A 72,089-nucleotide genomic window follows, 5' to 3' on the forward strand; every position below is an offset into this window, starting at 1 on the left:
AAAAACATATTTAGTAATAACCATAGGTTAGATTTACTCACACTTAACTAAACGATTCGGAACAATATACGCAAATCTCGTTAGAGATTATCTCTTAACTGCAACAACTCATCAATGCCAAATACTTTTCCCTTTCGCAGTGTTTATATGTTAACTGTCTGATAAAAACTAAAGCTCACACCGCACTATGAAATTAATCTAATCAAAAAACTTTTTTTTAACATTTTATGATCACAGGAAATTTAAAAAAAAAGTATAACAGGGCTAATTTGTACAGCCTCAACAACATTGAATGACTGTAATGTAAAAAAAAATTATTCTAAAACTTTATGATCAATATTTATCAGAAATTGTATGATATTTTTATGCTTTAAAATCATTTGATACAATAAGCAGGAAATACAATCCTCAAACGTAAAATTATCATTGAAATCAAAAGTGTAGTAGATTAGTTGTCGTTTGTTTATGTAATTTATACGTGTTTCTCGTTTTTCGTTTTTTATATAGATAAGACCGTTGGTTTTTCCGTTTGAATGGTTTTACCCTAGTAATTTTGGGGCCCTTTATAGCTTGTTGTTCGGTGTGAACCAAGGCTCCGTGTTGAAGGCCGTACATTGACCTATAATGGTTTACTTTTATAAATTGTCATTTGGATGGATAGTTGTCTCCTTTGCACTCACACCACATCTTCATATAGCTATAAAATATAGATTAAATGTTAATATTAAATATTTTAACTGACTGATTATTTCTATTATACGAATGCTGTAGGCTGTATGTTCAGAAATGCATTTCAAATCGAAATCAAAACTATGTTTGTGTAACGTGAATGTAATAAGATAGTGTATTACATTAAATTACAAAAACAATAACACTATCACATGAAACAAACGCAATACCACAGAATAAATCATTTTTTTTTTAATTGTATGTACAGATAATTTTAAGTTAACAGTGACAATTATGATAGAATATGAAAATGGAAAATATGTTTGATAACATAATTAAAAGTCGCGGTGGGAATATTCTTGTCAAAATGCAATTAGATAACCACTATAAAAAAAACACACAAGAGAAATACAAGATAATCACATGTTATTGTATATATATATATACACACATAGATTGAAAGGGGGGTCTAGATAAAATGTAAGTGTACTTGTATTGTTTAAATCTGTATTCTCATTGTTTGACCTCATGATGTAATTAATGAATCCAACGAATAAACTATAAATCAAAATCACTAAAGAAATTATGTTTTATTTGGCTGTAAATTTGTCATGGCATTTATTGCAAGAAAGAAACACAATCAACTTGTCAATCAAAACTTGATGACGATTGAATTACTGAAGGGCGATCCAGCAGTAACAAAGTTATATCAGGAGCCACTGGGTAGTCCATAGCAGCTTAAAGTAAATTCCGCCTGTCCATTCACAATACAAAAAAGCTCCAAACTCAGTCTGTTATATATGCCATGACGCTGGTTCTATAATCATTCTTCCAAAACTGAAACGATAAATGAAAAGCAGCAGAAAATATTCATAATGGGGAAAAGGGAGGGCGGGTAAATTCTATAGCTTTGGTCAAGCTCCGTGTAAGGTTTGAATTCAAATGACCAAACCACACGAGGTAAATTGCACGGACTAACATTTCGCGGGCTAAACTAATTAGCATATTAAAGTGACCAGTATAAAATGAATCGAACACACCGTCAATTTAAATCAATAATAGGCATACCAAGTTATATAATTACAATAACTGAATTTAATTATTATTGAATTAAATTCTATTATTGTATATATATATATACACACATAGATTGAAAGGGGGGTCTAGATAAAATGTAAGTGTACTTGTATTGTTTAAATCTGTATTCTCATTGTTTGACCTCATGATGTAATTAATGAATCCAACGAATAAACTATAAATCAAAATCACTAAAGAAATTATGTTTTATTTGGCTGTAAATTTGTCATGGCATTTATTGCAAGAAAGAAACACAATCAACTTGTCAATCAAAACTTGATGACGATTGAATTACTGAAGGGCGATCCAGCAGTAACAAAGTTATATCAGGAACCACTGGGTAGTCCATAGCAGCTTAAAGTAAATTCCGCCAAAATTACAAGTTAAGTAACTAGTTGCACAACTTGTAATCCGCCATAAAATTTACCGCATGACAAATTTAACAGCAAGAATCAACATCAATCAACTTCAACATCATTATCAACTTCGATGTCATTATCAACTTCAACATCATAATCAATTTCAACATCAACAATATTAACATCATTATCAACTTCAACATTATTATCAACTTCAATATTATCAACTTCAATATTGTCAACTTCAATATTGTCAACTTCAATATTATTATCAACTTCAATATTATTATCAACTTCAATATTATCAACTACAACATTATTATCAACTTCAATATTATCAACTTCAACATTATTATCAACTTCAACATTATTATCAACTTCAACACAAACATCAAAAAATTCAACATCAACTTAAATTCAATACTTTGAACTTCATTAAATTGATATTCATGTGGCAACATCAACATAAACTTCAGCTAAAAGCAATACTGTCAACATCTAAGCTATGTTATTCATTGTAAGGGAAAACCAAACAATGAGGAAATTTAAAGAAAATATATACATAACATTTTCAGAGCTCCTTGAATCTGATTTAGGAATACACCCAACTATCTCTAATCCGAACGATGCACCTATAAGCTTAATATGACAGCTCCTATGACAATAAAAGAGCCAATACCCAAATATCTTTCAGGTACCCTGAATTTAAGTGTTTCAAATATACAAGGTTTGTTCTTACATAACCTTTTATAAAATGTATGAAAATGTCCATCGTCTTTGTGTCTCAGCAATGTAGTCCGACATCAACCGGACAGGACAAATTGAAGTAGTTTATTCTTTTCCAGAATTGTCGTTACTGAATTACCCAGCTGATCTGTTTTCTAAGAAGGAACTTTTATAATAAGTGACCCTGAATAAGCATCAAATTATATCTTGGATCGTTTTACAATAAGATTTTCATTAAAACTTGAATTTGCAATTTCTCCAAAACTAAGAAACCCAAAACTCTAGCTGAAAATGAAGCTTTAAATAAACAGGTTTCATATACTGAATAACAAACTAAATTAAGCGCATCTAAAAGTCTAGTTAATATACCAATAGTAATAGGCTTACGACAGACTTGTCGCTTATGTCACTGAGCATCTTTTGAACAATAAAAGAATGAGTGTTGTCCAATAAACCATTGATCTTATGATTAAACCTAATGCCTGAAAGGTACGCATTCCCAGTGGAATAAGAATATTCATCCTTAAACATGTCAGCTACTATTAACTAAATGTGAAACGGGGCATGGCCATACGTGATACAGGTTTAGTTTATGTTTAAAGTTTTGAAATTAATTTAGTCCATTTGATACGTTAGCCAAGTATTTGAATAACTCTTGCACTACCGATAAAGAGATTTAAAACAGAACTCGACAACCACTTGTCACCCAAAATATAAGAAATGCCATTATAATTTCTAAAATTATTTTCCAAACACGTAGATTAGAAATAGGTCAATAATAAAAAGGCCCCGCAATTCTACCATTTCAATTAACTCATGATTTTTCCAAGCTAAATTTGGATCTTGTAAAACAGACTTTAATGTTTTGCTTGTATGATGTGCTCGAAAACCATATTTAAAACCATTATATAATAAATTTGCCAATATTTTAACGGGGTAGTCGGTCAACATATTCCCTTAAACCGTAGTATTAACAGGGGAACAACCAAAAATACCAAATATCATACGGTGATTGCAAGCTGTAAACAAAATTATAAAATTTGAAATGATTAAATTGCATCCGTGGAACATTTGCCTGCTGACAGGGAAATCTTTAATTATTTATCGAAAAACGAGTATTTGGGTTAAAATTTTCATGTGTATTCAAAAACCTGTTTGACTGCTCTAGCACTGGACTGATACCTTGGTGCAAAATTGTTTGCATCAGGTGCCTTAGGATAGTTTTGATACCTAGGAGCGGAATAGTCCGAAGTTACAGAACTTCGAGGATTATTCTTGTTATATGAATAATTTGTACAGTACATCGAAGGATGGAACTGGCTACATCGTATACATTAATTCATGGCTGTATACACAATTCATACGAGTACAAACGGCCTTAAAATTATAATCGTAGCAAGGACTAATAACTGTGTGAGAAGTATAAGAATATGTCTGTGGAACATGATTTATGCCTACTGCAATAAACTGAAGCCATAGCTGCCCATCAATGACGTCCCATGCACGCATATGAACACGAGCTTTTCTAAGTCGAAATTGCATGTCAAATTTATAAACGTTCTCAAAAGGTACACCCCTTATAAACGTCATGTAGCTAATCAATTCATTTGCCAATTCCGGGAATCTTTGCAATAAAATTTTCATATAATTTAAAAACCCTTTAGTCCACTCACCTAAGTTAGATAATGATTTACTTTTGAATATTTGTTTCTGTCAATTAAAATGTCTCCATATTCATTAAAACCGAGCACTTTTTTCGGTTGATCAATATTTGAAACAAATTGTTTTTGTAAAGTGATTGTGCCAAATCAACATATTCTAAATTCCATATTTGGTTTATAATTTTTTGTGGTACAAACACATCAACATCATTACTAGTAGGTATAACTAAAATCTCACCGTTTTGTACAGAATTACGAGCTGTGGGCTGCCCTGGGTGTACACATCCCTGATCAGGAACTTGTTGTTCAGCAGGCTGCAGAGGAAGTTTGAAGTTCAAATGAGTTGTGATTGTAGAATTGGCTGTAGTGGTACAAACAGCTGTTGTGGTTATAACTGATGTGGTGGCAATAACTGATGTGGTGGCATTAATGGCTGTTGTGGTGGTATTAATGGCTGTTGTGGTGGCATTAATGGCTGTTGTGGTGGTATTAACGGCTGTTGTGGTGGTATTAACGGCTGTTTTGGAATGGCTATATTTTGTCTTACAATTTCAGCTCTCTTTGGGCGAAGCCTTCTGTTTACCGGTAGCTGTATTTGATTTTGCCTACGTACAGCACGGTTTGGCAGCACCCTCTCCCCTTTTCCTCTCGGCATACTGGCTTAAACAAATAATTACAATGTTAGTCAATGCATTAGTAAAATAGTATATCATTTGTCAATGTTACATCCCTTAATCAAACAATTGAATCAATATTTAAATACAAATATTTCAATTTTTACCATTGACTAATTAGTATTAAGATACAATGGCAATAACCAAAGTAGAAAAAACCGCAAATGCTTGATTGTGGTGTCAATGTCCAGTGGCAGATATTTCAAGTATATTCATAATGATAATATCATATTGATAACGAAAGTCATAAAAGAAAATAATTATTGTATCTACCGAATATCAATTGAAGTGGCCTTCGTTAATGAGAAATATTCCTATCCTATAATCGACTAAACATGAAAACTATGAAACAATTAAATCGAAAAGTTATATATTTAAATAGTCAACTAACATCCTTGATGGCTCGCAAAAGTTTACAAAAAGAAATGATTCATTAGGTACGGAAAGTGATTTTTATTTTTTTTGTTTTTTTTAATCAACTGATCTAAGAAAACTTGACCTCATTTTAAAGGCATTGTGAAGACATTTTCAAAACAGTTTCACTTTTATCAATACACATAATAACAACGAAGAAATAGCAAATTTTCAAAATGGTAATTTTTTACTACACTGGAAAAACTGTTGCCCCTCTTTAAAAATTAATAAAATATATATATATATATATATTTTTTTTTTTTTTTTTTTTTTTTTTTAATCATTTGGGTTATAGCTTTTGTTTATTTTGCTTCTTTTACATCTTGTTAGTCAATTTCAATCCTCCATATTAAGTTTTTTGGTCAAAAAAGAAGCTTAAAGCATGAGAGTGTCAACCACTCACATGAAATTCTATCGTCCAAAGTCACCTAACATGACGATTTTTGTTTATTCCTTTTTTCAGAGCATCAGTTGGTATATTGAAAATGTAAAGTAAAACTTTATTAACATTTGAATGTAAAGAAACAAAATATGAAATATTACTCTTTATATACAAATGTATGTGTTTGTGTGTGTGTATAAAAAGATGTGGTATGATTGCCAATGAGACAACTCTCCACAAGAGACCAAATGATACAGAAATTAACAACTATAGGTCACCGTATAGCCTTCAACAATGGGCAAAGCCCATACCGCATAGTCAGCTATAAAAGGCCCCGAAATGACAAATGTAAAACAATTCAAACGAGAAAACTAACGGCCTAATTTATGTACAAAAAATGAACGAAAAACAAATATTTAACACATCTACAAACGAAAACCACTGAATTACAGGCTCCTGACTTCGGACAGGCACATACATACAGAATGTGGTGGAGTTAAACATGTTAGCAGGCGCCCAATCATCCCCCCCTGACCTGTGACAGTACAACATAAGAACAAACTATAAAAATCAGTTGTACCATGAGAGACAAGAAAAGATTTGAAATCTGTCATCTGTCTTTGTATTGTCATGATAGTTTTAGAATGTTCCCTTTTCATTAACATTTAATGAAATATTCTTATTCTTATATAGCATGTATAGTGAATGCTAATAAATAAAGATAAACAACAACCTTTTAACAATTATTCTACTGGATTAAAATACCTGTTGCACTGAAAAACAATGAAAATAATATAACATTATTCTTATTCCAGAAATTTCAAACAAATAATTATGTCAGATAACTGTATTAAAATACTTGTATGTATAAAAGTAAAGTAAACTCATATCTGTATATCTGTTACAATATTTATACGGTGAAATCTGTAACCCAATCTCATTCAGGACTGAAGTTCAAAATGCATTGAATGTGAATAGCATTCGTTGCCATACCTAGATTCATAGATTGTTTTCTTTATGTCCAGTGGCACCTATTTCATGCATATTTAGGACTAAAAAGAATTTATATATACATTTATGTTGAAATTGATATGTGGCTTACTCAGCGGTTACTTCGCGCTGCAAGATTTGGATTTGGATTAAGAATAAATAACATGGTAAATGTTCATTAGCGTATTAAGACAGTTAAACAATTAGATATAACAACTCGCACAATAAGGACAATAAGTATAACCATCTTCTCAATTTACAAATATAAATATAAAATAATATCCAAGAAAAGATTGACAATTTACGCAATGATAGAATTTAAATTCAGTTATAACACCAAAGAAAAAGTTCACTACTATTTAAAGCATTTAACAAAGTTAAAAGTATTTAAGAAAGAAAAACCAGATTAACAGTTTAAATTGTTGAGCTATTATTTTTATATAAAATGTTGCTTAATTCTAAAACTAAAAAGAATACTCATCTTTTCTTCTGTGTTTTAAATTCTATAGCTTTGGTCAAGCTCCGTGTAAGGTTTGAATTCAAATGACCAAACCACACGAGGTAAATTGCACGGACTAACATTTCGCGGGCTAAACTAATTAGCATATTAAAGTGACCAGTATAAAATGAATCGAACACACCGTCAATTTAAATCAATAATAGGCATACCAAGTTATATAATTACAATAACTGAATTTAATTATTATTGAATTAAATTCTAGTATTCTGCAATTAACGTAATCATTGGTAATTGATAGATTCTAATCAGACTACCTGTTAAGCAAAAATCGTAATTCATCAGGTGTACTTGATAAAATTTCGGCTCATTTTTGCTACACAATTTTTGCAGTAGAATTACATTTCTTCAAATGTGTCTTCTATACTTGTAATAATATTATATAGTTACTATAAAAATTATTGCACTGCATTACAGACGGATTCTCTTCTTTGTAACACATTAGTTATTGTCCTGTCCTTTTAGTTAAAGTTTATAACAATTGTATGATATCGATGAGGCTGCTTTAAAATGAATTCCTATTTTTTAGTTTTTCATGTAATCTTGTTTATAACAATCTGAGATAACAGCGCGAAGAAATTATATGTGTTTTTAAACTAACAGAGCGACAATGAAACACATTTCCCGTTAAAGAAAGACAATTAAAAACATTCTCAGAGAAAATTTCCTTTTTACCAAATTAAACGGTTGCCTAGACTTTATCTTATTGCCTTTGTTTTAAGCTTAATGTCTAATTTCACTTATTCCCGCTAACATATATATCTTATATGGTGTGTTTAATAACCTCTAATTCCCCTGACTGTTGATGTGTTTGATACGTAAGAAACTATATTTATTATTCAGATTGCAGAGAGGGTATGAGTTGTGACATTCCTGGCTTAGATTGTATATATCCTGTTTCTAAGAACTGAATTAAACATATAAATACGGATTACCATTTCCTAATATATTGTACAATTGTATGATACTAAACTTTTAACGTTCTACATTGGTTTTAGTAATGAATATAAGGTTGAGATTTCAGAAAACCTGTTTAACACCGCTGCATGGTTGCGGTGGTCCCAAGTCAGGAGATTCTAGCCTTTTTTGTCTCGTATGTTTTAAGTTATATACATTGTATATAGTTCGAAGTTCAGTATGACATCCATCATCATTGAACTAGTACACAGTTTTGTTAAGGGTCCCGCTGAAGCACGCCTCTGGCTGCGGAATCGGTTTTCTGGCTGTATTGAAGACACATTTGTACTCTCCGGCTGTTGTCTGCGCTTTTGTAGGATTGCTATCTCTTTAACACATTACCCAGCTCCATTTTCAATTTTATTTCATATTCTTCAGTGTTAAAATATTCAATCTCCATCTAATGTTATCGTAGACACATTCCGAATTTTATTTAATAATCTTGAGATCTTGGGTTTTATGTCATTGTGAAGATATGAATCTATTCAACGTTAAATGAATCCTGGCATCACTGTCAAAATGAAAGCAGGATGCGATTGGGATATATCCATATTGGCAATGATTAAAACGAAACACTTTTGTGACTGATTGTTTGCATCGTATCTAAAACAATGAGAACAATATTAAGAGCAATACATACTTACCAACGTAAAATGTATACTGGCATTATTGCGATCGAATGAAAAGCAAACGAACTAACCCTACAAAACGCTGAACAGAAAAGCGTTATGTTATGCTTCATACATTTATTGGCTTATTAATTGAACCTAAGTATCTTACTTGGGAGTTATGCACTGTAAGGCACTATCTGGAAATTACGGATAAAACTTGTATTCTAATATCCCGAAGACGGCAAATTCAGGTAACATAAATCCAATAAAACACTTACTCTAAACTCTGGTGTTCCGGTACAGAAGGGGATTCCTTTTCAACTACAAACAATCGTAGAACAATGTGGCTTGTGTCCATGTTGCTTTTTGTTTCCTTTACATCAAGTAGGGTGTTCGAAATAATGATTTATCATCAAAATAATACGAATATCATGAAGTACCACAATAATGCGTATGTACATTACGAGACACAATCTATAAATTTGTTGTCATCGAAAAAAAAACTTGACAGAAATATATGAGCTTCGAATGTGGACAACCATTTATAATCTATAATGTATGATAGTTGGCAGAAATCCTTGAAACAGTTAATATTGTTTTGATACAAATTTAGTATATATATTAAGTCCTGAGACGATAGACTTCTTTCGTGGGTCAAAGTACATATTCAGCTGTGGCCAGAGAACTTGGTCTAACTCTGAGGTAAGCAATTTAATATGTTGATATACAATTTAATTTTCTATTTTGGAACGTACCAACAAATGTTTTTTTCTATATTACTGGATTGCTCTTACAGTAAAATATTTATAAATTATGAAATTGTGAATTTGCATTATCACATCAACTTGGTCTGATTCGACGGTATACAATTTAATATATTGATATACACTTCATTTTTTGCAACCATAGCATGTTTTTATCTACATAACTGGATTACTCTTTAACTAAAATATTATTAATCTATGAATTTGTTAATTTGCATTATCCGTAAAATATTAAGACAAGAAATAAAAATCAAGGAAAAAAATTGAGCTCCGAACTGAGCAGAGATAAACGTAAGAAAATATTTAACAGGTAAACATTTTATATTCCGTAATCCGTTAATTTTTTATGATGAAGATGATTTAACTGAATAAATCGAAATTCCCAGGAATAAATAACCTTAGTTGTACATGGCAAGACTTTCTCAATTTCCGAAATTCATTTTAGCTTCGTATTTCATTTTTTACCAATTTGATTCATTAACGAGCCTTGTTTTGAACGGATGCTCGTCTTTTGTACACAATGATAAACATGGTATGTTTGATGAATTGTTAAACTGATTCCCATTGTTGTAGGCGAACAGCAATCCCATTGGTGGACATTTGGCTTCTATTGAAACTGCTGAAGAAAACACTTTTTTATTAGACGTTATTGTATTGATGCAGAACATACTGGGAATACATGGTAGGGAAATTGTATCGACACAGAAAAAAATGAAATCAACCGATTTTAATTATATAACGTTTTAAAAACTAAGACGATATTTGTATTGAATGTTATGAAATTGATCGATAAACTATCTTTTAATTGATATTTACATTATGCTGTCTGATTATATTATTATTCTATAAGTTTATATGAACGCTGATCGTGCGCACATTTGTAATCAGAAAAAATGTGCATTTGTGGTTAATTGCGCAAAATAGATCATGAGCGGGAAATTTGTGTTCATGCCTCACACAGTTTGATTGGTATTCTATGCCGAAAACTGTTCAATTTTTAATCGAAGTGTATATTTGGTATGACATGCTTCATTTTGCTAAGGTGTTCAAGTTTTAATTACGTGTGTCGGTTAAAGAAATGAACGGTTATTGATTTAACACTAAATAAAAATAACAAAGATGGAGCAGGACTACTTGGTAAAAAGACATTATGCTATTACTATAAAATCAAGAGATTACAAGGGTATTGAGCACGTGTATAGTATGTACAATCAGATAATAGTTTATTTTAGTGACAGATCCATACGTAATGCGATCTCCGTTCAAAAGTTATAATAGAGAACTGGTGTCAATCTAGAGGCCGACATCATTTTTGTCTATCATTTGTTAGAATTTGTAACGTTGTGTGTTTAAACATTTCTTTGTCCTTTTAAAGAAGCATAGTACAATAACGAATACAAAGTCAGGTTTCATTCCTTGATATTTTAACTTTTTTCACATAATAGATTTATTTTGCAAACCTTTTCACTCAGGAAAACAAATTGGTGTTGTCTTTTTTTTTTATATAAGTCGTTCTTAATCAAGTCTGGCATACAGGTCTTGTTTATAAACTCAGAAATATTAGTATAAGAGGAAAATTAATTAAGTGGTTCCTGAGCTCTTTATCAAATCGAAAACAATAAGTTGTTATATCTGGTAAATCCTCAAATACCTTTGGTGTAAATGCTGGCGTCTCACAATGATCAATATCAGGCAACTTACTTTTCTTAGCATATATAAATGACATTGTAGGCGACAAAGACTGTAATATAAAACTATATACTGACGCAATGTTCCTTCTTATAGCAATTGAAGATGAAAATGTAGCAGCGAACAAATTTAATTCTGATATAGAGACTATGAATATTGGTCAGTCCAATACCTACTAAATTTAAATGCAAATAAGGCTGAAGTTGTGACAATTCTCAAAAAAATGAGTGAAACTCCATTCAGAAGTAAAAAGCCATAAAAACATTGGTTGAATTTGTCATGAGGATATCATATTAAGTCCATCTAAGTTTACACTCAAACGTTAACTTGAAGGTCAAAATGTAAGTATACTAACAAACTGTCAATTTTATTGAGACAGAAAGGAGGCCATGCTTCATGCCAGACTTCGGATGGATTGCAGTAATCTAAACGTACACTTATTTAAAAGAAAACTTGTAGAAAGTAAAAACTGTACTTGTGATAGAATCAAGAGCAGTAAACATTTTCTTTCACAATGCAATAATTACCCCTTTTTCGAAATAATTCCGTTCCCATACAATATGAATATACAATATGAAAATACTTCTGTTTGGTAACAATAACCTCAGTCAAACGGAAAATCTACTCTTGTTTAAGCAAGTTCAACAATTATTAGAAGATTAAAACCACACACCGCCACCGGTACATTTATATCGGAAAGATCAGACGTAAAAAAATCTACTTTTTATTTGGAGTTACTTTTCTTTTTCTTTTTCACAGCAATACATATTAATATAAGGGAATACTTGATTCCGAATGCCTTATTGTTTATTTGTCTATTTATATGTTATCGACATGATTTTGTGAAACAAATATGTTTAATGTATAAAAAATAACAAATTTCTATGGTCTGTGTAAACGAATTATCAATATGTTGATATTTTGAAAAATTATATAATATTACTATGGTGAAGTTGTTTGACAAAGATCGTGGATTCTTGATTTTTTTTAGTTTGTGCTTAGCTTGCTTTCATACTCATTGTCAATCATACCGTTTCACACTGCATTTGAACTGTATTGAATAGTTGTCCAATGAGGTCCAAGGACACAGTTATCGTCCTTTGGTTTTCGTTGTCTACGAAAATAGTCCCTAGTGTGAATAGTGTATAACTTGCATTTCAATTTTGATACACTTTCCTAATCTATTTTATGATATTTAATGAATGAAATATTAAGTAGGGGGATAAAATGCATGTTAAAAAAATAGGGTTATGAATCTTTATGTTAAGTAGTTATTTGTTCCAGTTCCAAAAAGTCAACTTGTATTACGTCTGAAGCTGTCAAACTTAATTCTAGACCCTCAAAACACAGAATTGTCAATATTTTGAGTAAGAGCTGCTAGAAGTTTCTATGATTTTGATATCATTTGTCCCTTTAGTAGCGCATTACACTTATAACATCTTGTTTAGATAGAGCAGATGCGATTGTTTTCATTTGAATTTATTGTCTACAAGAAATGCACTACGAAACAACTGTGTTATCGGGCCATTATCAATCATACCACATTTCCTGATTTATATATTTATGGTGTAAATTAGACATCTATGTCCTTACATTGATAATAGATGCTATATGCTTGATGACATTATTTTGTTTTTAATAATTCTTCTAAAGAAATTCATGAAGGTTTAAACTCTAATTTTCAGTTATTTTTCTATTTTACATTTCAAGATAGCGTTCTTTCTTATTATGTTGATATTATTATTTTAAGCACACTTCTGGATTGGCCGTACAGACAATAATGATGAAATGTCATATAAATGGTTGTCTGGTGAACCACTTAACTTCAGTAACTGGTTTCAAGGACCACCAGAGCAACCAGATAATAAAGGCTATTTTGATCAGTCAGGCGCACACTGTGCTATGATAAATAAAGATTATTTTTTAAAAGTGGAATGACGAATTGTGTAGCGATATACCGTAACGGTCTGTTTGTGAAATTCGGTAAGAAAAATTGAACCCCCATTTCCCATGGTAAAAGAATAAATTAAAAAATGGAAAACATATTATACAACTACTTCCTTTAGACAATAAAAGGGGAAAAAAGGAAATAAGAGTTTTGTAAAATATCGAATGGGGAAAGATTTTAACATTTTGGTAGATCATATAGAGTAAATAAACAATTCATAGATACCAGGATTGGTATTTAGTATTTGCGCCATACGCTCAAAACACGCTCTGTATGTCTGTCGTGTTTCTTCGTTTTTGTAGTTGTCTGGATTGGGAGACAATGTTGGCTGCTGTACCCTTAGTATTGACAGATGTACCTTATGTGTTTTTGTTTTATTCGCACTTCGTTTTCAATATGGTGGAATCTCGTGCAACTATCATTCGAGTAAGAGGTTTGGCTTACTATAACCAGGTTTAATCCACTGTTTTTTTTCTACATAAGAAAATGTCTGTACCGAGTCAGGAATATTACAGTTGTTATCCATTCGTTTGTTGTGTTTGGGCTTTTGATTTTGCCATTTGATGAAGAAGTTTTTGATTTGAATTTTCCTCTGAAATCCGTTTTTTTGGTGATTTTATTTTTTTCTCTGACAGACATATTATCACTCTCTTTGCACCTAAGTTAAGTATGTTCACCACAATAAAAAAAATAAAATGTGGTATGATTGCCAATGAGACAACGCTCCATAAGAGACAAAATGATACAGAAATTAATAACTATATGTGACCGTATGGTCTTCACCACTGAGCAAAGCCGATACCGCATAGTAAGCTAAAAAAAGACACAGAAATGACAAATGTTAAACAATTCAAACGAGAAACCTGACTGCCTAATATATGTGCAAAATATAAACGAAAAACAAATAAGATTCATATAAACAAACGACACCCACTGAATTGACTCCTGACTTGGGACAGACACATACATACAGAAAGAGGCGGGGTTAAACATGATAGCGGGATCCAAATACTACCCTAACCTGAAACAGTAGTGTAACAGTACAACATAAGAACGAACTATAAAAATCAGATAAAAAAGGCTGAATGTTTAATTTCATTATGGATGTTAACATTTATAAACGTCTCTTGCCTTTTGTTTACCCTGTAAAGATCAAAGGACGTTTTCATAACACAACTGGTCAAATAAAACTATTAAGTTATCCATTGGGCTTATATGTTATCTTCCCTCCGGCTTATATAATCCGTTCAACCTATTTTGACTCTTTAAAATTCAAGAGTCGATCCTAAATTGAGGTAAGTTAAATGGCCTTTCAAACACTTTTTGATTCCTAACATCACTGAATAGACATTTTTTGTTGAAATCCGGACATGGTAGAAAAAATATTTAGCACCTTATCTTGTGATTAACAATCTTTGCTGCAATTCTATTGTTTTCTACTTGGTATTCAGGTAATATAGAGATCAGTTTTGTTACACCTTGTGATCAATTTATTGTGCAAACGCCATGGCAGTCAGCAGGGATTAAGAACATCAGTTGTTCGACCTGCTAGTCAAATGCGTTTTGTTAAAATATGTGTTTCACTCTTCTGGTGGTTTGAAAAAGAATAAATAGCACACGTATTTCATCATCAATAGCAAATAATTGATTAACAACCATGTCTCTGTATACGACTTTGACAATAATGACATTTTTTTTAAATGTTTTCTCATTATTATAATTATATGTTTCCTATTTGTGGTTGTTTATATAGTGGTAATGAATTGTCGTACGACATCTTTCATTAGATAGAAGCAGGATATAATGATACAGCATTACAATTTTCATACACAGTTTCATTTAAAAAAAAATCTACCTTAAAACAAATAATTACATCATATCTGATATTGAATTTTCTCCGTTTTGTAGATCGACATAATATCATGTGTTTGTTTGAGAGAGCCATACGCATTATCTGAGGACGACATGCTATTTGCCAATAGAGCACTGGGGTAAAGCTGATGACCGTAACTGCATTCACGGTCATCCCAAGATGTCGGATGAAAAATAAGGTCAGTATCTGTATTGTGTGTTACAGTTTTTCTATATCATTTTTTTTTCAAAGTGCACATTGATACGATGTAAATTTATAAAAGATTCACACAGAAATCACAAATTACTACCGAAAAATGTTCAGGAAACGCGAAATTCAATTTGAAAAAATCGCTAAGATGTCCGTAAATCATTATCAAAATATTTTCAAGATGACCGTAACATAAAACAAGGATGCCCGTGATTGGTAAACAGATGACCGTAACTTGTAAAAGATGACTGTAATTTGTAAAGAATGACTATAATTTATAAAGGATGATCGTAACTTTTAAATGGTGTCCCTCAATTCTAAGAATATCCGTATTTGTATTCATTGCTTTTTGTTGTGTTTGTCTCAATAGGGGCTTATTTAGCGGATATAAACATGTTTCATCAACTCATTTTAACTATTTTCCGTATTTTGAGTTCATGACAATGATAGTTAATTGCAAATTTCTCGTAACAATGAAATATTTATTGATAACGACTTTAAAATTTTAATACAAGTTGACAGAGAAACGACGAAAAGTTGAAGAAACAAGAATGTGTCCCTCTGAGGTGTCTCTAGTACATATGCCTTATCTACACTATAATTTTCTATGTTCAGTGGACCGTTAAAATGGGAAAAAACTGCAATTTGGCATTATGATTAGAAAGATCATATCGTAGAAAACATGTGTACTAAGTATCAAGTTGATTGGAATTCAACGTCATCAAAAACTTTCTCGACCAAAAACTTTAACCTGAGGTGGGACAGATGGACGAACGAGCAAACGGACAGACGAACAAACGAACGGACGCACAGACCAGAAAACATAATGCCCATGAATGGAACATAAAAACACTAATCAAACATATGAATATCCGGTAATCGAGCAGATTAAAATCTTAGTTTGTCTTTATATATGAATAACATTGCTGTATATACAAATTGACAAGGTTCCCCTCAGTGGTGGATCCAAGGGTTGGAACCACCTTTTTTATTTACCGATCAGTGCATTTAAATGGGGACACATAGTTTGAACCCCCTTCACCCTGGGTTGGGACCCCCTTTTTTGAAAATGGCTTAATCCGCCTCTGCCACTTGTGATACGCTATACGCACAAGACTATTTTAAGGATCTATTTTGCTGGAGCTCGCCTTAACTAGTTTGGTCGTAGTATTTTAAAAACAGGTTCTGTTATTTTACTTGCAAGACAAAATAGAAGACAAATCAAAGACGATATAATGTCAATGGGTGTACATCCATTGGCATTTTAAAAAAAAGTGCATTTATTATATGTCATTACGAGGAATTCCAGAAAAAAAATCTTTTGGCTTTTAGTTGGAGGCTGTGCAGCACACTTTTTTTTTTTTATTATACTTGTAAGGTGTCATTTAATCGCGCTTTTGTAGCATGTTTTCCCCACTTTTTCATGTACATGTCTTGTTGTATGAGCATTTTCAAAATTATACCCTCTATCGTAAAAACAGATATATATGGTGAACTTTGTATTTAAAACTCGTCTTATTTTCTCCTACCTATAGGATAATACTCTCATATAAATACGTTTTATATCAACACCATTAATCATTTGATACAAAAAAAGTAGTTATACAAATACGGATATTTCTAAGAATTGACGACCAACCTTTAAAAGTTACGGTCATTATTTAGAAATTACGGTCATCCTTTACAAATTACGGTCATCTTTTAACCAATTACTGTCACCCTTGTTATGAATTGCTGATTCTGTTACGGTCATCTCGATTGTGATTTACGGTTATCTTAGCGATTTTTTTAAATTGAATTTCCTGTTTCATGCACATTTCTCGGAAGTAATTTGTGATTTCCGTGTGATTCTTTTATAAATTTACATAGTATCAATGTCTCCTTTGTAAAGAAAATGATATAGAAACACTGTAACAGACAATACAGATACTGACCTATTTTTTCATCCGACATCTTGGGATGACCGTGAATGCAGTTACGGTCATCAGCTTTACCCCAGTGATAGAGAATCTTAATATCTTATCTCTGTTCTTACCCGGCAATTATACAGAAAGTCATTGTTCGTTTGTTAAATTAAACCAACTGCTTATTAAGTGTAATAACTAAGTTCTGAGTCTTTCAAATTAGTTGCTTTATGTCATATTTGGTTTTCTTTCGTTGTTTTGAAAATCAGTGAGGACCGTTACTTTTCTGGTTGGAATTGTTATTTAGAGCCTATAGTGAACTTCTATTCAATACATTCTTTTGTGTCATGTGTGTAGTCATTTGTCATTGGCAATTATTCCACATCTTCTTATTTTATATTTCTCATGCAAGTAACGAATATAGACTACTGATATTATGATAATTCGGGAACTCAAACTTCAGCAGCAGGGGTAACTCTGTAGTATTTGGAGTATTGTGTTTCTTCAATGCATGTTACACATGTTGCTCATTAAGTGAAGTTCATCTATGAAACATACTTCAATTTTCTCAATTGATTAAGAATAGTGGTCTTATATTTCGACTGGTTTTCAGAAAGACCTGGCATATAGTCTGATGTTTGTTTAAGTTTCTGTACAATATGGGCGTGAACATCATGGCATAAGATACACTTTACATGTCGAAAGTAAAAGCAAGAAAATCATACTTGAGTTAGAAAACGTTCGAACTCAAATTACCTTCGTTCAAATATCCTGTACTTTAAGTCTGTTCCAAAAATCTATCAAGCTAAAAGTATTCGACATTGGTCTAAAAGTTATTTTAAACCAACTATACATTGTTCTAATAATAATAAACTAGGGCTCTAAAGAGCCTGTGTGATCACATTGGTCTATTTGCATATTCAACAAAGGACACTCCCAAACCTTGCAAACACGAATAGAATTCTTAACAAAATCTGTTTTGTTGATCTTGTATTGCTGATCATGTGCTGTTTAGTTTCCTTCTATCTTCTTGTCCAAATCACAAAAGAGAATAAAACAAATCATCAATTAAGAGTTATAACTCCTTTATAGAGTTACAATATACTTTACTATGTCTGCAACACTTGACGTTTTAGTAACTGTAGATCTTGACTTGCTGGACAATTTTGTGCTTTAAAGCGTATCTTTATCTATTACAATTTTCTATAATATATGATTAAATGCCTAAAAAAAGGTGAAAATCGTCTTCAAGGTAGTATGGTTGTAAAGATTAAAAATGATAGAATTTGTTCAGACTTAGCCAAAACGTAGTATATATATATTGTGAAATTGTCCAAAATATATAATATGATAGGGCAACGAACATTTTAAAATTCATAAGCTACAGGTTGTTACAAAATTACGGATTATACGGGGGAAACAGCATTATGTGACCAGAAGCTAAACTAAATGATAGAATTGAAAACAAAAAACGAGAAGATAGCTTTTAGAAAATGATATAAGAAAATTAGTAGATAATAAAAGGTCACCGTTCGTTTTCCCCCTTCTAATGATTAAAATAGCAAAAGATCATGTAGACCTTCTTAGAAAATGCACTATTTCAAAGTTACAATGTATCTCCCTATTCAAAAACATGAGAAATCAAAAAAATAAAATCTACGCTTGTAAAAATATTAATATTAATTATAGGTTCATATCTTATAAATTTGTTCTTTTAAATGAAAATTCACTGCATTTTTGCATAAAATTTTGCTTAAGTGATTAAAATTGGACCTTACGTTCTCTGTTATTTACAATCCAATAATACGAAAGACACTACATTAAAGTGCAATAATTTCAATAGGAAGTCGCCTTCATATTGTCTTTGTTGTTGATTTAAGATATAAGGCAAAATACACACAATTTTCGTTCCAATCATCATCAAAGGACATTAACTGTAAAAAGGAGTCGATTAACGATATAACTTTATAAAAGAACATAACTTAAGGACGGCAAAAGTGACACTACCCAAACTTGTACTTGATCTGACTTCTATTAAAATGAGCATTGTGTATAAGTTCCATAAATAAAAGTTAGGCCACCAAAATGCATACTTTACCTGCATTTTGTGGTAATTAAGATTGCACATTAGTTTCAAACTTTGTTTGAGGCAAACTGAAGTAAAAGTACGGAAATAAAAAAATGCAGCAGTTTGTTTTATTTGAAAATGGGCTGTCTAGAAATCATATAAGTGACTATGTTCAAATCACAATCATTTCAGAAAATATACTTGGTCTACTATGATACATTTTTTTTTTCTTTTTGACGACCCTTCCATTTTACTTGTTAACTTTTCTCTTTTCGAGAATTTCAAATACATCCTACCCATAACAATACTTAAATAAATAGAAATATATGATATTATCACATAAACCAACGGTCCGGGATTTATAAATTCTTGTAAACGTTTGCAAAATTTGCAAAAACAATATTTTATAGTAAAAATTGTATATCATTCAAGTACAGGGTACCTATAAAATAATTAAAAATTTCATTGTATTATTGGAATTTTGTCACGTTGTATAACTGCAAATAATTACATGTAATTCTTAGATTTTTTAAATGTTCTGTAACATATTTGTGAATAATTATGATAATTATTAACTTTCTTTGTCTTCAAATATGAAAAAGTGCAATGTATAGTGTTTATATGAATTATGAATATGTTGTAGTATATAAATGAACATTTAACTTTTATAAATTTTAGTATTTGAAGGATTTTCTTTGAGTGTCCTGAAAATGACGACTTATTAACCTTGTCAAGTATAATTGTGAGTGTTGACTTCACTTCAGCTTAGAACCTAACACTGACTGGTCTGACGACTTATTAACCTTGTCAAGTATAATTGTGAGTGTTGACCTCACTCCATCTTAAGACCTAATACTGACTGGTCAATAGTGTATGTGTCTTTTTTTCTTAGACGCAAAGAACAATCTCTATATTTCCAAATAAAAACAATGCATGTATATAGCAGCTCAATGCTACCTTATGCATTTTTTTAATTTAAATAAAGGTAGAAAATAAAACTCACATAACATGTATAGATTGAAAAAAATAATAGGACTTTTGTTTTTAACACGATTATTGCATGAATACTGGATGGTCAAATCACGTTAAAACCTATGATACGAATAGAATCATATAAGTGACTATGTTCAAATCACAATCATTTCAGAAAATATACTTGGTCTACTATGATACTATGTTTTTTTTTCTTTGAGACGACCCTTCCATTTTACCTGTTAACTTTTCTCCTTTTCGAGAATTTCAAATACATCCTACCCATAACAATACTTAAATAAATAGGAATATATGATATTATCATATAAACCAACGGTCCGGGATTTATAAATTCTTGTAAACGTTTGCAAAATTTGCAAAAACAATATTTAATAGTAAAAATTGTATATCATACAAGTACAGGGTACCTATAAAATAATTAAAAATTTCATTGTATTATTGGAATTTTGTCACGTTGTTTAACTGGAAATAATTACATGTAATTCTTAGAGTTTTTAAATGTTCTGTAACACATTTGTGAATAATTATGATGATTATTAACTTTCTTTGTCTTCAAATATGAAAAAGTGCAATGTATAGTGTTTATATGAATTATGAATTTGTTGTAGTATATAAATGAACATTTAACTTTTATAAATTTTGGTATTTGAAGTATTTTCTTTGAGTGTCCTGAAAATGACGACTTATTAACCTTGCAAAGTATAATTGTGAGTGTTGACTTCACTTCAGCTTAGAACCTAACACTGACTGGTTTGACGACTTATTAACCTTGTCAAGTATAATTGAGAGTGTTGACTTCACTTTACCTTAAGACCTAACACTGAAGGGTTTTCTATGAGTGTCCTGAAAATGACGACTTATAAACCTTGCAAAGTATAATTGTGAGTGTTGACTTTACATCAGCTTAGAACCTAACACTGACTGGTCTGACGACTTATGAACCTTATCAAGTACAATTGTGAGTGTTGACCTCACTTCAGCTTAAGACCTAACACTGACTGGTCAATAGTGCATGTGTCTCTTTTTTTTAGACGCAAAGAACAATATCTACATTTCCAAATAAAAACAATACATGTATATAGCAGCTCAATGCTACCTTATGCATTTTTTTCATTTAAATATAGGTAGAAAATAAAACTCATATAACATGTATAGACTGAAAAAAATAATAGGACTTTTGTTTTTAACACGATTATTACATGAATACTGGATGGTCAAATCACGTTGAAACCTATGATATGAATAAACGGCACTTGATAAGGCGAATATGGTTTTATAGCCATACCTGTTATAAGATACCTCCTGTCCATAACAATACCTTTAATATGTGTTAATTATTGAAAATATAGATGAATAGATATAGTTTACATTATACTTAATCAGTTATATCCATTGATTTGTCGTAATCATCAATAATTTGAAAGAAAAAGTTCGTTCATTATTTGCATTTGAACTTGAAACATCTCTTTGTTCATAAGGAAAAATCTTGTATACATTTGCCTTACACCACAGGCAAGACATACATCCGTCAGTGATGTACAAGGATTTTCAAACGTTAAAAAGATATGAATCTTGGTATTACATAACTGTTCATGTCTTTATATCTGTCATTATTTTGCATTAAGAGAGCCCTTTAAAAGAATGTCCAATACCTCCTGCCCATAACAATACTTGAGTTAATAGGAATATATGATACGATCACATAAACCAATGGTCTGGGATTTGAATAATTTCTACACACTTTACAAAATCTGCAGAAATAATACTTAAAAGTAAAGGAGGAACATCACACAAATGCATTGTACCTTAACACATGTATACGGTACTCTAAAATATCATTGAACTATTGGAATTTTGTCACGTTGTATAACTGCAAATAATTACATGTAATTCTTAGATTTTTTAAATGTTCTGTAACATATTTGTGAATAATTATGATAATTATTAACTTTCTTTGTCTTCAAATATGAAAAAGTGCAATGTATAGTGTTTATATGAATTATGAATTTGTTGTAGTATATAAATGAACATTTAACTTTTATAAATTTTGGTATTTGAAGTATTTTCTTTGAGTGTCCTGAAAAAGACGACTTATTAACCATGTCAAGTATAATTGTGAGTGTTGACTTCACTTTACCTTGTGACCTAACACAGAAAGGTTTTCTATGAGTGTCCTGAAAATGACGACTTATAAACCTTGCAAAGTATAATTAAGAGTGTTGACTTCACTTTACCTTAAGACCTAATACTGAAAGGTGTTCTATGAGCAAAAACAATATTTAATAGTAAAAATTGCATATCATACAAGTACAGGGTACTTATAAAATAATTAAAAATTTCATTGTATTATTGGAATTTTGTCACGTTGTATAACTGGAAATAATTACATGTAATTCTTAGATTTTTTAAATGTTCTGTAACATATTTGTGAATAATTATGATAATTATTAACTTTCTTTGTCTTCAAATATGAAAAAGTGCAATGTATAGTGTTTATATGAATTATGAATATGTTGTAGTATATAAATGAACATTTAACTTTTAAAAATGTTTTATAAATTTTGGTACTTGAAGGATTTTCTTTGAGTGTCCTGAAAATGACGACTTATAAACCTTGCAAAGTATAATTGTGAGTGTTGACTTCACTTCAGCTTAGAACCTAACACTGAAGGGTTTTCTATGAGTGTCCTGAAAATGACGACTTATAAACCTTGCAAAGTATAATTGTGAGTGTTGACTTCACTTTAGCTTAGAACCTAACACTGACTGGTTTGACGACTTATTAACCTTGTCAAGTATAATTGTGAGTGTTGACCTAACTTCAGTTTAAGACCTAACACTGACTGGTCAATAGTGTATGTGTCTTTTTTTCTTAGACGCAAAGAACAATATCTACATTTCCAAATAAAAACAATACATGTATATAGCAGCTCAATGCTACCTTATGCATTTTTTTCATTTAAATATAGGTAGAAAATAAAACTCATATAACATGTATAGACTGAAAAAAATAATAGGACTTTTGTTTTTAACACGATTATTGCATGAATACTGGATGGTCAAATCACGTTGAAACCTATGATATGAATAAACGGCGCTCGATAAGGCGAATATGGTTTTATAACCATACCTGTTATAAGATACCTCCTGCCCATAACAATACCTTTAATATGTGTTAATTATTGAAAATATAGATGAATATATATAGTTTACATTATACTTAATCAGTTATATTCATTGATTTGTCGTAATCATCAATAATTTGAAAAAAAAAGTTCGTTCATTATTTGCATTTGAACTTGAAACATCTTTTTGTTCATATGGAAAAATCTTGTATACATTTGCCTTACACCACAGGCAAGACATACATCCGTCAGTGATGTACAAGGATTTTCAAACGTTAAAAAGATATGAATCTTGGTATTAAATAACTGTTCATGTCTTTATATCTGTCATTATTTTGCATTAAGAGAGCCCTTTAAAAGAATTTCCAATACCTCCTGCCCATAACAATACTTGAGTTAATAGGAATATATGATACGATCACATAAACCAACGGTCTGGGATTTGAATAATTTCTACACACTTTACAAAATCTGCAGAAATAATACTTAATAGTAAAGGAGGAATGCATTGTACCTATAACACATGTATAAGGTACTTTAAATATCATTGAACTATTGGAATTTGTACACCTGTAACGTTGTACAACTGGAAAAATTGACATGTAATTAGTAGATTTTTTAAATGTTCTGTAACATTTTGTGAAAAGTTATGATAATTATTCACTCCTTGCCTGTACAATTTGTTGAAAAAATACCAATATATATGTGTAAATGATTTATAAATATGTGGTAGTATACAATGAACATGTAAAGTTTATTAATTTCAATATGTGAATGTTTTTCTCAGCGTTTACTTAAGATAACGACTTATTAACCTTGTCAAGTATAATTGTAAGTGTTGACCTCACTTCATATTTAGAATATCTCACACTGACGGGTCAACCTTGTCTGTGTCTCTCTGTGTCAAGTATAGTTGTTAGTGTTGACCTCACTTCATATTCAAGTTACCTCACACTGACAGGTCAACCATGTATGTGTCTCTTTTTTTCTTACAAACAAAGAACAATATCTACAATTCAAAATGCAAACAATACATGTATATAGCAGCTCAATGCTACTTTATACATTTCGATTCTTTAAATTTAGTAAGAAAAAAAACTTATATGGAAAAAACATAATATGACTTCTGTTTTTAGCACGATCATTGCATGAATACTTGTTGTATACCAAGAGACCAAAACAATAGCCACACCAACAAATGAGTGGAACTGGTACGAATGATTATTTTAATTCAATTCCATGTTCTACGCATGATATAGGTTATACACTCTATATTCTATAAATGAACAAATGCAAACTGTAATAAGCTATTCAATACTGCTATTTGCATTTTGATGTCTTTATTATACCTTCACAATCATTTCACAATCATTTCAGAAAATATACTTGGTCTACTATGATACTATGTTTTTTTTTCTTTGAGATGACCCTTCCATTTTACCTGTTAACTTTTCTCCTTTTCGAGAATTTCAAATACATCCTACCCATAACAATACTTCAATAAATAGGAATATATGATATTATCACATAGACCAACGGTCCGGGATTTATAAATTCTTGTAAACGTTTGCAAAATTTGCAAAAACAATATTTAATAGTAAAAATTGTATATCATACAAGTACAGGGTACCTATTAAATAATTAAACATTTCATTGTATTATTGGAATTTTGTCACGTTGTATAACTGCAAATAATTACATGTAATTCTTAGATTTTTTAAATGTTCTGTAACATATTTGTGAATAATTATGATAATTATTAACTTTCTTTGTCTTCAAATATGAAAATGTGCAATGCATAGTGTTTATATGAATTATGAATATGTTGAAGTATATAAATGAACATTTAACTTTTATAAATTTTGGTACTTGAAGGATTTTCTTTGAGTGTCCTGAAAATGACGACTTATTAACCTTGTCAAGTATAATTGTGAGTGTTGACTTCGCTTTACCTTAAGACCTAACACTGAAGGATTTTCTATGAGTGTCCTGAAAATGACGACTTATAAACCTTGCAAAGTATAATTGTAAGTGTTGACTTCACTTCAGCTTAGGACCTAACACTGACTGGTCTCACGACTTATTAACCTTGTCAAGTATAAATATGAGTGTTGAGCTAACTTCAGCTTAAAACCTAACACTGACTGGTCAATAGTGTATGTGTCTTTTTTTTCTTAGACGCAAAGAACAATATCTACATTTCCAAATAAAAACAATACATGTATATAGCAGCTCAATGTTATCATATGAATTTTTTTCATTTAAATATAGGTAGAAAATAAAACTCATATAACATGTATAGACTGAAAAAATAATAGGACTTTTGTTTTTAACACGATTATTGCATGAATACTGGATGGTCAAATCACGTTGAAACCTATGATATATATAGATATCATATAAGTGACTATGTTTAAATCACAATCATTTCAGAAAATATACTTGGTCTATTATGATACTATGTTTTTTTCTCTTTGAGACGACCCTTCCATTTTACCTGTTAACTTTTCTCCTTTTCGAGAATTTCAAATACATCCTACCCATAACAATACTTAAATAAATAGGAATATATGATATTATCACATAAACCAACGGTCCGGGATTTATAAATTCTTGTAAACGTTTGCAAAATTTGCAAAAACAATATTTAATAGTAAAAATTGTATATCATACAAGTACAGGGTAACTATAAAATAATTAAAAATTTCATTGTATTATTGAAATTTTGTCAAGTTGTTTAATTGGAAATAATTACATGTAATTCTTAGAGTTTTTAAATGTTCTGTAACACATTTGTGAATAATTATGATAATTATTAACTTTCTTTGTCTTCATACATGAAAAAGTGCAATGTATAGTGTTTATATGAATTATGAATATGTTGTAGTATATAAATGAACATTTAACTTTTATAAATTTTGGTATTTGAAGGATTTTCTTTGAGTGTCCTGAAAATGACGACTTATTTACCTTGTCAAGTATAATTGTGAGTGTTGACTTCACTTTACCTTAAGACCTAACACTGAAGGGTTTTCTATGAGTGTCCTGAAAATGACGACTTATAAACCTTGCAAAGTATAATTGTGAGTGTTGACTTCACTTCAGCTTAGAACCTAACACTGACTGGTCTGACGACTTATTAACCTTGTCAAGTATAATTGTGAGTGTTGACCTCACTTCAGCTTAAGACCTAACACTGACTGGTCAATAGTGTATGTGTCTTTTTTTCTTAGACGCAAAGAACAATATCTACATTTCCAAATAAAAACAATACATGTATATAGCAGCTCATTGCTACCTTATGCATTATTTTTCATTTAAATATAGGTAGAAAATAAATCTCATATAACAAGTATAGACTGAAAAAAATAGTAGGACTTTTGTTTTTAACACAATTATTGCATGAATACTGGATGGTCAAATCACGTCGAAACCTATGATATGAATAAACGGCGCTCGATAAGGCGAATAGGGTTTTATAGCCATACCTGTTATAAGATACCTCCTGCCTATAACAATACCTTTAATATGTGTTACTTATTGAAAAGATAGATGAATAGATATAGTTTACATTATACTTAATCAGTTATAGTCATTGATTTGTCGTAATCATCAATAATTTGAAAGAAAAAGTTCGTTCATTATTTGCATTTGAACTTGAAACATGTTTTTGTTCATAAGGAAAAATCTTGTATACATTTGACTTACACCACAGGCAAGACATACATCCGTCAGTGATGTACAAGGATTTTCAAACGTTAACAAGATATGAATCTTAGTATTACATAACTGTTCATGTCTTTATATCTGTCATTATTTTGCATTAAGAGAGCCCTTTAAAATAATTTCCAATACCTCCTACCCATAATAATACTTGAGTTAATAGGAATATGTGATACAATCACATAAACCAACGGTCCGGGATTTGAATAATTCCTACACACTTTACAAAATCTGCAGAAATAATACTTAAAAGTAAAGGAGGAACATCATACAAATGCATTGTACCTATAACATTTAACTATTGGCATTTGTACACCTGTCACGTTGTACAACTGGAAAAATTGACATGAAATTAGTAGATTTTTAAAATGTTCTGTAACATTTTGTGAAAAGTTATGATAATTATTCACTCCTTGCCTGTACAATTTGTTGAAAAAATACCAATGCATATGTGTATATGAACCCTCATAAACAGTAGTATACCGCTGTTTGAAAGTCATAAACCAATTAAAAGAAAAAAAATCCAGATTACAAACTATAGTTAATGAAAAACACTCCTACTATGAGAGGAAAACATCAAAACAACAGAAACAATTATGTGCAACAACAAAAAAAAAAAAATCAGCAATTCACCACGCATATAAACGACCTTTACAATAACCAGTTCCAATGTCCTGACTTGGTACAAACACTATTCTTAAATTATTTGTGGTTTAAACCAAGTATTGTGGATATCCAAAATCGCGTGCTTTAATGGCTCTGTTAAATATAACACTAAATTGCCGTAAAGTGATTTCCGCGCTTTGAGTGCAATATAACCGTCGCATTTAGGATGTGAAAAACCGTTATCAATATGTTTTCTACAGGTAGAGTCAAATTTACTAATCAAATCATTGTATCTATTAAAGAATTTAGTGAAAGTTTTCGGTTTAACTTTGACTCTTTGTTCCTATTTACATTTTTGGAAAGAAAACGTAATAAAAAGATATCATATCTATAGCTTAACTCAAAAGTCATCAGTTGGGAAATTGACAATGACGGTCGGTTGAAAACAAAACTTTACGACAAAAGAGAGGATTTCAGCTTTCCAATTGTGAACTTTCCATTTCTAAGTAGCAACATTCCAGCAGCACCTGCATACGGGGTATATATCTCCCAATTGATACGATATTCCCGTGCTTGCATTTTCTATCATGATTTTCTTGATAGAGGGTTACTGCTCACAAGGAAGCTATTAAACAAAGAGTTCTAAATGGTGAAGTTGAAATCATCCCTTCGTAAATTTTACGGACGCCATCACGAGTTGGTTGACCGTTATGGAATAACCGTTTCACAAATTATATCGGATATGTTCCTTACGTCGTAACTACAATCCCCTTCCCTTTCATGAATGTGACCTACCGAATTATACTATTTACCGGATTTGTAATCACATAAGCAACACGACGGGTGCCACATGTGGAGCAGGATCTGCTTACTCTTCCGGAGCACCTGAGATCACCCCTAGTTTTTGGTGGGGTTCGTGTTGTTTATTCTTTAGTTTTCTATGTTGTGTCATGTGTACTATTGTTTTTCTCTTTGTCTTTTTCATTTTTAGCCATTGCTTTGTCAGTTTGTTTTAGATTTATGAGTTTGACTGTCCCTTTGGTATCTTTCGTCTCTCTCTTGGGCTAGACTGTAAGTCATACTATGTGAACTTATCTTTTTAACAGCAAAACTTGGGCTACAATTTTACCGGTTTGTAAATCGCACGTAGCAATATGCATTCTAACTGATTAGTTGTATTTGTTTGAGTCTTTTTTCTTTCAATTCAAGAAACAATCTCGAGTACAAACTAACTTACTTATTATTAGTGTTGTCAACGGTTAACCGGTTAACCGGTTAACCGGTCGAACGACCGAATACCGAATACTAAAATCACTAACCGGTTAACCGGACTTTTTTTTCAATTTTGGTAGATTTTATATAAATTTGTATTGAAATCAATAAATAGTTATGTTTTATTTAAAAATTGTCGTCGTGGTAATTAATTAGACAGATCAATTGTCCAGTATATTGATTGCTATTGTTAATCCTAAAAACATAAAATTAAATAGAACTTGTCTCTCAGCTCGGGGCAGGATCTTAAATACACATATAATTAGTATGCATGTTTTTTTAACAATAACTTTAAATCAGTAATGCGATTAAATTACTTCATTAGTTAGTTTTTGATCTTATTTTGTGTAGACCTACATCTAAATGTGCAACCTCCATCGTGCAAGGCTTAGTCTTACTTTAAACGAAATGCTTACTCAAAAATTGTGAAATGCAAACCAATGTGAATGTACTCAATGTTTACGTGATAGAACGAGTAACATGCTTAAAGAAACAAGTAAACAAAGCAAAGAAACAGGTCGTACCATGACCTACAGTTGTTAATTTCTGTGTCATTTTGGTCTCTTGTGGAGAATTGTCTCATTTGCAATCATACCACATCTTCTTTTTTATAATTAATCATTTCAAATTGAAACACTCCACATTATTTTCGTAGACAACAATAAAAAAGGAAAGAATAATCGGTTTCGGACATAATCAATTCTACGAGATCAAGAAGTTTTTTTTATTTTGCAATCTGATGTTGGTACAGACGCTATAGTTAAAACGGTGTATTTGATTTATTAAAAGTCAAACTTTTTCAGGAATTCTCAAAGACAAGCCTTATAATGCCAAAGGACAATGTTCAATTCTAAAAGCGCAAATTTATGACTTGGATGAAAGGTTGTCAAATTGACACTCATACCACATCTTATATCTATTTGTAGGGTACTATTGATAAGGCTTTCTAACCCCAATTTAAATTGTACTGGTTAACCGGTTAATCGGTCGAACGATTATCCGAGTAACCGGTTAGACAAAAGTGTACGATTTGACAACACTACTTATTATGCAATCTCGATCGATGTTAAATATAACTTAGAATGTTAATTAATGTTGTATTCTTTATTGAAAGTTCTCTTTTACGTATACATACATTTACATTTTGTGGTCGTTGCAAATGTTGCTTACATATTTCTATTGATTTTATTTTTGATTTTTTGTAATAAATTGTGCGCCTACGTATAATTTTTATCTAGCCAATGGAATCAAAGCGCTATTGCATCATTCATGTATAGCCAATGAAAGCAAAGAGCTATTGCATCCTTATTCTACAAGCCATATAAATCTGTGCATTTATTCCACAAAGTATATACATGTGAATGTGTAGGAAACTGATAATTTGATTAGTTAGCATCAACAAATTTTTGACAGTTTAAATTGTAAGTATATATGTTTTTGTCTGAAACAAATTGCTTTATTGTGGATTTTTTACATGTCTTTTTTAAGTAAATCGTTAGTCGTTTTTGCAATTGATCTGTTTAAATGTATAAATGTTCAAAGTGTTTTGGAAACGAAATGTTATGTCTAAGCTGCAATCTCTTCGAAAATATAACATAACTGTAAACTGAGCCTTCGAATGTCATCTTTTTAAGGTTAAATCTAGCTTTTCTTTTCTGTTTCTCAAAGTGTCTCATTGTATAGGTTTGGATTTTGATGGTGTATAGCTGTTTATTTTTGTGTCAATTGGTCTCTTGTGGAGAGTTATCTTGATGGCAATCATACCACATGTTCTTTTTTATATGGGATTTCTTAGTGTATAAACTGCTGATTTGTTAAATGTGAGATATCTTGTTTATAACTTATCTATATCAACACAAACTATAATCCGTACAATCAGCAAAGCATTAACTTATATACAAATATATCATGCTTACAAGGGGTATTTGCCAAAAATACCGGTTCAGAGGTAAACAAATTTCCAGAGCCGTTAGAAATTTTGTGACTTTGTTTCCTACAACTGGAAATAACTACATGTAACTAGTAGATTATTTTTCATGTTCTGTAACATACTTGTGAATAATTATGATAATTATTAACTTTCTTTGTCTTCAAAATTTGTTGCAAAAGTACAATCTCTTATGTGTACATGAATTATAAATACGTTGTAGTATATAAATGAACATTTACCTTTTATGCAATTTAATATTTGAAAAGTTTTCTATGAGTGTCCTGAAATTGATAACTAATTATCCTTGTCAATTATGATTGTTATTGTTGACTTAACTTCAACTTTCAGATACCTAACACTGACTGGTCAACCGTGTTTGTGTTCCTCTGTTGCATTGTCTTTACATCAAGAGTGTCCTTTTCAAAAATTAAAAATACCTCCTGCCAATAACAATACTTAAATAAATAGGGATATATGATATGATGAAATAAACCAACGGTCCGGGATTTGAATATTTCTTGAACAGTTTAACAAATCTGCAGAAACAATACTAATAGTAAAGTAGGAACATCATACAAGTACAGGGTACCTATAAAGTACTTAAAATGTCATTGAATTATTTGAAATTTGTCACGTTGTACAACCAGAATTAATGTTATGTAATTAGTAGATTTTTTAAATGTTTTGTAACATGTTTGTGAATAATTTCGATAAGTATTAACTTTATTTGTCCGCAAAATTTGTTGAAAAAATACAATGTCTAATGTTAATATGTCTATCATGTCTATGCTATAGTATACTATTTGGTTTGGCCACAGATGACTTTTCAAATGTTTATATCATTGAAAAACTCCAAATTATCTCCCTTTGGTGCAAAAATGTCATTTTTACGTTTAAATTGAAATATGTTTTTTAACTCATCGGTGACCTATATATATTTTTTTTATTGTTTTCAAACATGCTGTACAATAACTAAATAATTGTAAACTTTAAGCGATTTCTGTAATTTAGTTCTTTTTGTATTTCGATATATCCAATATTTCTTCTTTTAGTTCAATAGAAAAAAAGGACATTAACAAAAATGTATGCTTCTTTCGGAGGCAGATTGTGAGCCAAAATGAACGGTAACCCATGTTATTAGTTTATATTTCTATAAGTTATAAGATAAAGTTTAATTATAGCAAAAAATCGCAAAATCCTATATTAGAAAAAAAAAGTTGATTTAGACCAGCAAGCCCCCATAAATACATACTTTAAGTATTATACTTCGTGAAATATGAATAATGCAAACATTATATATATTCATGAAATATTAATAATGCACTATTCTATAAATTCATGAAATATGAATAATGCAAACATTATATAAATTCATGAAATATGAATAAAGCAAATATTGTATATACATGTTTTAGCACCATGTTTAACTGTTGGTACATGATTGTCATTGCACTCAGCATATACCATGAAGTGAATGCAGAAGAAAGTAAGCTTTATACATGTTATAATTTAATTTTGGATGTAACACGTCTTCTGATTGGTTGACGTTATTTTGTTATGAGCCCATAGACATAATTTAGTCATGTGACCATGACGTCATCAACGTTTTTTCATGGTTTTCTACGGTTTAAAATGGAATTTAGAATTAAATTATCAGAAATGACTGTAACATTTTTTCTGTCTATTCGAAATAACATACAAAATGTGATGCACACTGTTAAATACGCGCGTTATTCTGTGTGCACCAAATTATTTATGTTATTTCTTCATAGACAGAAAAAATATTACAGTCGTTCCTTAAATATAAATGGATGAAATGTAAACAAGAATCAACATTAACATTGATAAATATAAATAATCAACATATATTGATATAGTGCATTATTGATTGAGGGGAATATATCGTACAAACACAATACATAAGGTTAAAGTTCATTTACAAAAATGAATGCAAATAATTTCGTTCGAAAATTTGTCAAACTAAATGTACTCATTAAATGTAATGAGTGATATCATTTTGATTTAACAAATATAGTGCATTAACACCTGCAAAAAATATATTTTAATTTCAGAATCAATTTTGGAAACAATTGTGTTTATCCTCTATTTTTGTCAACTTAAATAATCATAATACATAGTTTACTGTTGGAAATGTACACATTGCATGATCTAAAGTCATTTTAAAATATAATATCGTAATTTTTAAGAGTTAACTCGTCAATGTGCGGCCTCACAGGGAAGGTGCGCTAAAACAAAAAAATCCAATTGTGAAAGTAGTTTTGGTTCTGGATGGACAGAAAAAGGCAGTTGTTGTCGACGGAGACCGTGTTGCGTGTGTAAGTATACTATTATGCAAGTCGTCGTAAACTAACATTTATTTGCAATATATTACGTAGATATTAGCTTGATTATTTATATAGTGACTAAGCTACCGTAGCTACAATTAGCAGAAGAATATTTTACTTCAATGTCTCGTCGCGTATTGTTGTGTGTTCGTTGTTCTTCATTTGCTAGAGGAATGAGTAGAAGGTTGAGATTTCACAAAACATGTATAACACCGCTGTATGTTAGCGCCTATCCAAAGTCAGGATATTCTGGCCTTTGTTAGGATCGTCTGTATTTAACTTCAGTTATTAATCTAGTTCGGTGTTAAGTATGACGTTAATTATCACTGAACTAGTACACAATTTTGTTAAGGCTCCCGCTGAAGCATACCTCCGGCTGCGGAATTGATTGCCTGGCTGTATTCGAAATACATTGGTAGTCTCCGGCTGTTGTCTGCCCGTCGGTCGTGTTGTTATCTCTTTAATACATTCCAGTTTCAACTTTATTTCATAATCTTGAGAAATATTTTAAGTTCAGTGTAAAAATATTCAATCACAATCTAATTTTATCGTAGACACATTCCGAATTTTATTTTATAATCTTGACATCTTTGTTTTTAGTTCAGTGTGAAGATATTCAAGCTATTCAACGTTAAACGAATCCTGGCATCACTGTCAAAATGAAAGCAATTTCTAACAAGAACCCTACAAAACTCTCAAAGAGCATTCTTTTTTGATTGACACATCTTTTGGCCAAATAATCGAAAACAAATGTTACGATAAAAAACTTTCGGAAAATTAAGAAATATTTTTTTTATTCAAATCTAATAAAATACTTGTCCTTATCTAAGAGTTCTAGGATAGTAATGGATTTATATTCTACTATGACATATCATAGAGCAATGTATATGTTAAAATCTTACAATAATAGTATTCAATCAACAGACGTAACGCACATATGTCTCGCGTAGATTTTTCTTTTTAAAATTTGTTAAAAAAGAAATTAAACAGTTTAGTTGTATTGTTTGTTCTTTAGTTTGTTTGTAATAACTTGAAAACTTCAGATATTCTTTTAGTTCAGTGTGCAGATATTCCAACCGACAGTTTAATCAATGGTACTGTCACTGTAACGGAAAGAAATGTTGGCTCAATGGCAAATTTTACATGTGACGCAGACCTTTCACTGGTTGGAAGAAAATCGATCATGTGCACAACATCAGGCTGGAATGGAAATATTCCACAATGTAGTAAGAACACTAAACTCTTTTTCCTTTGATTGTTTGTTATACATGTAACAATGATACTACAATGTTTAACTATCTTAACAACACATAAGGCAAATGTAATGTAATCTAATAGTTATAATCATAACACAAGATCATATTTTGACGTAAGTGGAGATATACGCTTCTTAAGCAGAATATGATGATCACTAAAAGAGACACACGTTGACAAAATACAGTAATGACAAAATATACACTACTATTTGCACATAATCAGGATGATATGGTATATGTCCAGATGATCAATGCACATAAAGGCAACAGTACTATACCGCTGCTTAAAAGTCGATAAATCGGTTAAAAAAAAACAAATCCGGATACCAAACTGAAACGGAGGGAACACATCAACCATGAGGAGAAAACAAAGAAATAACAGAACACTGAAATGTAACCAAAACAAACCACAATGCAACATATATAGAAACAAACTCTGAGATAACAACTGCAATATTCAAAAACACTTTTTTTTTTACTAAATGTTGGCTTCGTATATAAAATAGCTGAAACAATATTAAGAACAGTAAATACTATATAACTTTGATGAATCCTGGCATCACTGTCAAAATAAAAGAACACGCTAATGCGAAACCTCAAAACGCTGAGCGAAGGTTCATTCTTATATGCTTTATGTGATAGATAATGCATATTTTAAGGTTTTAATTGTCGTAATACACACCGAGGGGTTTCAGGATTGATCAAATTCCTTCTTTGGGCAATTATGACACCCCAAGGTGTGTTCTACGACAAGAAAAACATTTAAATATTATCTGACTTATATACCGTCAAAAATATTTTTTATTATAAAGATTTGAAAAGTTGAGCATCCTATTTTACCGACCACACTAAAGTGGGATATTCCTTTCTAATGCGTTCAGGTTTTAATACGCCCTACGGCTCATTCAGAATAAGAAATAAAACTTATTAATTAATCTAGATATAAACCATAGAAATTATTATCTATACACAATAAAAATATTACTATAACTGCACGAAGTAAGACACAAATGGTCACAGTATGATGTCGTATTCAGTGTGAATTTATAAGATTTCAAAATTTTACACCTAGATATGTCTCTCCCCCCCAAGTGTAATGAAAGGTTTACATTAAAATTCATCTCACGTATATATTAATGTCCTTGTATTAACAAAAATCCTATAAAACACTAAACACAGTAATTTATTATTTTCCACTATAAAAACTTGCAGAGCAATGCATATTAAAAATTGTCGTTGATCAACAGATTGAAAAATATGTAGTAGTTTCGAAACAAAAATATTATTAGCTCTTGTAACACTATATACATCCATCGAGTTGCATAAGTTAAATATGATAAGTAAAACCAATGGTTATTTTAGATTTGTATATAGCTTATGTCCATGTTGATATTTGTTTGCTGTACATCTAGCAGGATACAAATAATATAATATTTAATAACAGAAAAAAATGTGTCTGCTTGTCCCAATTAAAATCTATCAGTTGATTATTTTCGTAAAAAATAACAGAAGAAAATAAACTTTAAACTCGAACATCTTTTAATACACTGTAATGGATTACAGTTGACAGAAAAAGTTTAATAAAACATGTACAGTACTGCTGTTTTGATAATTTTAGCAAACATAGTATGTCCTGAGACGGTAGCCTTCTTCCGTGGTTCAAAGTACATATTCAAATGTAATGTAGGAAATTGGTTTACTTCTGAGGTATATAACATTTCTATATATAATTTGATATTTTGCAACAAAAACATGCTTTTTCAAAATTATAACTGGATAGCTTTTTAAGTAAGATATTATTAATTTATGAATATATGAATTTGTATTATTATAAAAACTAGAAACTCAAAATCAAGGAGAAAAAAGAGTGCGCTGAACGGACAACAAATCAACATGAAAAATATGTTTATTAATGTTTGTTTACTCTTTACCAGAGGTATATGTACAGTGAAATCTTTCTGGTATAACAGTAATGAAAACCAATTACCTTAGCTGTACATGGAAAGACCTTACTGTATGTTTGATTCCGAAATCCACTTCAGTGTCGTATCTGTTTATTCCTTTTAACGATTTCGATTCATTGACGAGTCTTTTTGAATGGATGCTCGCCTTGTGTAAACAATGATGAACATGGTATGTTTGATGAACTTTTTAACTGATATTCATTGTTGTAGGATAACTGCAATGCCAGTGGTGGACAATTGACCAGTATTGAAACTGGTGACGAAAACACGTTTTTAGTAGATGTAATTACATTGATAATGAACATACAGAGATTAAGAGGTGGGCAAATTAGCAATTGTTTCAAGTTTCTCGATTCATTTCGCATCAATCAAAAAGGTTTCACAGATAACAGAGAAATCAACCGATTTTTATAATACAACGTTCTATACATATTTAAAACAACCTAAGACTATTATTATGTATGGTTATATGGGCGCTGATCGTGCGCGCATTTGTATATCTGAACAATATGAAATGGAGTTAATGGCTCATACTAGATCTTTTCATGTCACTACATAGTTTATTTGATATGCCCTTCTGAAAACGTTTAGAATTAAAGTGTTCAAAGTATTAGCATGTCGATTTTTTGTAAGATATTTGAATTTTTTAATTTGTACTTAACTTGCTTTTATATCTAATTATATAATATCTACTTAAATGCACATTTGAATTATATTTCATGTTCAGCTCATAATGATTCAATATGACATGTATAGCATTAAACAACCCAGACTACAATAAAAGTATTTGACTCTGTCTTTTAAGGTTTATTTAAAATGTAGATATTATCTACGAAAGTTATGATTTGAAACAAATCTTAAAATTCAATTTGATTTAATGCAGACATTTTATGAGTTTATTTACAATTTATTTGGGTCTATGTTACAACTGGTGGAGTTTTTATTTCCGAGAGTATCCCCAGCTCAGTAGTCAGCACTTCCGTGTTGATATGGATTATTGTTGATATGGATTATTGTTGATATGGTCATAATTACAAATTAACTGTTTACAAAAACTTTGCATTTTTTAAACATTTGTTAAATATTTATATATATATGTAATTAGAACTTTAGTTGACTTTTTTAGCATTTTTCTTTTTCGAGCGTCACCGATGAGGCTTTTGTAGACGAAATGCACGTCTGGTGCAAATAAAAAAAAATCAATCCTGATATCTATAATTAGTTTATTTATAACAAAATAACGATAGCTATCATGTTATAGAACTCCCCAAAGTTTTACAATGTTGAGAAAAGTTGTCGTCGTGTTTCACTCCGTAATATTCTATATGTGCCTGTCGTCCCAATGTAGGACCCTATAGTTTAGTGGTAGTTATATGTGATTTACGTAAACAGTTATTTGTGACCTTCTGCTGTTGTTTTTCCTATGGCTGGGTTGTTGTCACTTTGACACATTCCCCATTTCCACTCTCAATTTTATCAAAGGTACCAGGATTATAATTTAATACGCAAGACGCGCGTTTCGTCTACATAATGCGGGGTTCACACATTGCCGATTATTCCTCCCGTTTGAGATCAGACAGCGATACGACACGAAAAGTGAAAAAGTCGGATTAGTATCCTCAATTATCTGGAATGTCCTATTATTGTCTGAACGCAGTCGTTTTAGTTCGTAACAGATTCCTACTGGTCCGAATAGTTCGGCAAAGTACCCCGACAGTTAGGTGCGTCCCGTAACATTCGGGGAAACTCAGCCGATTTTGTCTAGTCGGATTACAATCGTGCCTATGTCGTGAGAGATTCTGCAGTATCGGATCGAATTCCTAACAATGTTCTGTGTATTCGGGACGGTGTCCTGTGGAACGGGAATGATCTGGAGAAATTTGTCATTGCTGTTTTCCTGCCGATTAAGTCCAGATTGCATTCAGATCTTGTCGATTGCGAACCGTTTTTGCCGAAACCGTTCCGAAACAGTCCCGTTATTAATTCTAAATTCGTCAATGATACCCACGTCAGAGTCCCGACAATTACAAAATACAATACGACTGAGACCAGACAAAGCCGTTTGCAGTGCGATAGAGCGGACCGTGATAGGATTACGTTCCGACAGTACCTGATCATCCCGAGTATGCCGACAGTTTTCGAACAGATAACTTCCGTCAGCGTCGGTTCACTGTCTTGTCACTATCTGATCTCTGTCGGATTACATTCGGTAGAATCGGGACGCAGTCGTGACAGACTCGGTCGAATTTTACCTGGCGAAAGATACAAATCGGATTAGAAGCGGATTTAAAACGGGATTATCGGGATAAATTCGCTTGGAAACGGTTGAATATCGACGCTTCCTGAACAATATCTGATTGTTGTCGTGATCAAATATTTTTTTTTACAAATTTTAATTAAAGTTTGAATTTCCATCCACGATTCATAGGATCTTGATCAGACTTTTAATAAATTTTAATCGGGAATGGTCCTGTCAAGGACGGCAGTAAAAATCGTAAATGTGTGACCCCAGCTTAAGACACATTAGTGACGCTCAGATCAAAATAGGTATATAGCCAAACAAGTACAAACTTTTAAGTTGAATAGCATTGAGGACCAAAAATTCAAAAAAGTGCCAAATACGGTTAAAGTTATACATTGCTAGGTAACAGAATCTTTAGTTTTTTTCGAAAAAATCAAAGTTTTGTAACAGGAAATTTATAAAAAATGATCATATAATTGATATTCATGTCAACACCGAAGTGCTGACTACTGGGCTGGTGATATATATTTATGACTTTGCATTCATAACACATACTATATTCTTGATGAAATTTTTTTTGTTAATGTTTTTTGAAAGAAATTCATGCAGTTTGAAAATCTTATTGTCAGTCCCTTTTTTATTTTGCATTTCATGACAACAATGTTACTTATAATGTTGATATCATTATTTTAGGATATTTCTGGATTGGCCTTACAGACAATAACGATGAAATGTCATATAAGTGGTTGTCTGGTGAACCACTTAACTACAAAAACTGGTATCAAGGACAACCGCAGCAACCAGATCATATAAATTATCAGGGTTCGACAGGTGCACACTGTGGTATGATACGAAACGACTATTCTTTAAACTGGGGTGACGAACGTTGTCGTCAAAGCGTATATTCCGTTTGTGAAATTCGGTAAGTTGAATTGAACCCCCATTTACATTGGATGAAAAATGAAAATTTAAATATGAAAAAAACATATTATACAGCTACTTCCTTCTGACAATAAAAGGGAAAAAGGAAATAAGAACATTTCAATTGTTTTACCAAGTCAGGAATATGACAGTTGTTGTCCATTCGTTTGATGCGTTTTATCATTCGATTTTGTCATTTAATCAGGGACTTTCCGTGTTGCATTTTCCTTAGAGTTCAGTATTGTTTTGTTATTTAACTATATTTTGTAAAGTATCGAATGGTAAAAGATTTTAACGTTTTGTTGGAATAATAAAGAGTAAATTAACTGATCATAGATACCAGAATTGAAATTTTGTATTTGCGCTTAGTGTGCTTTGTCTGTATGGCTTTTGTGTTCCTTTGTTTTTTATACAGGTTTGGATTTTGAGAAAATGCTGACTGTTTTATCATTATTTGTGACAGTTGTACCTTTTGTGTCTGTTTGTTTTGTGTTCACATCGTTGTCAATATGGTTCGACTGTGATGTGTGTAAGAGGTTTGGCTAGCTATAATCAGGTTTAATTCATAAGAAAATGCATATACCTAGTCAGGAATATAACAGTTGTTATACATTCGTTTGTTGTGTTTGAGTTTTTGATTTTGCCATTTGATGAGGGAATTCCTGATTTGAAGTTTCCTCAGAGTTGAGTAATTTGGGGATTTTAATTTTCACCCTGTTGACAGATATCACTCTCTTTGCACCTAAGTTAAGTATGTTAACCACAATAAATAAAGAAGATGTGGTTTGATTGCCACAAATCCCCACAAGACACCAAAGGAAACATATATTTACAACTATAGGTCACCGTTGAAAGAATCCAATATTGCACAGTCAGCTATAACAGGCCCAGAAATGTCAAATGTAAAACAATTCAAAAGAGAAAATTGATTGTCTAATTTATGAATTAAATAAACGAAAAACCAATATATATCACATAAATAAACAATAGCCACTGAATTACACGCTCCTGACATGGGACATGCACATACATACAGAATGAGGCGGGGTAAAACATGTAACCGGGATTCCGACCCTCCCCTAACCTGGAACATTAGTGTAACATTACACCATCAGAACGGACGATACCCGCGGGGACTGATAGTCCACCAGCAGAGGAATCGACCCAGTGGTGTGAAATATGGAAAACAAAACGTTTAATAATTATTAATTATCCATAAGTAGTAGTAATGAGAAATGCTATCGACCTATAGCTGACTGTTAAAGCGTATTTTTGTTTTTATCTAAATACGGAAACTAGAAAACAGATTCCTACTTGCGATCATAGATATATAAATAATATGTGTTCAATATACTGATTGGCAGATTATTGTTAAAAAAAAACAATGTGTCTAAAACCACCCTTTATTGAGCAATTTATTTATTCATCTCTATCCATACAGTATAAATATCATTATTATTGTTATCATTATCTATTACTTTTAAAAATACAACATTTTTGAGATAATCGTATATTACTAGCTATATCATGATTTTTTTTAATTTGATATTAATACAAACAGTGTACTATGTTTACGAATAAATATCACAGGTATTTCATCATAAAAAACCAAGTAATTGCTTAACAACCGTGTTTAGTTATCTCTGTTTACGACTGACACAATAATGACAATTTTTTTTAAATATTTTTCATTGTTATGAAACGAAGTTGTCTGTGCCATATAGTTTAACCCTTGTCCGTCATTCCGCAACAAACCATTAGTTTTTTTTTCTAAATGCCTTCAGATATTGGGCTGATTTTTGGATTGTGTTTTAACCATGATGAGTTACAGATCGAGTTTAAGTTTCGTTCTGCTCCGCTAATTTTTGCAGAATTTACGGGCTTTGGATTCTGATAAATTGTTGAAAAACACAGTTATACGGACTTTTTTTTGAAATGCTTTCAGATATAGGGGTGATTTTTGGTATGTGAGTTCACCATGATGAGTTACATATCAAGTTTAATGGTCGTTCCGCTCTGTGAATTTTTGCCAAAATTAAGGGTTTACAACTTCGAAATTGTTGAAAATCACAGTTATAAGGACTTTTTTTCTAAAGCCCTCCAGATTTTCAGCTGATTGTTGATATGTGAGACTACTGTAATGAGTGTGTCCACATGTGTTATTGAAATTGCAGATGGGACCATTCGCTATGATTCATCTATCTATCTATGTTTCTTATATCAGGTTGTTCATGTAGTGATGATTAATTGTCTTAAGATAGAAGCAGGTAGAAACGATACAGCATTACACATGTTACATTTATCATAAACAATTTCATATCTAAAAAAGGGTTTTCTACCTTAAAATAAGTAATTATTTCATATCTAATTATAATTCTGCCTTTTGTAGATTGACCTAATATCTGTCAGTTTGAGAGAACCATATGCATTATCTGAGGACGACATGCTATGTGCCAATTTGGGAGTCAAATATGAATTATCTGAGGACGATATGTTATTTGCATTTGTAATAAAATATTGAGAGATCTATTTCATCACCTTGCAATTATACATAAATAAGTAATTGTTCGTATGTTGTGCTGTTACACCATTGTCCCATGGTACCGGAAACCATCTTTAAAACAACTGCTTTTATATGTGCAAGAACCAAGACATGAGCCTTTCAAATCAGTTGTTGCCGTTTGTTGCTTCATATCATATTTGGATTCCTTTTGTTGTTTCGAAAATCAGTCAGGCCGTTACTTTTCCTGTTTTAATGTGGATTCATGGTATACCGCCATTTTGGATTGTACAATCACAGTACAAAATCGGTCTAGTTATTTGACTAAATCTGCAAATTTGGAGACAGATTTGCAATTTAATGGTTAGACTGTTTATTTATACGAAGACAACTTGTTAATTTATTGTTTTATTTAAAACATTTTAACAAATATCAAATATTTTGGTTTTTAAAATCATTGTTTTCAAATGAGACATTTAAGGGAAGATAACTCTTTCAGTACAAAATTTACGCTGGGCTAATAGGGATTTTTTTTAATTTTTACTTGTAGCAGGAAACAAGTTCGGTGACACTATGTTTTCTTTTTATTTTCTTAAAACATATTATGAAACCTATCTTCTCACAATTTATTTCAAAATTTTATCTCATAGATTTTTTTTATGCACACTAATCTGTTTTTTCATGAACAAACTAACCAAATTTAGTCAATTTTCAACGACTCATAGCTTGAAAAATAGCACAGTGACCTGTATTTTTTATTACATTTTTGAAAAAAACATGATAGACAAATCTTCATTTTGGCAATTTATAAAAACATTCTGTCTCAAAAAATATATACTTATGATCTACCTTAATTTTTATACATTAGTTATTTCGATCCTATAGAAAATTTCTATTCAATATATGCTCTTGTTTCATGTGTGTAGTGATGTCTCATTGGCAAATAGATCACATCTTCTTATTTTATACTTCTTACGTCAGTACCAAATTTAGACAACTGATATGATGATACATTCGGGAACTCAAATTCCAGCAGCAGGGGTATCGACCAATTACTCATCAATTTAAATAACACCTGTATTATAATAATATCACGTTCCGTAGGACGTTTTCCACATTAGCCCCCATCAGCAACTTTCAAATCAAACCTTTCCAAAACTAGGGATGTACCTATTCATCTTCATGAAAGAAACTATAAAACCAATAACGACATTCAAATATGCCAACTACGGCAAACCACATATATTTATATCGGGCTATGTCCGGCTGAGCATGTTATCGTATTAGTCCTGAATTTTCGGAGCACAGTTTTGGTTTTGCAATATTTTTCTGCAATTCAGAATGTCTATGAAATGGACTCATTTTTTGTAAACGACAAGCAGACGAATAAGAGATAACAATAGACAAAATGTTAGACCTAAAGTCTAAAGTGATTGACTTAAACAGGATCTGCTTACCTTTCTGGAGCACATGAAAATACTCCCAGTTTCTTGTGGGGTGGTTGTTGCTCAGCCTTTAGTTTACTATGTGGTGTCTTGTGTCCTATTGTTTGTCTGTCATCTTTTTTAGCGATGACGTTGTCACTTTTAATTTCGATTGATGAGTTTAAATGTCCGTCTAGTATTTTTCGCCCTTCTTTTACAACAAATATTAAGAATAGAGGTAATATGAATAGTATTTGGAGAATTCCCATTTGTTTCGTCAGTGCAAGTTTCACATGTTGCTCATAAAGTGAAATTCATCGATGCAGCATACTTCAATTTTCTCAATTGATTGATAATAGTGGTAAAATATTTCGACATGGTTGTTCCCTATACATGCTTCAAACTCGATCAATGTTGTTATGGCGAATGATATTGGTGTTGGAACACATGTTGATGATTTAAATCTTGATTGGAATTTATGAACTATTCTTTTTGTCGAAATGAATACTTACTCACGTAGTGGTTTAGTCAGGAATATGACAGTTGGTATTGGTGCATATGTTTGAGCTTTTGGTATTGCCATTGATTTAATTTTATGAAATGAGTGTTACAGCAACGTTTTCGTTCAAGAAATAATGTTCAATGTGTTATAGATATACATATTTACGTGTAAACATCCGGGAGTATCAGTTTTTCGTTTTGACAACCCTGCACCAACTGTGTGTTTTTCTACAAGAGAAACCTTACAATATGCATTATCTAGATTATATACTTTCGACAAAATTAGAAGGATGCCTAGTTCTATATATCACATCAAAGTTTAATATGGGTTAAGATTCCGATACACTCTTTGACCGTTAGGAATGTAAAATAATGTGAAATAAAACACAGTAACACATTTGGAAATAAACTTAAGAAATTATTGTCTAAAAAATAATACTGACATTTGATGTTGAATGCACACATGAATTGTTGCAGTGTATGAAACATATAAATCACGCTGGAAGTAATGGATCATATATTTCGTAAAAGGCTGATGTTATAATAATATAATTAATTTCATTTTCGTAAAGTTTGTTGTTATTTTAAGAATAGACCGATATGGATATTGCCAATGGATGTGAGCAAATTATAGACAACAGTTTGACCATCAACAATGATAAAACTCCATACCATATGGTCGATTTGAAAGACTGATAAATGAAAAATATAAAAATTTTCAAGTGAGAAAACTTATGGCTTAATTATTTACAACAAAATATACCAAAATGAAATATGACAGACATTAATCACCGACAACCTCGGAACCACGTGCTTCTGAATTTGGCAAACTATTAAATATGTTTGTGAGTGCCTACCCCTCCTCTAACTGTGGACTTTGGTGTAGCTGCAAAAAGTGAAAACAAGCTATAAAGATCATTTTAATAAGGCTGAATTCCGAATGATACAAAACAGAAAAAAATAGACAAAATCTCAGACCGGACATGTAAAGTTATTCATTCATTCTTCTTCCGATGAAACTTTTGCTGGTTGAGTTGAATTGTTGTGCACTATTTTGATGGTCTAAAATATCGCTGTGTTTCAGGTTTCAGTTGTCATTCAGAACCTGGGTGTAAAGAAAATACATGTGTCTGTGTGCCCAATAACACATTTTGCAGGCGATAAATAGCAATATAATATAAACAGAAGTTCAGGTATGATTGCCAATGAGACAACTCTCAACAAGAGACCAAAGTAACACAGAACATAACTTAATATGTCTGTGTGTGTAATAACACTATTGTTGTTGCTCATTTTGTAGGCGATAAATAAAATGATATATCTATGGCCGCCACTGCGTTTGGCAGGACTAGCATTGACAATGCAATGAGAATCACTCGGTATGTGACGGCCAATGGAATAGATAAAATATTCCCCACAACAACGGTTTCTATACCATTAATGTGACATAGCGAATGACGAAACATCAAACAAAATAAACAATATATGACCAACTCATAAGGAAGCAAGTGTCAAAAATTTAAAGGCTTCTGGTATTGACTTGGACTCTGATTCCTATAAAAATAAACATAATATCTTTTTGTATTTTTGTTTAAATATTGCTATTAATATAAAAAAAAAGACGTTCATGACATGTATTTTGAGTCTATATCCTAACTTGCAAAAATGTATCATCTTGCTAGGTAGCATTGGCGGATCCACGAAGTCTTCCTGGAGTTGGAAGTTCCCCTTGTCTTCTGATTTGTGTTTTAAATATATGAAGGTTTCATAACGTACCGGGTGTTGGACTTCCCATTTCGAAATGGCTGGATCCGCGTCTGTGTAGCATATCAAAAAGTTGTTATTGTAGTAAGTAAATCAAGAACTAATTCTACTCTTTTTAGATGGTCCCTTACTTAAATTCATGAACTATCAATTCTCGACACTCTCTATTGTCAACAATAGTTATGTATCATACTATATCGAATATACAATGATGCACACGCATGTACTATGATTTATTGGTGTATACTGTTTAAGTTTGTTGAAAAGTCGATGACAATGCCTTAGAAATAAGATCATAAACAAGTATATATCTCAATGACTGACATTTTTTTTTATAATTGTCCACATCTCACTATTGTCCACAATGAAAGATGTACTGATTAGAGTATTACTTTTTATGTTTTACTGGATTTTCAACTTCTACAATGACTTGTCACACAGACACAGATTTGTGTTAACATTGCAGATTGGTACCGTGAATGCTTTAACTTCTACAATGACTTGTCAGACAGAAACAAACTTGTGTTAACATTGCAGATTGTTACCGTGAATGCTGTAACATGTAGTTCAATCCACCCTTTTCTACATTTAAAAATGCATGTACCAAGTCAGGAATATGACAGTTACTGTCCTTTCGTTTGATGTGTTTTATTATTTGATTTTGCCATTTGATTAGGGACTTTCCGTTTAAAGATTTCCTCTGAGTTCAGTATTTTTGTGCTTTTACTTTAGATAAATAGACGAGGCATCTTGATTTTTATTAGTCATATTTGTTAAGAGTTTTCATATTTAAAAATACGATTTCGACCAAACTACGTTAAGATAATATGAATTGCATTTAATTCTTATTCCGAGTGAAAACATTTCAAATTGCTTCACAATTACAATTCATATTTATTTAGCGCACGCATCAGAGGCAGTACTACTCCTTAGGAGACCCTTTGAAAACATATGTTTTAAATTTGATGAAGGCTAAACGAACCTTCCTGTAGTTTTTAAGTCATCAATCCTCTCAAATTTTGTAATAATTGTCATTTTTTTCTTTATTGATTTGCGCGTAACTAGTGTGTCTTATCAATACGGAACGCGCGTTGGGCTTTCAAAATTGTAATCCTTGTATCTATGATGACGTAAACAGCTATCATTGACAATCGTAGTATATGTTTAAGCTAGTGAATGTCCTTTTTGTTATATTTTGCCTTTAAAAAAACATTTTGTCGGTAATCACGGTTAACTTCGGATACGTATGACTTCATTTTAAACTTCAGTCACCGATACAAGTTCATACAGCTTACCCGTCTTGATAAATATTATACAAGTCATACAGTTTAGAACTTGGTTTACCGTATTTAGCCTCAATATGATTTAGTAGCACAATCATGTCTATAGTTATAGATAAGGAAAGCTTTAATTACTTTTATTGTGTACCATCTAATACATTAATGGTAAAACATAAATATATCAATAACTACAACATGTAGAACGTGCATTTGTTGTCATTCTCAAACGGAAAACTGATAAACGACATCAGCATGTATATAAAAATGAAGATGTGGTATGATTGCCAATGAGGTAACTCTTTATAAGAGACCAAATGACACATAAAGCAACAACTACAGGTCACCGTAAGACCTTCATCAATGAGCAAAGCCCATATTGCAGGGTATAAAAGTCAGCTATTACAAAGTCGCGAAGTGACAAATGTCATACAATTCATTGTTACGCTTAAATGGACAGCCCCATTCGATGTTAAATTGAAAATAATGTTCATCGCATAACCTTCTCATTTCCAAAATTAATCTCTGAAAATAACATATGCTAATAAAATTAACAACAAGGTGAATTTCGTTGACCAAAAATAATGAAAAATTATTTTAAAATCATTCGAGAAACAGATTCTTACATAGTTACTGGTGGATAATCGGATTTATCCAACCTCGATAGTTAAATTATTAATTATAAAGTCCGAGATTCGTTTATAATTTAACTATCTCGAGCTCGATTGGACGAATCAGATAATCCATTGGTATCAATGCAAGAATCTATATATCTCTAATTCATTTTTTATCCCTTTATGCACCCATTGTATTAAAAATCTAATCAACGTGTGGTTCGTTTGATCTGAGCTCTTCATCGGTTAAAATCCGATTATGTCGTCGAATTTGTTTGCTTTTCTCTAAATTACCTATTGTGACGGCATGAAAAAGGCGACCATGCCTAATGACGTCTATGGCACGCCGTTTTTATATTTATTCAAATTTGAAGATATCTTATTAATTTAACAAGATATCTTATTAAGTATTCAGATATCTTTAATTTTTATAAGATATCTTTAATTTTTATAAGATATCTTATTTAATCTGAAAGTAAATAAGATGTCTCTATTAGTTTATAAGATATCTCTATTAGTTTATCAGATATATATTTAAGTTAATAAGATATCTCTATTAATTAATAGGATATCTTATAAAGTATATAAGATATCTTACTTCTTTTTAAAGATATCTTTTAAATACATACTTTATAAGATATCTTATTAATTAATAGAGATATCTTATAAACTAATACAGATATCTTATTAATTAATAGAGATATCTTATATATTAAATAAGATATATTTATAACCAATTAAATAAGATATCTCTATAAGTTAATAAGATATCTCTATAAGTTAATAAGATATCTCTAAAAGTTTATAAGATATTTCTATTAGTTTATAAGATATCTCTATAAGTTAATAAGATATCTCTATTAATTAATAAGATATCTTATAAAGTATATAAGATATCTTACTTCTTTATAAAGATATCTTTTAAATGCATACTTTATAGGATATTTTATTAATTAATAGAGATATCTTATAAACTAATAGAGATATCTTGTTAATTAATAGAGATATCTTATAAACTAATAGAGATATCTTATTAACTTATGGAGATATCTTAGTAAGTAAATAAGATATCTCTAGTATTTACTATATAAAAGATATCTTATATAGTTAATAAGCTATCTTATAAATCAATAGAGCTATCTTATATTTTAAATAAGATATCTTATATATTTAATAAGATATCTTATATATTTAATAAGATATCTTTATAAACATTTTAATAAGATGTCTTATTTAATATATAAGATATCTTATTTAATAAATCAGATATCTCAATTAATATATAAGATATCTCATTTTGTTATTAAGATATCTCAATGAGTTTATAAGATATCTTATTTAACTAAATAAGATATCTTATTTAACTAAATAAGATATCTTATTTAACTAAATAAGATATCTCGAAATTGAATAAATATAATAACGGCCTACCATAGACGTCATATAAAAAGAACACATCCTTTTGTTGTTTATTCTCTAGTTTTCTATGTTGTGTCGTGTGTGCTGTTATTTGTTTGTCTTTTTAATTTTTAGCCATGACGTTGTCAGTTTGTTTTAGATTTATGAGTTTGACTGTCCCTTTGCAGTGGCGGATCCAGGGGGGGGGGGGGGGTTGGAACCCCCCCTTTTTTTGGCCGATCAATGCATTTGAATTGGAGCATATAGTTGGAACCCCCCTTTACTCTGGGTTGGGCACCCCCCCCCCTTTTTAAAATGGCTGGATCCGCCACTGCTTTGGTATCTTTCGTCCCTCTTTTGCAAATCATTCAAAACATAAAAAGGAATAAAATTACCTGCATATTGTTTGAAAATCATTAAAGAAACAGATTCCACCACCAAATCTCGTGCTATACTCTCGACAGTTAAATTTTGAATATTTAACGAGTGTATAAATATCGTATCACACTCGATGCAGTGATAGAATCTATAAGTATATTTCTATTATACATTGATGCACACTCATTAGCAATGATTTCACGATGTATGAGTCGTTGACAACCATGCCTTAACAATTAGATCGTATAAAGTATATATCTCAATGACTGAAATTTTACCTAGATTTTTTCATAGTTGAGATCTGACATGACAACAGAATACCGACGTAATAGACAACTTTAGAGTTCGATGCTTTTCCGGCATTAATAAACGTAATTTGTGCACCCATTTGTGCGTTTAGGGGCGTCGTCACTTTCGTTCCAATGTTGAGCTAGTGGTTGAAAAACTATAATGTTATATTGTACGAGTTATTCGGCAAATTGAATTTTCATAATTGGCAATCCGCTGCGCTGCTGTCCTTAGGAAATTTTAATTGAGTACCATCATTTCTAGTTTATTCTGCACAATGACGATCAATAAGACGCTTGATGAAGTTAACAATGCAGGGATACAGGCGATCCCCTCTATCTGGTAAATGACGTCATAAAGGCGCGCACAATTGACAATTTTTTTTCGGTGAAGGACAAACTCGAAAGTGGTCTATTGGTGTAATTGTCAAGTCTGTGCTGAAATTCATCAAGGTTAAATACTAATGAAAATGAGGGTCATACTCCCCAAATACTTCAGATCATATTCGCATCGCCCTCTGGTTGTCAATGGGTTGAGGATTAACAATTTCTAGATCCCAAAACAGCTAAGCTTTAACTGTTACAGAACCGGCCACTCATGCTAAACATGAGATGGTCTAAACAGAACTTCCTGCAGTACCACATCAGAGTAAAAACCTATTATGATCAGACATAAAATACAGGAAAAGATCACCAGATTCCGTTAAACAATTTTTACTGTGACTTTTTATTGTATTTCAATATAATAAACAAATAATCAGGATAAATACTGATAATTTATACAAAAAATAGAAGATGAATGGTAGACAAACTAATACATCATTTCACTCTTCTGGTAGCTGAATATCCTGGTAAAACTACATACCACTCGCTAAAATTAACCATTACATATAGTCTTCTTAAGCAAATACATCGGATAAGTTTGTCTCAATACCTTTTGTCCAATAACTCAATGAATCCGGCCTTTTTATGAACAAAAAAAAAATGATTAAAACAGTAGCAAACACAAAAAAATTGTTGGTATATTGTATGGGGGAGGTGGGAGGATTTTTGAAACTTTCACTAATCAACAAGAGGGGCAAGTTTGATGTGAGACTGATAAGTCACGTGATGTCAATTAGCCGGATACAAGATACGGACCCAAGTGATGCAATAGTTCTTTTTTGAAAAATAAATAAATTAATAAATTGGTTTATCATTTTAATGAGATAAACAGTAATATCTTTATAGTTTTCGTAGATTTAATATGTCGCAGAGAGGTAACTCCCTTCTTGAGGTGTTTTTGATTTTTTGACACAACAGGTGTCTGTTTTTATCCTGATCTATGCAAATACATTTCGCACTAGGAACAATAAGGTTGCATATAGCTAATTTAGCCTTATTGCTACATGTAGGACGATGTTTGAAAATACCAGACAAATCTACATAAAACAAGTGAAAAAATGATACCGCAATAAGATAGAAAACGAAGGCTACGAAGTACCATTCATGACATATAATCAGTACATGCATACAAACGTCAAATGGAACGTAAGCTTTTCTTGCTCCTCTGCATCTCAAAGTCAAAGTGAGGCCATCAATATGGATTAAAGCATATAAAAGTCATAGTAAGGCCATCAGTATGGATCAAAATATTCATAATGGGGAAAAGGGAGGGCGGGTAAATTCTATAGCTTTGGTCAAGCTCCGTGTAAGGTTTGAATTCAAATGACCAAACCACACGAGGTAAATTGCACGGACTAACATTTCGCGGGCTAAACTAATAAGCATATTAAAGTGACCAGTATAAAATGAATCGAACATACCGTCAATTTAAATCAATAATAGGCATACCAAGTTATATAATTACAATAACTGAATTTAATTATTATTGAATTAAATTCTATTATTGTATATATATATATATATATATATATATATATATATATATATATATATATATATATATATATTCATTAAATAAAATAAGTAAAAAGTTAACAGTTCCATTCTATCGATTTCATCCTTCCATTGGGACTCTTCAGGATAACTGATGTAGTGTCGCTATAGGCGACGTCGTTAAGGAGGTTTATGACGTTCCGTCATTGTTCGTTATTAAAAGTTCTCGGGATTTAATTTTGATCGGAACGTTGTCACGAAAATTATATTGGACAGACCGGGAATAGCCTCTGTGAACGGGTGCGAGTTCACAAAGAACAAATAAAACACCCACAATACAGAAATTCGCCAATTAGTGCCCATCTTGACATTTGTGGTAAAAAGCATTTTCAAATAATGCCTTTTTTTAAATGTAGACGGGATGAAGCATATAGAAAAGAGATGGAACGTTATTTCATAACAACGTTCCGATCAAAATTAAATCCCGAGAACTTTTAGCGACACTACATCAGTTATCCTGAAGAGTCCCAATGGAAGGATGAAATCGATAGAATGGAACTGTTAACTTTTTACTTATTTTATTATTTTATTTATTGAATATATATATCTGCACATGTGAAAATTATTTTTTACGCCTATATATATATATATACACACAAAAGAAATTATGTTTTATTTGGCTGTAAATTTGTCATGGCATTTATTGCAAGAAAGAAACACAACCAACTTGTCAATCAAAACGATTGAATTACTGAAGGGCGACCCAGCAGTAACAAAGTTACACCAGGAGCCACTGGGTAGTCCATAGCAGCTTAAAGTAAATTCCGCCAAAATTACAAGTTGAGTAACTAGTTGCACAACTTGTAATCCGCCATAAAATTTACCGCATGACAAATTTAACAGCAAGAATCAACATCAATAAACTTCAACATCATTATCAACTTCGATGTCATTATCAACTTCAACATCATAATCAATTTCAACATCAACAATATTAACAACATCATTATCAACTCAACATCATTATCAACTTCAACATTATTATCAACCTTAATATTACCAACTTCAACATTATTATCATTTTCAATATTATCAACTTCAATATTATTATCAACTTCAATATTATCAACTACAACATTATTATCAACTACAACATTATTATCAACTTCAATATTATCAACTTCAACATTATTATCAACTTCAACATTATTATCAACTTCAACACAAACATAAAAAACTTCAACATCAACTTAAATTCAATACTTTGAACTTCATTAAATTGATATTCATGTGGCAACATCAACATAAACTCGAGCTAAAATGCAATACTGTCAACATCTAAGCTATGTTATTCATTGTAAGAGAAAACCAAACAATGAGGAAATTAAAAGAAAATATATACATAACATTTTCAGAGCTCCTTGAATCTGATTTAGGAATACACCCAACTATCTCTAATCCGAACGATGCACCTATAAGCTTAATATGACAGCTCCTGTGACAATAAAAGAGCCAATTACCCAAATATCTTTCAGGTACCCTGAAATTAAGTGTTTCAACTATATAAGGTTTGTTCTTACATAACCTTTTTTAAAGTGTATGAAAATGTCCATCGTCTTTGTGTCTCAGCATTGTAGTCCGACATCAACCGGACTGGACACATTGAAGTAGTTTATTCTTTTCCAGAATTGTCGTTACTGAATTACCCAGCTGATCTGTTTTCTAAGAAGGAACTTTTATAATAAGTGACCCTGAATAAGCATCAAATTATATCTTGAATCGTTTTACAATAAGATTTTCATTAAAACTGGAATTTGCAATTTCTCCAAAACTAAGAAACCCAAAATTCTAGCTGAAAATGAAGCTTTGAATAAACATGTTTCATATACTGAATAACAAACTAAATTAAGCGCATCTAAAAGTCTAGTTAATATACCAATAGTAATAGGGTTACGACAGACGTGTCGCTTATGTCACTGAGCATCTTTTGAAAAATAAAGGATTAAGTGTTGTCCAATAAACCATTGATCTTATGATTAAACCTAATGCCTGAAAGGTACGCATTCCCAGTGGAATAAGAATATTCATCCTTAAACATGTCAGCTACAAACATGCTCGAAACATGAAATCCAGCAATTTGATTGGTTGATTTTCGAGTCTGAGAACAAAAATCATGCTCGAAAGTTTTATGGCCGTGAGGCCTGAACACTTTAATATAGAAATAAGAAGATTTGTTATCATTGGACAATAACTTAATTGAAGAATATAGCGTTTACAAACTATTTCAGCGTTTTTTTTAAAAATAAAACACCTCGTAATTGAGAAGAAAATTGCAATTTTGTTTGTTTCTATTAACTTTTAAAAATTTTGTCACTATAGTAAACAATACAGTAAACATTTATCGCCTTCTCTAACAAAGAGCTTCGATTCTTTTGTTCTATTTCAACCTGGTTTCCGACTGGTTATTGTCATTTTATTTATTTACTAAACATTTTTTTACTATCTCTTTTACATTTTTTTCTCCATTATCATTTAATGATGTGTTTTCACAAAATTCAATAACAACTAAAACTTTGGGGTTTTATAGATATGTATTTGAAAGCTTTTGATATTTTTCTGACACTCTTTCTTATTCAAAGATGTGTGTAACCAGCTACGATGTGTTTTACTGAACACACCAAGGTAAGCAACAGAAATATTAAGAATATTTGATAAAATTGCAAAAAATAATTTTCTTTAGTTTTTCAACGTTATTCTCTAAAAGGTTTGACTGTTATACAAATGTATCATGAAAAATCAAATGACCTTGCATCAAGTCAATGGTTATCTCTGTTCTATCTGCCATCCTTAACATTTAAAAAAAAATCTCATTTTCTCTTTAGTTCATTGACATGGAATTAAACCGGAGACTGCCTTAATATTTCTTGAAAGTGGTAAGCATTTAAAATATGTCGGGTAGATACAGTGTTGCTGCAACGTAAAAATTAGTATGGCATACGGATCTTATTAATAAATCAAGGTAAGAGAGATTCTAAGAAATGACTAAAATGAATTACATCGTATAGTTTTAGTCAGTACGCGGATGACAAAAGTTGTGTTCGAAACACTAATTTCAGTATTTTTATTGGTTGCAACAGAGATCACTTATTATTTTGTTGTCTATTTCCTTCCTGACTGAATTGTGTTTGAATCATACTGTGGAATCATATTCTCATCAGCATGATAACGGTAAGTTATTACTTGTATTACAGCAACAAGATTTGAACAAGGTAATTATTCCTCCGAAGAAATCAGAATATACCAGGTATGAAAAATGATAATATTTCCCTTGAGATAACATAGAATTTGATTTAACTTGTTAAGCCGTAAACTGATCAGTTGTATTGTAATGTAAGTGGTCCTAAGCATTTATCGCCTACGCTTCTAGTAAATATATACTTTATTAGAATGATCTTCCTTTTTCGGTATGGGAATAGACTTATCTATTAAAAAAAACGCTGAAATAGTTTGTAAACGCTATATTCTTCAATTAAGTTATTGTCCAATGACTTTATGTTCATGTTTGAAGCTGTTGATTGGTATTTACTAGACACTCTATTTTTTTCAGTCAAAGAGAAAACGATTGGAAGACATTGTTTTGTTGTTACAGATGAGAAACGTATCCACCAGAAACTGAAACATAATTGCAATTTCCCATTTGACCTTGAACCAATTAATGAAAACCCAGTCAGCAGATATTTCAATTAACCAATATGTTTAAGTCATCATAAACTCACAATTAAGTCAACTTATGGGGTATTTTAAAAGTTGCTACAATTTAGACTTATAATAGGCCATCTACTAGGGTTTCTCGCAGAAGTGTTACAAGGGTTCTACACCATGTAGACAATATAGCAATTTCAATAGACGTTGCAAGAAGGTGTTGTAATCGCTACATCGAATGGAGACACTGGGTTGAATATATGTACCCTGGATACATCTACAGCAAGATAATATTTGTTGTAGATATCACGTAAAACATTACGGCTTCATTTTCGCTATAATTACTACATAAGGTTACTGCTCACATTTTAAAATGCCATGAATGCATGTTATGTTCATGCATGCTTACATTATGCGGACTTCATATACAGGAGTATACTCCTTATGCAGCCATTATTCCAACAAAGTTATAAGAGGAATGCTCACAAATGAGACACCATCACGAATTAGCTTATCCATACGATGTGTCTTTGTCTAAACTGACTAAAGACATGTTCACTATGTCTTGATTTTAGATTATCATTAACGTCTTCTGTTTTTTTAGTACCAAACGTATCCAATTTCAATAAACATAATTATTTGCTGAACACATAAAATGTTATCACTGTGATGCTATATTATTTCGCTGCGGAATAACTTTGAATTAGACACACCCATGAAGGAGATACTCGCAGCATGATAATACGGTAAATACACAATAGAAGATTCCAGGAGAGATGTTTTGGCATTTAATGATATTTCATCATAAAAGCATAAAACATGTTATACATGCAGGATATCCAAAATTTTATAAATACATACTCACTAGTAAATGGATTTTGTCTCAGATTCATGTCCGTAATATTTGTTTTTCTATATAAATTAGGCCTTTGGTTTTTCTCAATTGAATTGTCTCATATTTATCATTTCGGGGCCTTTTATAGCCAACAATACAGTGTGGGATTTTCTGATTGCTGAAGTACGTACGGTTGCCTCTCATTGAATAAATCAACTTCCTTTCAGATGTAGTTGTCTCATTGGCAATCATCTCCTTATTTGGATTGATCGTTAATCATTTAACTACAATACTTTAACTTTGTTTATTGAAGATTGATACATTTGTGATTTATGTGTTCACAAAATGTTTCTTTATAATGTATTGGCGAATGAGGGGCAATTTATTAAAACACCACTGATTTGTTGTCCCGATTCTTGGCCGTTCAGATTTTGTATTTTCATAGATTGCCCCATCGTATGGCGTTTACACATCTCAGTTAATACGTTATGCTCGTGCATGTTCACATTAAACGGACTTCATATGCAGGAGTGTGCTCTTTACGTAGAAACTTGCCCAACAAAGTTATGAGGAGGAAAGATTAAAAATGACACTCCGTAAATGATATTGACACCATCACGAATTGATTGATCCATACGATGAGTATGTGTCTAAACTAACTAGAGACAAATTTACTTAGATTGTGGTTTACCATTTAACTATTTACCTCGTCTGGTCCTTTAAGTACCGAATGTGACTAATCCCGAATATCACTGTTTTGCTGAGTGTGAATTCGCATTGCTAGAAGACGTGTCTCGGTATTTATTTATCCAGCTTTCATGTATTAAGTTACGATATTTTACTTGTAGTTCTGATCGGATATTGTTTTGTGTCTTATCTTTTGTAGTTGTAATTCTATTTTTTTATTTTCTATTCGTAGGTAAAAGTAATTATAATTAATCACACCGTTTATTTGTATAATTTTAGTTTAAAGCAAATAGTAATTTGTAATTTTGTTTTTGAAATTTGAAAATTTCTCGCTTACACTTCAAACTAATAAAGGCAAAAAATATGAGGTTGCAAGTGTCCTATGTCATGTATGTCTTGTCGGGAAATTTAGGTAGAAAACACAAAGACTTCATTTTGTGTAGCATATGAATTGATTTATTTTGTTTTCTTTAAATAATGAAATAAATAAAAAAGAATGTGATATATGATGTTGCTGACTTTGTTCCATATTTAAATTGAAACAAAAACATCACGGAAGTTTGATAAACACTTTTATCAATTTCATAATCAGCACATTATCCATTTGGTTTGTCTGCTTTTTCTAACTAAAAATTAGAAAATGCAACCTAGTTATTCCACACGGTTACAAAACGGTAACTGTAAATCTATTAAAAACAAAATGATAAGCATGTTATCAAAGTAATGTAAAGGAAGATAACACTTAATGACAAACCATTTATTATATGACGGTTGCATGTACCTCTTTTTTTGTAAGTGGGATCGAGTACACACCTTTGTTTGCTATGCATACGAAAAGTACTCAATTGAAATTAATGTTTCATGTTCAAGATGAAAGTACAAAATTTAATCTCCTCTAAGAATTCCATTACTATTCATCAAACTTAACTCATTATTCAGGACATCAATCGTTTATTTAAAAATACCGCATCCAGTGTAGTTGTCCGATAATGATATTAGGAAATTCGGACATATGAAATAGGAGATTGTTTATATACCATTGGGGTAACAAGAATTGTTTTTTTGTTATTTGTGCGTGTCTTGCCACTTTGACATAATGCTATGAATTATTACATTGTCACACTTATGTATGATTGTTTGTCAATAAGGACATGTAATTTTTTTAATTTTACCTTATATTATAAGTACCAGATCTTCATGGAAACTTAATATCGTTAAGCTAGTGTATATGCAACTCGAGGGGGGACTCCATTTTTTTATTTTGGTAGGGATAAGCAGCTGAGACATCAAGTACCCCTCCCCCTTTTCATATGTTTTGTTTATCTTAAACATATACCCTATCATGTATCAGTTAACAAAAACAGGACTATAGATATAATTCAATGTTTTAGAATACTTATGAAACTTAATATTGAAAATGCATCCGTTAAGAAAAAAAATACATGTATGTCAACAACCTTAAATTCCAAGTAATTAATGAGAACTGGAGCATTCCAAATATGTAATATAACAAACAAACAGTGCCACCATTTGCCAATCTTTGACTTCTCTTAAACACAATATGTTATCTACCTCTCTTGTTTCTTTCATTATGAAGAAAATTCAATTTTAAAAGACAAAATATGTTTGGTCAGATAGTAAAATCCAAGAGAGAAACACTTTCAATTTTACATAAATAAAAAACTGATAAAAAATAACATTGCCATTCCCTCTTAAAGTACTTTAGCACTATGGAAATTCTTCTTTTAATATTTGTTAATCATATTTCAGGTAAACCCACCTTTGCATGTTTTATACCATCTATTACCATAATTGGAAATACCACATTGACAGAAATGTAGAAATTAATTGGAATTACAAACGGCTGACGCCTTTACGACTGCGGTTTAACAGCATTAAAATACATACTGACATCTGCTAAGTTTCAAATACTTATGCAATCGATAATATTCGCACCCTATTCGAATATCATGGAGCATGAACTACTGACCCTTTTCAGCGGATTATATTTTCGATTCAATACATAGTAAGTGGCTTCTAGAGATTTTCAACATGTAAACTTTACTTTAAATCAGTAACGTACAGACCACCAGTTAAGAATAACTATAAATGTCTGAACGTATAAACATAAACACATCCATTGATTGGATTTATTACAAGCAATCGCATGCATCACTGATATGCTGTATCTCATCATACTGGGAATGATAATTTATTGAAACCATTTACACAATTAATATAAAGAGCGTTAAAGGTAAACAGTCACCGATAGAATAACAACATTGATTATATAATATGAAGGCAATAATTTAATCAATGTTTACGTATATAAGTCCTCCGTGTACGTTTATCCGTATTTACTACGAATTCGCACTCCAGAATTGTATAATTACTTTAATAAGCTGTCGGCGAATCATAGTATGGGAAGAACATACGTCTTTAGCAGTACATTCCTAACACTGTGAATTAAATCAGTAATTATTTCTGCATAGATATATCGTAGATGTCTTACGTTTCTTATTTGAACCCCCGTTAGTTCTGTCTTGTTGTATTACTCTAATAGTAAGATGATGTGCTATGATTAACACGTTCTGTGGTTATTTTGACATTCCCATACACCCATTTATCAAATCATATCAAGATTAACGATGCTACCGGCATTTTCATACTTGGGTTACTGTGATATAGAATAGAAGTCAGTAAAATTAAGAATAACGAAATCAAGACATGGCTAATGAATGAAAAAAGAAACAAACTAATTATATATCAGTTCAATTTATATTCGGTATGCTATAGCTATACAGCTGTGTTATTATATTTGTTTTCGGGAGTATTCTATGTGTTTCAGAAACGTTTTCCTATATGTGTATGTTTAAATATACCCAGTAATTTATGTTAGATACATTATATATACTTTCGTATGGTTTCCGTCTTCATGTCAACATATGCGATAATAGTTTTATGAATGTTAAATTACGTCATCATCATTGTTTTTGAATTTTTAAAAAGCAGCAAAAAATGTACATTTATTTTTAATTTGTATTACAATTCTTTGTTCAGAATTTGTTGGTAGCGGACTAATTGGGTTCCCAAAAATGGCGTGTTTTTTTAGCACCGAACTGTTGAGGTTTATTTAGCACAGGACTTATTGTGTTTTATTGTTTTAACAGGGTATAACATGATGTTTTCGTATTTTTTGCTTGTTTGAGAAATGAAAAATAAAAAATTGTAACTTCAACCCCATGTATTTCACATCGTGTGCTAGAATATACAAGTCTGGAACATCTCACGAACAAGTGTTTTTTTCCGCAATCTTGATTTTTTTCTTTGCGTAAAAGTACATCGATATGGGACTATCACATGCAATGCCAAACAAACCACAAAATGTATGTTTCTGCTCTATCCCAGATTAACAGGTGAAGACACGTTCATTTCGGCGTAATATAAATATTCATAATGATTCATGTATGAGTGAAGCTTTATGTGTCAGTCCTGAAAAAAAACAATTGTTGATGGAGCCGGTAAATAATTATGAACAAATGTAGTGCATGCTAGATGCATGATATTTTTAGTAGTTGTTAGTGACTTTAAATGAGTTGTCAACTAACTGCGAGTTCCTTGTGTCTTTTTGTTGTTAGGATCTACAAGTACCCAGACACGTCCACTTGTTTTTTGTCCATCTGATGAGTTAAGCCTTTTCGACTAAATTGATATGAATTCTGTAATGGATTCTGCATAAACAGATTTGAATAATCCATCTGTTGTACTTTGGTAGCTTGTGGGGCTATCAATGGGGTTTCAGGCTTGGATGTTACTACCTTCTGAATCTTTTGGGGAGGTTCTTCATCTGATATGTCTTCATAAATTGATTTTTTTTTATTTGATATCTTGCAAGAGTCTTTTTAGCTCGATCATTCAAAATTTGGGAAAATTCATCTTCATCAAGACTTTGAGGATGATTAGGAATTTCATTATTAAAAAAGTCTTTCAGATAGATAACATCTCTCATTAACACATTGCTATTAATGTACTTTTTTTGTTTGTTTGTCTCAGTCTCTCCTTAACTACACCAATAAACGAGGAGTTGGCTTTTTCCTGAAATGAAGTTAGGCGTGCAATTTCCCCTGACATTTCTTCTATCTCTTTGTCAGCATTTTTTATGTCTTTATCAAATTGTTTACATTGGATTCTGTAGTCTGTGTGTTTGTCTTTTTGACCACAGTCTTTCCAGGAATTGCATGGCGGGAGTGTGCAGGGTTTGTTTCCCCTATTTCCATCAGCTTTGTGGCCCCTCATGTGACAGTTGCCACATCTTGTGGATTTTAATGGCCCTATTGGGTCGGGGTCACTGATTATTAAGTGCATCTGCCTTCTTTTGTGGACATAATCTGCTTTTTCTTTTTCTTTCAGCTGCAAATTTGATTCCAATTTTTCTTTTATTTTGTCCATGTTTTTTTTCTTCAGTACATGAACTTTCAGGGGGTGCAATAAACATCTCATTTTTTTTCAGCACAAGTAACAGACTCAAAGTTTTTAAGTGCATATTGCAACTTTCTGTTATGTCCTAATGGTAGTGGGTTAGTTTCAAACATATAGTCCTAATCAACTTCAATGTTCATGGCACGTAGTGAACTTGAATCGCAAAATTCATTTTCCATAAAAGTTTGTTGATATTTCATGAATTCAGGTCCTAATTGTTGCAAAAATTCACTCACAGAAATATCCATCCTTACACTTTGAAAAATAAATTTGTAATAAAGATGGTCACATAAACACATGGTTTATTGGTCACTGGGAATATCTATTTTATTAGAGAAGAGGGGTCAGAAATTATAGCTTGTTATATATTTCAGTTCTAGGATTTTTCTGTGCATGAATTTTAAATAAGCTAAAATTGACATTAAATTTTTTTATTTCCTTAATTTTGAACATTTCAAGGATAATATAACTTAAAAAGACAAACAAAAATGAAATTATCTTCAACTTTTTTTTCCACAAACTTAAGTAGAATAATCCATTCTGGACTTCAGGTGAAAAGCAAGGTGTCAGTTTTTTTGTCACAGAGCCAATTCTTTTCATACAACAAAAAAGACAGGTAAAATCATAGGCTATTCAATACAGTTCATTTATTGGAAAAAAAGGAAGATGATTTCACAATCAAATAGATTCTATAAAAAATGAATTAAACTTGATGAAACAGATCAATTTCAAATACATCATTTAAAGGAAAGTGGTAAAAGAATATATGAAATAGCTAGGAAAACTGGAGTTAGTATACCTACAGTCAAAAAATACTTTTATAAGGATGAACCAATCAAAAGACCTAGAGAATATTCCAGACCAATTATGACTAATGATGTGATAGAGAGTATTGCATTTTTTGTAGAAAACCGTCCCTCGATACAAATTAGAGAAATCCAAAATAAGTTATTAGATACTCATGATACTGGAGTTTGTACATTAGAATTTTGTCCAACTAAATCTTCAATATGCAGAGCCTTAAGAAATGACCTTTAATTAACTCGCAAGAAAATTCGACCTGTTGCAAAGGAATCACACACACTGAATGTAGAAACCAGTTTTGATGATTACATAAATTTCATTTCTACAACAAATTCTTTCAACTTGCATTTTTTTTATGAAAGTTCATTTTTGAAAAACACTTGTAACAGAAAATATGGATATTCATTGTATGGACATGAGGCAATATAAATACAACGTTTTGCGTCTGATGCTACTTTGACACTAAATTTATTACACAGCCGAACTGGAATAGATTATTTCAATCTAGTTGAAGGCTATTAAACTTTTTAGTGATGTTTTTAACCATGGTTTATATGGTGCACCTATATTAAGTCCTGGTGATATTGTTATTATGGATAACTGTAGATTTCATCACGCTAGACTGATTCAAAACAATCTTGAGTATTTATTTGCAAATAATGGTGTTACTTTGATTTATCAGCCACCATATCATCCAGAATTAAATACTTGCGAGTACTGTTTTAAACTTATCGAGGATGGAATTAAAAGAGAAAATATTTTTTAAGGATATCATATGGAACTTGCAATAGCTGACTCTGTTTTAAAAAGTGTCAACCAATCTTTATCTGAAAGAATTTTCCAACACTTTGGATATATCCGATGATCAAGGAAGGTTGTGACTCTTGACTTGATGTATGAAGAATTAAAAATATTAAACAAATAAAAAGATTTCCCTTAATTTTTGTTCAAGTTTTCCTTTGAATAGGAGACACAGTTTAAAAAAATTATTTACTTACTAGCTGTAATAAGTATTTGACTATGATAGTACAGAAGAAATAATCTGTTGTTCTGTGATATTCCTAGCATACAATTAGTACATGCATAATTAAGACTTTTTTCTAAAATACAAAAGTGTACACCCATCCCAAATTCTTTTCTCATATCACAGTTTTTAATTTAAATACAAACTTAATTATAATATCAAATAATATTTTCCTAAAAATTTGCTGTTTTCGTCTATAAATCAACAATAGTCAGTTAAAAGTTTGCCCCCCAAAAAAAAAACATTGAACAGGTGAAGTCACTTCATGGATTTTCATAGGTAAATCTAACAAGGTTCAATAAGATTTAAATCTGGCAACTGGTCAATTCAAATGTCCCAGTTGTATTGTCAATTTCATAAACTGGTTAGACAACAGGTAAAGTTTTACAGTAACACCTATAAGCAACTCACTGTAAAAGAAACCTTGCCTATAAATTGGCATATCACATTCACACCTAATAAACTTGTGATAGGCTCTGCGTATACAATATGTTAAAATGGCTTAAGTTTAAATTTAAGTGTCTCTTGATATAACAATTTTCAGGAATACAGAGAATTTTTTCGCTTAATACAAATACATAAAAGAGCAATAAATTACTGCCTTAACTTATCTTTAAAATGAAAAAAAAAAACAATAGTTGGATATGAATTGTTTGTTGCAAAGAATGTCTATTTTATGTTATAGCGGTAATTGGAATAATGAAGCTAAAGTTTGTCAAGCATATTCAAGTCTATAGCTTGATTAACATTTTTCAACGTTTTTAAACTGACAACGCCATGGCTAAAAATGAAAAGACAAACAGACAAATAATAGAATAGAAGACACAGCATAAAAAACTTAAAACTAAACTGCACGAAACCAACTTAAAACAACGGGTGATCCCAGTTGCTCCGGAAGTGTAAGCAGATCCTGCTCCACATGTGGCACACGTCGTGTTGATTTTGTTATTACAATTCCGGTATATTCACTATGCATCAATACGGGTCACATCCTGATTTAACAAATATAATTCTTTTGACCTCGTTTCTTCTTTTCAAAAGGAATTCTACATTTATATCACATGTTTGCCTTTATCGCATTTCATAATGTCATTATATTTTATTTTAATAGTATAAAGACATCAAAATGCAAAAATCTTACTAATGCTTGCATTTTTCCATTTTCGGAGTATGAAGTAGTAGAACCTATATTATTTATTGGATTGAAAAAGAAATAATCAGAAAAAATTTAGGGAAAATTTTCTAAAATTTTCATTCTACTAATGAACTAAAGATCAGAGTTTTAAATCCTCGCATTTACGCAGCAATCTACTTCTTTTCCCGGTCTTGTTTGCATGAAACTTCGAATAAGATATATATGTATCAATCTAGTAAAATATAGGAATGAACTCCATACCAATTCATAATTATTTAATATGAAAAAATGGAATTCATCGTCTAAGATATCACATATTTTATATCTTATTTCATTTCGTGGTATTTTTGTATATCGCCGAGTTGAAGTTGAATTGAATAAAATAATAATCAGTTATATCAGAACCACTCATTTGTTGTTGCGGTCATTGCATGGGTCTTTTGGTATACAACAAGTATGCATGCAATGATCGAGCTAAACATTAAAAGTCTTTTTTATTTTTCAGTGCATTTGGGTTTTATTTTCTAGTCATATTTAAAGAATGAAAATGTATGCATTAGCATTTAGCTCCTATATACATGTATTGTTTGCATTTGAAATTGTAGATATTATTCTTTGCGTGTAAGGAAAACAAAGACACAGACACGATTACCAGTCAGTGTGAGATATCTCAAAGATGAAATGAAGTCAACACTTAAGAGATAACTGTATTGTCATTGAAGCTTTAAGGACGTCCATCGGTAGTTTCACTGTCGCAAATTTAGTTTACCTGGCTACGCGACAGTAAAACTACCGATGGACGTCCTTAGAGCTTCAAATAAAATACAGTTATCTCTATTATAATGCAAAACAAGTTTATACTTGATTAAATCATTATTTCAGTGTAAAATCTTCTTAAAGAAAATTCCGCGAAAAGATGTTATATTCTTTGGTCACTACACTAGGTATGCTTCCGGCCTCAAAAATCAACACCGGGCGTTGTCTAGCTTCTGTGCTGCTTCGGAATGTAATAACAAGAAAATTTTTAGGCGCAATATGTGAGTTTTTTGGCGCATCATTGTAACGGTTACATGCCAATACATTTAGCTATTAGAAATTTCGGCTACCTTAGTTACAGACAAGGAGATAGATAATTGTACGCTAACTATCATTAAATCAGAACCATTGATACAAAATAATTGCATTAGAATTAAAATTATTATACTTGACAAGGTTACTAAATCGTCATTATTCAAATAACAAATTTATGCAAACTACATGTTTATTTGTATACGACGACATATTCATAACTTTTATAAACATGATAGACGTACATTGTACTTTTTCAACAAATGTTGCAGACATAGAAAGTTAATAATTATCATAATTATTCACAAACATTTTCAGAACATTAAAAAAGTTACTAATTACGTGTATTTTATTCCGGTTGTACAACGTGACAAAATTCCAATAATTTAACGACATTTTAAATAACTGTATAGGTACCCTGTACTTGAATGATGTACTACCTTTACTTTTTAATTTTTTTTCTGCATAATTTATAAAGTGATCTACAATTAATCAAATCCCGGACCGTTGATTAATGTGTTAATATCATATAGTCCTATTTAGTTTAATATTGTTATGGACAGTAGGTATCTCAAATTCTTGAAAATGACTCTCTTGGTGCAAAAACAATTACAGATGTACACCAAATGAAAAGTTACGTTATATCTAGTCTAAAAATCTTTGAAACCTTTCAAAATCTTTGTACAACACAACGGGTGTAGGTCGTGGTTGTGGTGTAAATCAAATCTATACAAGATTTTAACTTGTGAACGAAAAGTTGATTCAAAATTAAAAAAATACAAATAATCAACGAACTTTTTTTCTCACATTGTTGATGATTACGACGTATAAATGTATATCAATGTATATACATGATTAAGTATTATTCAAAATGTATCTATTCATCTACATTTTAAATAACTTATAACAGTTATGGCTACAAAACGATATTCGCCTCAGCAAGTGCCGTATTTTAATGTGTTTACATTATTTGACCATCCATGTCCATTTACACCTCACCCCACCCTTACGGAAATGTTAATAAAATAATTCTACGGCAATACTATTTTTGCCACTAGGTGCAATGGGAAGCTGAATATCTAAGGACTACTTGAGAAAAAATCCAGGGTGTTGTTCGGCTGAGTTTTTGTTTTAATTTGGTCTAAAGCTGGGGTCGTACACCCTACTCCACCCTTACGGAAATGTTAATAAAAAATGTTCTACGGCAATACTTTTTTCGCCACTAGGCGCAATAGGAAGCTGAATACCTAAGGTATACTTGAGAAAAAATCCAGGGTGTTGTTCGGCTTAGTTTTCTTTTTTAAATTTGGTTCAAAATTGGGGTCGGACACCCAACACAACCTTACGGAAATGTTAATAAAAAATGATCTACGGTAATAATTTTACTCATACTAAGTGCAAAAAGAAGCTTTGGGCAAAGTGCCTACTTGACCAAGATTACACGTTTTTTTTTTATTTTATTAGAAAATAAATGATTTCCTTGCCCACCATACTTTAAATACAAAACTTAAACCTTTCGTCTAATCAAAAGTAAGAGAAATCCACTGCATCAGAAATATAATGTTTCGTTAAAACAGATTTGACTCATTTAATAAATATTCATACGCAACTTCCTTTTCTTGTCATGCAGAACAATAATAACTTGTCAGGAACTATTTGATGTCGAGAATGTGAAAAGCTATTTGACACAATATCACAAAATTAATTCATAATTTCAATGTCAATTCCCTGTTATAAGCAATTCTATAAGCATTTCAATAATTTTATTACACATTTACGATTCTTTGTACATGTACACTCAAAACTGTTGGCTATAAAAATCAAAAGCGGGGAGCACGGTGTTAGGTATATTGACATCGATTACTATTGTCTTGGATTGATGAACAGGACTAGATACTTTTTTAAATCTCCGAATAGTTCTCCGACTGCCTTATTGTATATTTAAAACTGATAAGATATTGGTTATATATGAATAAAAATATTTTGAGTACGTTTGAATCTAATGCAACTTTTTGGTTCTTAGACATATCCGTAAAAGGGCTGCTAGCGTAGTGGCTGCTAGCGTAGTGGCTGCTAGCCGAGTGGCTGCTAGCTTGAGCTTGGTGTTATTTGGAATCGTTTTAATTTGTACTGTAATTGCAGTAATTACACTAGTAATTAATAGATGATAATTTTGATACTATCTAAAAACCGTTGCTAGGCAACATACCTTTCACAAGAATACAATACATTTAATTGTGTTTTAGTTTGTAAGCTATGAAGATCAATGATATTGATATAAACTTAGGCCGTGTTCACATTGACCTAAACTCGGTGTTGTGTTAGGCACACGTACACTAAACACAATTACGTTCCAATTGATAAAACTCAATGTTTACATGTAGTTTAAATCATGTTTTGTTTACACGAAGTCGATAGTCAATGTCAATGTAGGCCTTGTGTAGGTTAAAGGAACACAAAACTAGGCATTTGGAAAATTAGTTTTATCGTATATATATATATATACATATATTCAAGGAAGAAACTATTTTTGAATAAAATTGATATTTATAACAATCATTAATAAAGTTCTTTACAGAAAATTTGTATAAACTTGATATATTTTTTTGTTATAAAAACAACTTTACGTAGTTTTATTAACTGTTACCCTTATCAAGACTCAAAACAACATCATCGCCGAACATATATTTCATTTGAAAAGGTCTTTACTCAAACAACGATTCACTCATAAATGCATTACTGAAAAAAGTATGAGGTAAATGTATTGTTTGTCTAATATCTTAGATCCGTTAGATAACGCTTAAAAAAAGATTAACCCCTCCCGTTGCCAAATACTCCTTGGAGAAGAACTACCGTTTGAAACAAACAGAAAAGATATAAATGTAGTAATCCTTACTATTTCATTTTTTTTCTTCGTATGTAAGCACGCTGCTGCAGCCTACGTTTTTTTTTAATGCATAATCGAAACATCTTTAGTATCTTTAAACTACTTCAAACCATCAAAATGGCTTTCATAACAACCAACTAACTTCAAAAAGGGTGGGGAGGGGGGTATTTTATTTTTAATCTGAGTCAGATTTTTTTACGCACGAACCTTTTTATTACGTTTTCTTCAATGCTACCAATCAAAATTGTTTGTTTTTATTTCAATATTTAACACAATAATGTATTGGGAAACTCTTGATTCAGATTGATTTTTTATCATCTGTTTGACCAGAATTTTTTTTATCAAATTGAACATCGGAATATATTCTTTCATTTTTGAAGTGAAATGGTCGTTCCCTTACTGCTAGAAAAGTTGTCCAAAAACTTTGCATTCGGTTCTCCATAATGAACATTTAAATGACATATAGTTTACAAGTGTGAACAAATCGTATGTACAGGTAATTAAACAAGGTGTATAGTTGTGAACAAATTTAATGTGAAACCAATGTCCATTACATTAAACTAATTGTAAACATGTTGACTGTACATGGCGTTTGGTGTGAACACGGCCTTATTTGGAGATGTGGTCCAAAACGCTTCCGGTCGAACCTTGTCCTATAGCCCAACAATGAGATTTTTTCCGCAGCGAGATTTATAATGCAATAATTCTGTTATAATCTATATATAAAGGTATACGTTTATATGATTGGTCGAGAGGGTTTTGAGTAGTGGCTCTCGACGATCTGCATAATTCAGTAGAAGATGCTGACGGAACTACATGTTGTGACCAATGAAAACAACATGGTGGTGACGTTAAAACTATTTATTTTCATTTTGCGTTCATCTTTAAGATAAATAATAAACACAAAGTATTGATTGAATGATAATCAGACATTTTCCTAGTTTATTTTTTTTTAGAGAGCACTAGCATGTATTCTTTGTGTACTCACGCACCAGACCTCTTCATTGGAACAATTATACATTCTACGTGTGAAAGAAATTATGAGTGGAAAAAATAAATTCCTTTTCTCCATTTATAGAAAATTATAAAAAAAGATCTTTTAAACGACAATGTTCACTAATGCACTTGACCTGTACGAGTTATAAGCATATAGTAGGGTACCTGATATGTCATCTAGTTCAACTAAGCCGAACTAAGAAATTCTCCCAGAACCATTGATTCCGGCGTATAAAATGTCACATTACACGCATGTTCTAGAACCGTACGAGTTTGTAACTCAACATAGTGAATTGGTATTTTCTTTTGGCCAGCTAAATTAACCAACGTTTGGCAACATTATTCCATGTCAAAAATCTATATATAAATGGAAGATGAAATACGATGACCATGCTTACGTAAAGGATCCCCCAATGTGATAGTGAATATAAATATTGTTCAAATATCAAAAATACTTACTCAATTTGCTTTCGTTTGAATTATCATAACGATAGACATATGCATACTATTATATTTAGGTTGATTTTACTGTAACCTACGGATGACCCATCCTAACCAAACAAATGTAGCAAGAACTGAGAAGGACCAAGACTGACAGAAAGGCTAATAGATCGACGAAAATAAAATGTCCATATGCTTTGATTGCAGGGCATAAGAATGCGGATAGATATCTAAACGTAAATGTGTGTATGCCTATGACTTTAGTAATATGTCCACTCATTTTCGTCAATAAAATAGCGTTCAATATGACTGTCTTGCAAGTGAGGACTTTAGTCAGATATTGAATCAGATTTAATCCACCGTTTCTACATCATCAAATGTCTGTCACAAGTCAGAAATATGACATTAATTTTCTATTCGTTTTATTTGTTCGAACTTTTTGATTTTGCCATCTTTTTCCGTTGTGTTTCTTCCTTGGTGCTAGGTATTTGTGTTATTTTACTGCTTTTTGTCGATTTGAAATTATATGTTAAGTGCAATGTGTGCAGTAAATCTGTCTCACGAAACCATATTGCTACTAGTAATGTATTATCGATGGTGTTTTCAATCTTTTCACATTTTTTAAATATGCTTTAAATAGCCTTTGGTTTTCCCATCTGAATTGTTTTATATTCCACATCGAGATCTATAATAGCTGAATATACAGATCGGATATTGTCACATTGTTAAAAGCGCCACAGTTGTCCATTGTGGCTAACATCCACTGTTGGTAAAACTTTGGTAGACAGTTGTCCCATTGACAATCATACAAGATCTTCTTATTCTTAAGAGAGCATAGACATATCTGCTATTGATCCATCAATGCCAAAACAAATAAATAATAAACAACACAAAAATATAATTATAATTTATTTTTGGCGCCAGGAAGAAGAAATCTTCATTCATTAGAACATAATGACAACCATATATACCACATATCTTTCTACGTACAAGTTTTCTAAAAAAAAAATGACATGATAAAGATTAGTTTATATATAGTAACATACATATCATAAGATTATATGAATCAATTGAAATTAAATGCTTGGTCAACTAAATCAAACTAAAATTTATTGGAAAACTTATTCCAGTCAATACATACCGTATTATAGTTAATATGATGGATGTCACACTTTGAGCAGGATCTGCTTACTCGTAAGAAACATAATATATCGTTCAGTTTTATGTTAATACCTCTGTTTACCTCTTGTTTCAGATGTCAAAGTAACGGAGTGTTTTTAAAATAAAGCATATTGTATATTGTATTGTAATTAGTTTTCCTATACGTTTTGTATACTGTTCCTTGTTCTTTGCTGTTATGGAGTTTCTCCCCGAATATTATAACCACAATAGTTACCAAAGGTACCAGGATTATAATTTGATATGTCAGACTCACGTTTCGTCTACATAAGACTCATCAGTGACGCTCAGATCAAAATAGTCATAAAGCCAAGCAAGTATAAAGTTGAAGAGCATTGAGGACCCAAAATTCCAAATGCTTTGCCAAATACGACTAAGGTTATATATAACTGGCATAAGAACATTCTTAGTCTTTCGAAAAGTTTTGTAACAGGAAATTCATAAAAAATGACCATAAAATTGATATTTCTGTCAACACCGAAGTGTTGACTACTGGGCTGGTTATACCGTCCGGGACAAAACGTAAACCAGCAGTGGTATCAATATGTTTTGAATTCGTAAAATATCCTTTTGGCTCATTTTTTTATTTTCACAGACGAAAAATGCAACTGCTCACAAAAAAAGATACATGAAAGGATTTGTTTTTGTAATTTTTAGTTATGCTTAATCTAAGTTATTTAATAAATGTAATAGGTGACATACCAACAAATCACAGAACGTCACATCCGGTTAAAAATGAAAAAGGGTTGAAAAAATTGTTCCCTTGAATTTGTCATTTGTAGGAAAAATCCTACATTTCATTGCAGGAACATGAGCTGAGTCAAACACATATATGTTAGGTGTTCAAAAGCACCATCATTATTTTATTTGATGTTTCTGTAGAATATTTTGGAAAGTTGAAGTTACATAATCAATCAACCTAGTACAAAAAGGCGAATGTTTGATTAGAAAACTTCCAGAGAAGGTTATTTTCTATTATGCA

At 31.2% G+C, this 72,089-nt stretch overlaps 2 protein-coding genes across 2 annotated transcripts in view; one reads left to right on the plus strand and one right to left on the minus strand.

The window, feature by feature from the left end:
• Positions 1-30,520: 30,520 nt before the first annotated feature.
• Positions 30,521-42,453, plus strand: LOC139503048 (brevican core protein-like). Its single transcript, XM_071292722.1, has 8 exons — positions 30,521-30,612; positions 32,537-32,607; positions 33,329-33,457; positions 34,522-34,692; positions 36,341-36,429; positions 36,897-37,005; positions 39,622-39,850; positions 42,239-42,453. Exons 2-8 carry the CDS (start codon positions 32,541-32,543, stop codon positions 42,246-42,248), a joined length of 804 nt encoding a protein of 267 aa, XP_071148823.1. The 5' UTR covers positions 30,521-30,612; positions 32,537-32,540; the 3' UTR covers positions 42,249-42,453.
• A 28,391-nt stretch (positions 42,454-70,844) lies between these two features.
• LOC139503006 (perlucin-like protein) overlaps positions 70,845-72,089 on the minus strand; it is an 8,987-nt gene continuing 7,742 nt past the window's right edge. The window contains exon 7 of the mRNA XM_071292674.1: positions 70,845-70,925. Coding sequence (XP_071148775.1) covers positions 70,911-70,925 — 15 coding nt within the window. The 3' untranslated portion in view covers positions 70,845-70,910. The remainder of the gene's footprint in view (positions 70,926-72,089) is intronic.

The sequence above is a fragment of the Mytilus edulis genome, chromosome 14, assembly GCF_963676685.1.
Source record: "Mytilus edulis chromosome 14, xbMytEdul2.2, whole genome shotgun sequence".
In the NCBI taxonomy this organism is placed as follows: Eukaryota; Metazoa; Mollusca; class Bivalvia; order Mytilida; family Mytilidae; genus Mytilus; species Mytilus edulis.

Coding starts and splice junctions, on each gene's coding strand:
- LOC139503048 (XM_071292722.1), top strand. CDS start 32,541: ATGTTTAACTGTTGGTACATGATTGTCATTGCACTCAGCATATACCAT. Junction 36,430..36,896: donor GAAATTGGTTTACTTCTGAG/GTATATAACATT, acceptor TCATTGTTGTAG/GATAACTGCAATGCCAGTGG. Junction 37,006..39,621: donor GAACATACAGAGATTAAGAG/GTGGGCAAATTA, acceptor TCATTATTTTAG/GATATTTCTGGATTGGCCTT.